Source organism: Carassius auratus, chromosome 28 (genome assembly GCF_003368295.1).
Source record: "Carassius auratus strain Wakin chromosome 28, ASM336829v1, whole genome shotgun sequence".
NCBI lineage: Eukaryota > Metazoa > Chordata > Actinopteri > Cypriniformes > Cyprinidae > Carassius > Carassius auratus.
Genome location: NC_039270.1, coordinates 24565390 through 24637478, shown reverse-complemented (window position 1 = coordinate 24637478; position 72089 = coordinate 24565390). Strand labels below are relative to the sequence as shown.

At 38.1% G+C, this 72089-nt stretch overlaps 2 protein-coding genes and 1 pseudogene across 2 annotated transcripts in view; all 3 read right to left on the bottom strand.

Annotated features, from left to right (window-relative positions):
* LOC113047297 (E3 ubiquitin-protein ligase RBBP6-like) overlaps positions 1-2315 on the bottom strand; it is a 17003-nt pseudogene extending 14688 nt beyond the window's left edge.
* A 21875-nt stretch (positions 2316-24190) lies between these two features.
* On the bottom strand, positions 24191-52051 carry LOC113047296 (voltage-dependent calcium channel gamma-3 subunit). Its single transcript, XM_026208654.1, has 4 exons — positions 50943-52051; positions 33935-34018; positions 25725-25865; positions 24191-24935 (listed from the first exon to the last, which is right to left on the bottom strand). The coding sequence occupies exons 1-4, from the start codon at positions 51151-51153 to the stop codon at positions 24442-24444; spliced, it is 930 nt and encodes a 309-aa protein (XP_026064439.1). The 5' UTR covers positions 51154-52051; the 3' UTR covers positions 24191-24441.
* A 17172-nt stretch (positions 52052-69223) lies between these two features.
* Positions 69224-72089, bottom strand: part of LOC113047295 (protein kinase C beta type) — a 115662-nt gene continuing 112796 nt past the window's right edge. The window contains exon 17 of the mRNA XM_026208653.1: positions 69224-70464. Within this exon, the coding sequence (XP_026064438.1) occupies positions 70306-70464 (159 nt within the window). The 3' untranslated portion in view covers positions 69224-70305. The remainder of the gene's footprint in view (positions 70465-72089) is intronic.

Genomic DNA, 72089 nt, shown 5'->3' with positions numbered 1-72089 from the left:
GATCAATATGATCTTACACTAGACCGCACAACAGATTTCATATTTATGGAGAACTTATTCAATGTGAAACACAGTGTATCAGCAGACCTCTGTACACACTGGTAATTGTATAAAAACAATCAATCAATGCAACAGCTTTTGCGAATAACAATATAAACACTCAGCTCGACAAACTTTGTTATCTTCAAACAGGTTTCAAAGACAACATTGAGGAGCATGAAGAAAGTTCCCTAAATGATTTCAAGACAAAGCAACTGCCGGGGCATTTGAAAATGTGTGTAATGAGACAAGGAAATTAGGTGTTTTACATACTGCTTTTGAAGATCCACTTTGTTCAGATCGATCGCTGCAAAACATAAAAAAAAAAGAAAAAAAGAAAGAGGTTAACTTCCAATTTAAAAGTATACCCCCCACCCACAAACACAGACTTAGAACTTAAATTCACTGCAATTTAACACTCAAACTGCTTAATTGAAATTACATACATACCAATCTTAAGTCGGCTAATACTCAACGTACAAGTGATTTATTTTTAAGATCACAGCAATTAAGCTACAGTAAATTAATCCTTTTTAAATTAAAACATTTAACAGTTCAAATAGATCATTTATCAGTTGTAAAGTCTCCAGCTAAACTTCTAGTGAACTCAAAATTCATTGAGTAAAATGACTAATATTGAAAACGCCTTCATTTTCTAGACTTCAAACAGAACTAAATAATAAATGCAAACCCAGAGCAGATGTCAACAGTAAGTATTAATGTACTTACATGACAAATGTTTTGCTTGTCGACTTCAACCCTCCAATAGGGATCCGTCTAATGATGACAGACGAGTTTTTAGGGATGAGGGCTCCATCATCAGTGTATTCTGCAAACACAGGCAACAATGACAAGAACATTAATCAACGTGGCACATTGTCTATACAAGTTACAAGGCTAGGAAAACAAAGCAAACGTCGTAAAGAAGTAAGGTTAAGTTACATGAGAAACAAAGCTTTCACTACACAAGTGAAGATTAGTCAACGTTTACATTGAATTAATAACCACTGATATATTTTTTTTTTGCAAAACAAAACTCAACGTTTGAGTACAGTGACAATGCTGGTGGCGGTTAGGATCTGGCCTTGTTAGGTCGGTTAGCACACATTAGCTTCAAGCTAGAACTGATAAACCCCTTTCCCAAACATATATACGTACTCTTTCAAACCTCGTTAATTCATAGCAAACTAAAAACGGTGTATAAACTACGTGTCAAGCCATCTTACCTTCTTTAGTCTGCGCGTTAGTGATCTGCAGGTCGCAATCCGCGGCCTTCAGCTTTTCTCGGCCCATGATCTGTCGTTTCAGATCACTGAGCGTGATGTGAAGGCCATCGAAGGTCACCGTGTCGTAGTTCAGTTTAGAAGAAAACTTGTAATGGACACAAGACATGTTTAAACAATCCTCGTGGTCAGACACCACCACCACACACAACCAAACTCAACTAACGTTACAACTCGCACGACCGCCTGGGCTCTCCCAGCGATCACCCTTTACTCAGTGTCAGTTTATCAGCTTAACAGTTTAAGAATAATAATAGTCATGTTTGTTCATCATCTCTCAACACTCTTAAATTAAGAGGGTCACCACTAAAGGAGGGTCGTGTGGAATTTGCCTCACGTGAATAACTGAAAAATACCAAGTGTTCAAAGAGACCGTGATCAAGTGTAACACGCAATCTTATAGACGCGAGTGACTTTGAGTCCACGGAAGCCAGAAATAACGTTACTCCTGCGGTTTCTCAGTGTCCCGGGACCATATGGCGGTTAGCCGCGAGCTGTCCGTGTGAGGTCCGACTCTGAGAAGAAATACACAGTTCATATAGTGTCCGATTGGGTGAACGTGTAGAGTCCGGTCAAATAACGTTATGTCTCCGCAATGTCCGCATCAGAGTCCCTCCGAAATGTATGCTGGGTGTAGTCCAAATCTCAAGAAAACACAAACCCGACGTAGTATGAAGCAAGGCCTGAAACACAATGTGGCTAGCAGCTAGTAAGTGTGATCAACCTAAAATGGCGTCCATCACACAATAACGTTACAAAAACAAAAGACTACAGCAAAACCATTAGAAAACGCGAACACAAAACGAGCCAGCAAAACGGTTCTCCTTTTGTCAAAATACTGCCCCGGTAATCCAGTCGCTCCGTCCTCAACTCTGACGGCCACAGATACGTTTAAAGCACACTTTGATCGTAGTGACTACGCTGAGTTGCGAAAACAACCTAACGGCTGCACGCACACTCGAGGGGTTTCCGGAGAGAGCGCAGGGGCTGAGAATAAAGACGTCACTAGGAGGGGCCACGAGTGCGCATGCGCAGACGCTACCAGTTGCGGGAGGTCACCGTGGATTGTAAAGTAATAAAATGCTAAACATGCCTTAGAACATTAAAATAAAACAATAAATGTAAACCTTATACATAGATTGTATGTTTTTAATGCACTGGTCGTTTTCAGGTTGGTTGATTTCATAAAGAAGCCAGATTTTTTTGTTGAGTAGCCTAGCCTAGGCCTAACATTAAAAATAAATGTGTATATAAATATGATAAAAACATTGATTTAACGCATTTGTGCTACAGTCATAAAAAAAAAAATTAACAAAATAGGCAAAAGTGCATTAATCAAAAATGGTCAGCCCAAACTTTTAGAATTTTTTTTTTGACAATTTCAAAGTAAATGTACAGTTCAAACAAAATCTTACAAAAGTCATACTTTGATTAAATCTTTGGGTGATTCATTGCTTGAAATGTAATATTAGGCTAATTATTACATTTAATTTGTAACCATTTAGTGAATTAATTAGAATGAAATTCCTTTAATTGTAGCCTTTTTACTGTAAGATGATGTTTCTACGAAAATAGCCAAAACCTCTCCTGTTTATGATTTATGACCACCAGAGGGCGGTCTATATTTACAAATTCTCATTACTTGTACTTTTTGTTGGTTGTAGCATTACACTAACAGATGCATAGAGATTGATGACATGTCTGTCATCTTAATATGCACATTATGAAACCAACAAATGAAAACTGTTTCTGTTATAACACTTATGTTTATATTATAGTTATATGTCAATCATAGGCAATACTATTAGCTAAATACTTAGAAACAGGCTTCTTAATTTTTATAGGCCAATTTACAGAGGAAGATAATTCATCTTCATTTTTTACTTAATCAAAATGCTAATCCGTTGCAAAACTGTTGCACTAAGAGAAACAATGAGTCCCTAACTCTAATATTGTTTTGAGAACATTACAGTAATTTTAGCTCACCAATCCCTGTCCATATGTGGGACTGAATCACTGTCGTGATAAGAAAGCTAAGTCAACCAATGCCAGCAAATGTTTTATTTTCAGAAAGCATCTGTGCACTATTTATTCTTCTGCATGGCTCTGCAGTATGGAGATTTACTCAGGCTTAGGCTTATTGTGTTCATGAGGCATAAGTAAAATATAGAACATAAATTATAATAGTTTTATTCCCCCTTTCTGTTATCTGATAAATTACAAATGTGTTCGACTGATACACTAAAGAACCCTTGGGTAAATCAGTCCCAGCTGCTTATGCAACAAGTGTTAATATGTGTGCAAATCCATTTATGCATTTGGAAATCACATTTAAAGGTGTAGTACAATTACTGGTACATTATTTCTGTTGGATGCTCCCAATTAAGTGTACTAATGCAGCCATTACTGGCTACAAGTGCATGAGCACAATCATTTGCTAAACTATTGCAGCCAAACAGCTCTGGCCACATTGAATGTCTTTAATATTTATCCCAAAAATTTCATTAGCACTTCACCTTGGTGTCATTCGTTTCTTCAGGTAAAGGCTGGATAAAACCAGTCATATTTTCTCTCTACCTCCCTCTTTCTCCAAAGGTCGATAATCTGCTTGGGGCAGTCTTGACCTATGGTATAACTGAATATATGATCTGCCTGAAGCAAAAAAATAACTAAAAAAATACTTCATCCTGGGTTCAGTCAGGCTGCTCACTCTTACCAACACATATAAACTTGTGTTGTGAGATGTCTGCAGTGATGCGCTCTCTTCTGTTGCCCCTGAGCACAGGAACATTTGGCTCTCTGCTCAAACTCTAATTTTCTCAGAAGGAAGGAATAACTGATGGCCACCTACTTGACTGCCATTTATTATCTGCTCCCCAGCAGCCCAGAGCAGTCTTTCAATCCCCCGGTTTCACCTCAGACTCTTTTGCCCAGCCAATCACTGTAAATCCAGTTCATTTTGCTCAAACACTGGCCTTCAGGGGACACAGTGCGTGGATGTGCTGTGAGCTTTAACACATACATGAATTTGATTGTTAGGTTTTTGACTGGGAGGGCAAATTTAAATCATTCCACTTCAAAGAATGACATTGGTTTTTTATTTATTTTTTATTATTATATTTCATTTACTTTCACCCACACATCTTTTAATGCGGTGAGTGGGACTCCCTGTAGAGAAGGAAAAAAAGGTAATTGTTGTTTTACTGTAATGTATCAGTTGTTTCTCTTTAGGCAGCAATGAAATGAAACGGAAAGCCATTTTTCACTTCTCCTGAGAAAAAGACCTCAATAAAACTAAAGGAAGCAATCAAAAGTAACATTTTTCATAAGATTCTTCCAAAAACAAGTTATCTGTGCTGTTATCCACAATAATTTAATGGTTCTGTACTCTATTACAATAATTGGTATTTGTTTCAAGTCTTATTTTAGTATGTAATTTTAGGATAAATATCTGAGACGATGTTGCTACACTACATTTCATAAGTTTGGGGTCAGTAAGGTGAAATATATATATATATATATATATATATATATATATATATATATATATATATATATATATATATATATATATATATATATATATAATTTTTATTCAGCAAGGATTCATTAAATATATAAAAAGTGTCAGCATTTATTTCATGAATAACAGGCATTTATTATGTGTAAAAAATATTTTTAAATATTTATTTTAAAAAAATGTTGCTCTGTTTACCTTAACTTTATGTTCATCCAGTAATATTGAAGGAAAATTAATGGTTCACTGATAATAAAAATTAATGTTTCTTGAGCAGCTAATCAGCATATCAGAGTGATTTCTGATATGGATCATGTGACACTATGATGATGCTGAAAATTCAGCTTTGCCATCACAAATTACATTTTTTATTATATAGTAAAAATAGAAATATATATTAGTATTAATATCTGACAGGATTACGGTTTTCACTGTATTTTTGTTCAAATACAACCTTGATGAGACATTTCTAAAACATGAAAAATTCCTACACCATAATAATTTAAAGGGGTCATACGATGCGATTTAAATTTTTCCTTTCTCTTTGGAGTGTTAAAGCTCTTGGTGCATAAAGAAGATCTGGAAAGTCGCAAAGACTAAAGTCTCAAATCCAAAAAGGATATTCTTTATAAAAGTTAAGACTCGTCCATGCCCTCCTAAAACGCCTCTTTTAACACGGCCCCACATCTCTATGTCACTATGTGGGAAGATTTGCATAACGTTGCCCAGATGTTCAAGCAAAGAAAGAAGGTGTAACAGCATCATATGACTCCTTTAATAAAATAAACTGAGTGTTTTTGCCATTGTGTCATGTTGGTTTACTGCTTGTTATGTAACACTTAAGCTAATCCACGTCAGCACACATTTGCAAGATTTCCTTAAAGTTGAGTGTTTTCATTTGTGCGTCTCTCAGCAGCAGGGCTTGATAGGGTGAAGGGCCTCGAACGCATCCCCTAGAGGCTCATGTGAAGGGCATCCATGTGGCATAACGCTCCAAGAAGAACCTCATCATGCCGGCTAATTTGTTTGAGCAGGTGTTTATACAAAAAGGGAAGACAAAAAAGGGAGTAGACTTGTTATGTCTTATATAACACACTGGCAGATGACTGTAATTATCGTTATATGTATATAAATACCTTTGCAGTGTTAGTTTTAGTAGAACTCTTTTTGTATTATCGTTTCATTTCCTATTCAGACTTCAGAGACATTAAGTATTGCTTAGAGGAGATGACCGAACACATAGGAGGGAGAGAGAGCAAAAGCATGCAGGTGTTTCCAGAGATAAATCCAAAAGATCCTCCCCGCTGCGCGTCAGGCAGCCACAACCTCGGCAGTCATGAGAGGTAATTAAAATCAGCGCGATCATTGCATGTTTGGAGAGGTGCACTTTGGGGAGGAAGGATGCTCTGGCACTTCAGCGGAGGAGGGAACAGAGCAAAATCATCAGCCATTGTGTACAGAGGCTGCCTCCCACTCAGCTGCCTCACAAAGCTCTGATTTACTCCCATGTCGATTAGAGTACCAATGCATGGAAATGATCGTACACGATGTGGACATCTCCGACGTGATGCTGGACAAGCGCCATGTCCCTGTTGCACATGTTACAATTGACATGTTCTGATACGGACACACAAAAAGGGAGAGAAGGGAGTTTTTGGGGTCACTGGCTCTCTCTTGGTTCCCCACTTGTTAGTGACAGCTGGCAGCTGGGAGCCAGCTTTGCCCCTTGGTGAACACCTGGGTAAAATCCCCCTCGGCCCGTCATAGAATCCCAGAAGCTCCTTCTCACCTCACAATTTTCTCTCCTCTGCTCTTGCCTGTGGGTTTTTATCTTAAGTGGAGATTTCATCTCACTCGTATTTTAAAACAAAATTATTCCCAACATGAAGATTTGGGAGTAGAAGCAAAGCTTAGCATTATACAGAAAGTAAAGAATAAAAAAAAGTGGCTTGACATGCACCGATAAATTCCTGCAATAAACCGATAATTATTTTCATGTAAATTATATATATATATATATATATATATATATATATATATATATATATATATATATATATATATATATTAAAAAATTAAGATTTTCTTTTTAAATTTCTCTTATATATATAATCACCAAAATACCTTTTTTCAGCAAATCAGCAAATTAAACATCTGAAGGATTACGTAACACTGAAGATTGGAGGCAGCTGAAAAAACAGCTTTGCCATCACAGGAATAAATTATATTATATATATTAAAAAAGGAAACAGTAACTTCAAACTGTAATAATATCTCACAATATTACTGTTTTTACTATACTTTAAATCTTTTTTATCAAATAGATGCAACCTTGGAAAAACTTCTTTCAGAAATATCCGAAATGTCTTACCAACCCCATACTTTCGAATGATAGTGTCCATGAAACACAATAATTTCATAAAATAAATGAATTCAGTAACTCATTCTTATATGGTTTACAGCTTGCTACGTAACACTTCAGTAGGCTATATAGAAACATATTATTTATATTGTTACTACTCTCCTTTACCGAGCAGATGTATTTAATGTATTTAATAGAAACACAGACACTGGTGTGATCTTGTTAGCATCAGACGGGCAGAAATAAACAGCAGAATCAATAGCTGATTCCGGAAAACTTGAGCATTTTATCACACAGACTCATATAGTCTGAAGGGTGGGGGTGCGGGATAACTCCCGGACATAATATGCATTCCTTCACTTTATCACACTTTGATAAATATATCTGTGACAAACTTGACAAGATGAGGGGTCTCATATATATTCATACGCAGCCCAATGAGAGCGGAGATACCTTCAAGCCCTTCATAGCTGAGTGGGATGAAATATAGCTCTGATTCATTGCGGTGTGCTATGTGTGTTGGCAGCTGACATTAACCCATACGGTGAATCATGTGTGTCAGTGTCACAGTCCTTGGGGGCTTCAGAAGCCCGTGAGAGGAGCGGGACAATATGGATGGGAGTGATGGAGGGGTCTGTCCTGTTTTGGCCTGCTCAGGGTCAGAAAATGTGCTGAGAAAACAGAAAACGGCAGCATTTTCAACAAGTAATGGGGCAATACTTTGCCATGATCTGATTTACTGTAATCATTTGGCCACATAGAGTACCTTTTCTCCTTTAAAGGCAAGCCAGTCCCTGGTAAACACTACTGAGTAAGGGTAATCCAATGCTTATAGGAGAAAATCTGCTGTTGGCATTGTGAAAGTTAATAATTGTTTTGGCCCATGTTCATTGGCATATTTGGAGCCCAGATCTTGTCATCTTGCTCTTGAGATTTCATTAACAGCCTTGGATAAGACGGTCGTCTCATAAGACAGATGCATTTTATCTAGAAAAATAAATTATTGTGTCTAACTCACCATGATAAAGACTGTTAAAGACTTGATTTAGTTTGTGTGGCAAACATATGATGCCTCAGTCTTGGTCTGTTTATCTCCATTAGTTCTTAAGTCCAGAATCCTATCCCTGTTCTGTGACCTGTTCCATGTGGCGGTTTTGACTGAAAATGAATGGATAATTAACAACCAGTTCACACAGAACGCATCCCACTGAGCTGTTTTAATTGTTCACTATGTAAACACATGCTAGACTGATGGCACTCTCTTTTATCACATCTTTTGCAGCATCTCACCACTCAAGGTAAAATAAGTTCAACTTAATAAAGAAAAAAATTCACCTTAAACCTTGGGTGTGTTTCTCGTTTTGGATTGTTCTTTTGATTGCCTGATGGGACACACTTAAGGGGTTGGCAGGATTGCTTTGATTAGAATTGACTATTTGTGTGATTTATTTGAGTGTGAATACACCAAAGGAATGCCAAACGCACCAAACAAGCGTACTGTGACCCTTTGTTTTTCAGGGGGTCTCTGTCCATTTTCAAACACACTCTATTGAGGTTCAACTGATATATGAACACAACATGGACCATCGATATCGAAACAAACCAAAAACAGGTTGTGATATCACAAGATATGGTTCTTATCATCATAATGATAATTGGATGTTTGGTAAGTTCCCAAAATACACATTGTAAAAGATGTCAAGTCTAGATGTGAACATATCCTCATGCCTTTTGTTTTATATATTTATTGTTTGGTGGTCATATCTTTATTTAGCCATTTGTTGTACATTTTCTTTCTTTCTTATTATTTTTTTGGGGGGGGGGGGGGGGGGGGGTTGGTTTTGGTCTGGACCAAGGAAGCTAGAAAACAGAACTACAAGTGTAAGCACAGCCTTATAGGGAGATATAAATACTTGGAGATTTAAAATAAAGTAAAATGTATATTAAGTAGTCCCTATGTAACAGCGATTTGGTAATTGATGCTTCTAATAAAGTGATAAAAAGGTCTCAAGTTTACAAGACTACAAGTGTGGGCACAGGCCTTTGGTGTCTTTCTCAAGTGTGATGCGTTTTGAAGATACAATTTCAAATGAAAAGTTTCGAGACCCTATGTTCTTTCCATCCTGCTGCGCAGCATCTTTCATTTTTATTTACACATTCTGTGTGAAATAATTGCCATCAAATTGCGTTCTCAGTTTGTTTTTAGTCTTTGGGGATCCAAGTCTTCTGGGTAACCTCCCTGTGGTTCTGGGGAGTTTTGTATTGTTTGCGATGGCTCTGATTTTCTCTGACGCTGGTTGAATATTCAGTTTGGAAGTGAGCAGTTTGACAGCATTTCACTTGGTTCAAGGAACTTAAAAAGGGCCTGAAAAGATGCTAATTTGGATATCAAAGTGAATGGGTTGTCCTCTGGCATTTGGGAAAGAGCCAGCCAGATGTTAGGCTAATATTTTTTTTCAGTGATAGAGACCTTCACTTGTATTATGCAGCCCAATAAACCTTGTTAAATGGGATCACTGATTGCAGTGGGGAGTAGAATGAGTAAGTGTGTGTGTCTTTTCGAGGCTGAAAGAGTCAGACAACCATAATGTATGCGTCCGTGTCCTCCTCACATGTCTTTGCAGTTGTTCTCAACTTAGCAATCCACTCACACACTCTGTATAACCTCGGAGGTATATAAGCCTTGTGCACGCAGCGGGGTAACAAGCCCAGGTGTCTCTATCATCTGTCATGGTATGGTGACAGCTTGCTTGAGACTGCTGGGTGGAGACAGATGCAAACCCCACCTTGTTTTCCCTCATCCAGATGCTATGTCAACCTCTCCAATTCTCACTGACTTGGAAATATTATGAAGTTTTGGGGTCATGCAGTTTATGTACCTGAGTGATCTGCTCATCTAATTAGAATTTTAGATGACATCTGTAGAATTAATTATTCTGTGTAGCAGTTTCAAAGGTTTCAGTCAACTTACATTAACTGACATGATAGGAGTAACATTTAAAGGCAATTAAGTGAGCTGTAGATATTTTGTAAAAATGAAAATATGTTTTCAGAAACTTAAAGTAAAGCTTCATAAGTTCAGTGTATATACAAACACATTTTTGTTTTACTTCTAATTTTTAGTTTTACAACAGTTTAACTTTATCTTTACATACATGATTGCATACTGCAGAATGTTGCATTTTATGTGAAGACTATATGTGGTCTAAATATATCTATAATATCTATAAAATCTATATGGTAAATATACACACAGGCCAGGCTTGAAGCTAGGGTGACCACACTTTCTCTTTTTTTTATTTCTAAATTGCCTAAAATCTCTGGGTTTGGACTTTGAGTAGCTATTGTTTTCATGCTTGCTGAAGGTAATGCCTAGAAAGTAGTTTACTTAGTAGCTTGCAGGTATTGTACATAATTGACCACTTGTGCTGGGATCTACAGAGAATGGTCAACGGAGTAATACATATACATTTAATGTACAAGGACTGTAGCGAGCACGCTAGTTGAAAAACAAGGCCAAAACTCAGACATTTTAAGCAATTTGGATATTCCGCATAGGACTGTACAGAAGGCTGTACAGTCACCCTATTAAAATACAACACTCAGTTTATAAAATATCTAATTTTATATGCACCAAGGGACCTTTGGTTCAAAAAGGCTGAAGACCCTGATGGACACTAATGGACTTTGGTGAAACATAAGTAGATTCAAGGTCTTTGACCTTTCGTATGGGAGTTATTTTAGTACTTTATACCTGCCACACAAAATACAATAGGTGAACTACACTAACAAAATTAGTTCAGTTTGTCCTTACTGGTAACTCACTCCCAATCTTTTTTATTCTGCCTTAAACCATGAACACATGCTTAAGGAGGTCTTTACGCTCAATCACTTTTATCTCTAGCAGGGACCATTACGAGGAAGAACAATTTCACCCTGATTAAACACTTACACTCAGAATTAACTGCTGCTAAACATCGAGCACTTGTGCTAGGAACAGTAGAGAGCGAAAGCTTTCATAGAACTCTGTACTGAGAGAAACGTCTCTCAAGATGTTTCTGAATACATTCAGTGGGCCCCAAACTTGAAATCAAAAGACTGCTGTCCAACACAATCCTTTAAAACGTTTTACATTTCTAATGAGACAATTAAGAAATGGAGATCTGATTGTATGATTGTTGCATGCCCACAAAACGGTGTCAATAATTAGATCTAAACGTTACAGTGTGCACTAGTGAGAAAGAATGGAATTAGGCCTAAACTAATTGGGCAAATTAGTCATTCACAAGGAGAATCATGCATTTCAAATTGACCACCCAGCGAGAGCTTCTGTAACATTTATAAATATGTATACGCTTTTCTCAATGCTTCACCCAGCTCTCAGCAATTAGCTTTGTTTTCCTTAAATGCCTTGTGATTGTGTGTCCTACATGTCTTTGTTCTTTGCTGAGTGTTTGCGAAAGCACACACTTCGCCATTAGGCTTCAAACACGAGTGAGTTCTTGTCTCTTTGCACAATAAATTTGACGACGCAATTGTTGAGAACATGTGGGTGATTAATCTGAGTGCCGCATCTTGTCTGTTATTTTTTTATTACCCCTGTAAGTGTGCTGTCAGAGCACGCGCTACATCGCTCCTATGTCTATACGGTAAGCGGCTCTCGAGCCAGTGGCTCAGTCATTATCTGTTTACACCAATTGACTCTGCCATTTCCTCAGCCCCCTTATCTCTCTCCGTAGCAATTCAAGCCGAGTGTGAATAAAATTATCCTGGTAGTTATGAATAGCTGCTCTGAATGTTGCTTTCGTACTAGAGGAAGCCTATTTAAATTAAGTCGTGTTCAGCTGTTCCCCGCATTGCTGTCGCTGAAGAAAATGAATAAATAAATAAAAGTCTAGAAATGAGAAAATAAGACGTGGAACTGCAGTGTTACTCAACAAAAAGGAGACGAGAGAGAAGGATGTTCAGCACACCCAGTGAACGCGAAAATCAGGCGAAATGAAGAAACACGGTAAAGTCACCAAAGAGTCAAAGCTTTAGTCAACAGCCATGATGAGTTCAATCTGAAATAATGGGTTTGCAGTGCAAAAAAAAACATTCCTAAGCCATTTCCCCATTTCCTGTAAAGACAGCATCACATAGATTGATTGCTGTCACAACGAGGGAGTTCACTGGCCTCCGTCTGTGGGCCCTGGCCTGTCTTACAGGAGGAAGCTGAAGATGTGATTGAGAAGGTCACACTAAATCTGATCCTCCCGCTCCTGTCTGGGCCTGTGTGAAATAGTCTGGGAGGATTTGAGCGCTGAACGTTAATATATTAGGGCAGATTGGAGAGATAAGGCGTGTTTTATCACTAGAAGAGGTTATTTTAAAAATGTTGACACAGCAGCTCAGATTGGAATCTTGCTGGATGGGGCTTGCGTTGTCTCTGGTCTGTGATAGAAGAGCCTCTAATTTGTTGTATAATAAAGACTCCAAAAATAGCTGAATTATGGGCAGACACCCTAAATGTTCTGATTGCTTAAGTGGGACTTATTGGAATTTCTGTGAGAGATGTTTTTGGTGTGCGTGGGTATGAAAAAAATTAAATGGTATATGCAAAGAGGCCCTAAACAGTATTTGGACATGCATTAAATACAAGAAGACATCATAGGTCATCATATACACGTTTTTTTATATCTACTGCTTAATATTTTGACACAGCAAACTGAATTGTGTGTTTGTGTTAAATGAGCACTGATTCACTGATAATAAATGTATGAGTGAGATTATTAACATTATTAACATTTTGGACAGAATGAAACAGAATTACAATTTCAATTATAATTTAGAATACGAAGCCATAAAATAAATAAAACCATATTGGGTGGCTACTCAGGTTTATAAAATTGTATTTATATAGATTATATATTTAGATAAGTGCTTGATGAGATTATCACTGCATTACTCTTCTATAGCAGCTATGTACTGTTATCTGTAGCCTGTAGCCTGTAATGGTTCACTTATGAAAACGTCAGACTTGAGCAGAAACATCGCCTGTAGAGTTAGGGAGAGTTAAGATGGAGGAAATGGAATTGACAGGCAGAGATTAAAACATTGTTATGGTGAGGATGGCTGACTATCTCCAGACTCAGGCTGAGAGGAGCCAATCTGCAGCCTGCACTTGCTCCTGTAGATAACTCACCCAGTGAATCATCAAAGCCTGTTTAGAAAGCACACATGCAAAATTCCCTTCATCCTTTTCAGTGCAGAAATGAGGTTTTCATAAATCCTCTTGTTTTAATTTTCATCCATCAGTCTTGCCGCTGCTTAACAAGCATGCTCAGCGAGCAAAACAGTCGCTTTTTCAGACAACATGAAATTATGGTGTTTCTCAAAGTTTCCACGCCTTTTCTTTCTTCAGTCATCAACCTAGGCTCATCTCAGTTACCAGCTGATATGAACATCAGTGGCAGACGTGTTTCCTTGCATATTCCCACATGAAAAATACCTAGTAATTTATAGTAAAGACTATAGTGCATTGAACTTTACTATAGTAAAGTACTTAATTTGTTGTGGTGAAGTCACGTGATGAAACAAAGACCATCACAAGCAGCTTTTTAATAATACGATTCATAAAAAGTGTACAGTGTCATTTACACAAGCACTAAACGCCATCATGGTGAGACTCATTAAACTGAAATATGAAATAAACATTAATTTAACAACATTTTGTATAACATTAAACCCTAATAAACATAACAGATAATAAAATAAATAAATAAGAAGAAACATAGTTATCTCAAAGACATCAAAACATCAAATTCAAACAAAATTTGAAATGCAACGCAGAGAATTCTGGGAACGTCAGTTTACTTTTTTCCCTGTAAATTTCACAGGAAATTACCGTTAACCATTTAACAGGTTTGTACTGTAGCATTTTCACAGTTTTTTTTTACAGTTAAAATCACAGTCATTTTTTATAGTAAAGGGTATATTATGCAGTAAAAACTAAAGTAGGCTATACTTCAGTATTTATTACAGTTTATCAGTTCACTATAGTTAATACTACAGTATGCTGTAGCATTCATTAACAAAATGTTGTAAATACTATAATATATACAGTATAATACACTTTTCCATAGTATGGTTCAAAAACATAGTATTTACTATAAATTAGTAGGCATAATAGTTTGCTATACATTACTAGGCCTATAGTATTTTTTCATGTGGGATAGTATGCATGACCTCAAAACAAGTTACAACAGATCATGATTTGTAAACTAATGGATTGTTCCTTTTCATGACATAATTAGCTGCACATGTATGGCTTTTCTACAACTCTAATATCATTTTGCCGAAATGTCGCCACAGACACGTTTTCCATTGTGGTTGAGGGTTGCATAAGCATGTAGATGGTGTCAGGTTAAAGGGCTCAAAAGGGGCAAACAGGTGAAGAGCGAGGCACTGCCTGAAAAACATGACCTTTGTGTGATAGTTATCTGGCTACTAGGTGGGAGTGAGCTGGTGGGCACCCATGAGGAATAGCAATGCTTTTGTCGGTAATCTTCGCACGATCAACCTGTCCTGTTTTGTGTCTATGACTCAGATCTCCCTGATTTCCAAAAGACACTCACTCAGTACCGCCTGCATGGATGCCCTCGCTCACCCCTGCGAGGGACCAACCTCAGGGTTATTCCTGACCCTTATTCCTCCCTATCCACCAAAACAGCCACTTGAGAGACTTGCCTCAGGTAATGTCAGTGACAAAAAAGCCCACCTGCACATTCGTATTCAGCCAGCCACACACCTGAGTTCTTCTGTGCTTTTATTTGGTGCCGTGGGATGATTTTCTTTGTGGATGTGCAGCTACTCACCTGTCTGGAGGTCCAATGTGCTCTTCTGACTCTAAACCTTCAGTCTGACGGCTCGGCTCTCACTCAAACTGGTCTAAATCAAGCAGCGCTGCCCTATTGAAGATGAAGAGGTGCAGCCTGGAGCTCATGCGCCACAGACAGGGCTCCTATTGATTTTATAGCACAAGCTGCTGGTAAGCTGTGCTCTCTCTGGCATACCAAATTCCCTGCCCTTCTAGGAGGGCTTGATGAACTGCCCAGCTAGCTTTCACTCATTCCTCCTGTCAGAAGCACTTGAGCTAGATGAATGTCTTACCTGTGCCTCGTGTGCATGCGACTCACTTAAATGTTACCCGGCGACTCTTGAAGATTTTTTACCGCAGTCTCTGATGATGATTGGCTTTTTTTGTAAAAAAAAAAGTAGTTTTAAGTGCTTTTCCAGTTTTCGTGTTGGAGGATTTATCTTCTGATGTATGAAGACAGGACATTTTCAGCTGGCACACATGACCTCTCAGTCAAAATAGATAGATAACAGTTGAACAACATGACGCAGGTTGCCATTGTTTTGCAAACACACAGAATGGATGTGCCTTCATAAAGTCAACATGAAATGATTCCTCAAGACTCCAAACATTGGACTAAAATAGTTTTAAATGCAACCCAAAAAAAAAAAAAAAAAAAAAAATCTACAAAATAGCTCCCTCTGAGAGGCAGTTTGGGCAGAACTTTGAAAATGTAATTATTTCACACTCAAGTTTTGATTAAAATATAACATCTGTTGTGCAGCTGCTTATAGTATAGCTGCAAAAGTTCAAATATTTCAGTACACTGAAAGTTGCAATCAGATCCAAAATTTTGCAAAGATTTTGCATATGTGTGTGATTGGAACATTATTTCTTTTTGTCAGTTTTTAGAGATAGTGAAAAGGCGACAACATCAGAGTTTCATTCACAGCACAAGCCATGTATGATTCATGAGCAAATGACTCTTATAAAGTGGCTCTTTTGAAAGAGTCGGTCAAAAAGATCCATAAATCAGTCTTTAACTCGCTGCCTCACTGAATCATAAGTCATTTTTCCTTTATGTCCAATTCAAAGCGAACTAGGAACGTCTTCTAATTAAGATATACATTCACAACAGATTTTTTTATGCAACATAAGGTATTCAAAAAATGTACATTTTTAATAAAAATATTCTTTAACATAGTTTAGCATAGCAATTGTAGTGTCATAGTAATATTATATTTAGTCTGGGGACCAGCTTATATCAGGTGAAAAGGAAAATCAAACAGTTTGCTTTTATTAATTTAAGATTTGGATGTAAATTGGGTCAATTTTGATTTCATGTTGACTTTAATATTCTTCCATCCCTGATTCTGAACCAAAAAATACTGTTGTTATGATACATCAATGCTCCTGTTTCCTTATTATATAAAATTTGAAGGTCAGTTTGCACACATTTTGTGAAGAAGACAAAGAGTGAATTGTTGGCATTCTTAAAACTGACTTTATTTTTCTAAATCTTTAAATATCTCTTCGACTATTATCTTTATTGATGTAAACTACAGTATTTAAAAGGTGTGCTTTTTTTCTACAGCATGTTTCAAGCTGAGACTGCTGTTTTCGTTGAGAGGTCACATACACAATGATGCAGGCCAAAGGGCCTAAGACTCTATGGATGTGATTGGCTGAGCAATAACAGTCCTGGTAAGAGGAGCTGATGCGAGGCTGTGATGGAGATGAAGGAGCAAGCAAGCGAAAGTGAGAGACCCGGCGACGGGCGCTTCGGAGTAGGCAGAAGAGACAGGCACTAGGTGCTCTGAGAGAGACTTGAAGGGTTAAACTGTTCAACTGTGCCCAATGCACTCCAGTGGACTCCTTCAAATATGAAACACTTAGTTCTAGACCCAGAACATCACAATTTCACAACATAAAGTGGATCCGAACGAAAGGCAACATTTACAGTAATATTCCCAGTGAGGCGGCAGATTGCTAGCATGACTTCGCTAAGCTGAATGAAATAAAACTGGAGATGAATGACTGGCTTGCATGAATCTGGAGGCTAAAGTACATGTTCTGTACTCTCGGATGTTCTGAAATGAGATGAATTTCTGGAAAAACTACACTATTATAGATGTTTCAGGATCTACTTCCGTTTCTACCTAACTGACAAAGGGATTAATAATTGCGACAGATGCGAAGGAAAACTTACTGTATACATTATATCATTACATCTGGATGTGTTTTGCATACATGGTAAAGAATTTTCTTTTCTTTTTTCAATGTAACTATTTTTAAGGGCAGATCTGTTGGCTGAACTTCTTTAAAGCCCTTGTATGCTTTTTATATGAAAACCAAAAGCCCTTGGAGTTTATATTCATCAGTATGATATTGATAACATTAACTACACTGTAATGAATTGCTGTAAAAATTACAGCATTATTTTACAGCCGCGGACTGTTTTTTAATAATACAGCATATTGCTGTAAACTGCAATGCATTCTGGGGTCACGTGTAGGTCTGACTCAAATTTACAGAATTTTGCTGTAAATTTCAAATCTTCGGAGCCGCATCGTCAACGGTCGAGGAGATTAACGTTAAAGACAAGAGGAGTGATTCACAACTGTGGTAAGTGACTTCAGTTTTTTATATTTCTTGTTTGGTAGTTTATAGTATATGAATGCATCTACATTCGCGGATTATATTGGTAACCCCAGATTCAAGCATCATCCGTCCGCGGGGCGCGAGGCAGAATTGCGCGGGGTTTCAGTAGCGCGGTCGCGGTAGGATTTCACACATCCCCCGGCGCTATAGCGACCATGGGCAGAAAATCTCTGGAATCCTTCGTTATGAATGACATGTTTCAGTGCTAATAGTTTATATTCACTGTAACTTAGTGTTTATCAGCACACTTCGTCGTGATTATTTTATGATGTAAAACAACTTTGCACATGCAGTCATCTGTTAACACGGGCGCCGAAATAAAACGCGTTTCTAAAGCCTCGCGGTCAGTCAGGGTCGCTCACGGAGGATGTGTGTGTCATATAAATTCTCAGTGGTGCTTTTCTAAGAGGTTAACGTAACCAGTGAGATGTAGATTTTTTTTGAGCATTTGCTAACTTCAGGTAACGTTAATGTGAAAACTTTAACAAATCTGTTTGATATAAAGTCTGCTTTGTATAGTTAGCCTAATTTATTACCTTAGGGCGACCAAATACGTTTTCCTTGAAATTATTAAATATGCTATTTATATATATGTGTCTATATTTATGTCGGCCGGCAAATCTTGTGTGTATTTTGGCACAGGGTGCACAAAGGCACCTTATCAGAGCGGTGACACTTGAACAAATGAACTGATCATGCGCGACACTGACCAATAAACAAACGAGTTGTTTTATCGCGTCTATGACTTGAATCTTATCATCAGTTGTAGTGATGGGAAGTTCGGATCATTTTACCGAATCGGACTTTTGAGTCTCGTTCAGCAAAATGAACGAATCTTTTTTCGAGTCATTTCAAATGAACGAACAACCAGAAGGTTCAGGAAGAAAAAAACAAAGTGCTTGCAGTCTGTTTCACATTAGGAGGCATTTTGCTGCATAATCGATCCACCACAAACCATATGCAACTATGGAAGCTCAACTTCCATTAAATGGACTGAAGACGCTCAAGTAACGTTATAGGTCTCAAAACGCTTGCTCTGCGCCAGTGGATACACACCATAGACAGTAAAAGAAATATGTGCATGTCACAGACTGTCTGGGCATGCACTTCCGCGTTTCAGAGATCCGCCTTTTACTTTCCGTCAACATTACATTAATTAACGTTTAGAAAATTTATTTTTGACATTTGTGAATCAGTTCAGAATCGTCTGCTTATGCATTGCGATACATTTAAGAATCACATTTTTATCCCACCCCTACTAAATATAGTATGTAATGTAAATGTAAAAATCTGAAATACAAAAAAAAAAAGAAAGAAAATGGTATAGGTATTAATTACTATTGTGATATTGATTGTTTTAGGAGACACTTTGACAAGTGGGCACTGGATGCTGAGTATTGAAGGCGAGGTGGTGTGTGAGGGCACTCAGCCCAGTTTCCTGTCTGGCCTTGCCACTCTGTTTGCTGCTTATTACTAGTTTAATCTTGAGTACCAGGAGGAAGCAGTGTGTACCTTGGAGTTCATTCAAAGGTAATGGTTGAATTCTAACAACTTCAGAACCAGCATTTTATAGATAAGTTATATCAGAACATTCCTTTTAATAATGTTATGTTATCAGTGTTATTTCTGTTGATGCCTTTAAAACAATGTGTCTTAACTCGAGAAGAGAATATATTTGTCTCCCTATTTAACACCAGCAAGCTATTGAGTTAAATATGTTTTTTTTTTTATTATTAGTGGACATCTCCAACTTTCTTGGAGGTCCTAAAACCGCTCTTAATTACATATTGTCTGTTTCATGACCCTTTAGGTGCTTTGTGGGCATAAATCCAGAGAGAGGACCCAAAGCCAAGGGAAAAGTGCCATCGAAATAAAAACAGGACAAGTGATACAGAAGAAAATGTGTGGCAGTCAACCCACATGTTGCCACTCTTCTGTGCAAATTCCAATGGAATTTCTGAAATGTAAGGATACACACACACCAAGATTGCGTCTTCCTTTTATTGTTCTCTATCTGCCTTTGACTGTACCTCTCATCCCTCTGTCTCTCTCTGACTGTACCTCTCATCCCTGTATCTGTCTCTGACTGTATCTGTCCTCCCCCTATTTGTTTCTGAAAGTATTATTATGTTTTGTAATATATCTAATGTATTGTCCTCTTTACTCTTTTCAATATTTCTAGTCACACTTTGAATCCTGGGATGGAACTTCATCTGGAGCATAATTGTTATTTGGTTGATTTTTATCTGTTTGATGGAAAGTTTGTATGACTTCTGCAAGTGCGCGGCTCCTTCCGGTCAGTCATGCATCACTTTTTTTTGTATGACTTGTTTGGCAATATTGGTCTATTCCTTAATGATGATAGCTATCTGAAAATGTCTTTGTGGTTTTTAAAGGATTAGTTCACCCAAAAATGAAAATTAAGTCAATAATTACTTATGTCGTTTCACACCCGTAAGATCTTCGTTCATCCTCACAACACATAATAAGATGTGGCTCAGTGAAGCGTGCATTTCTAGCAAGATCATTTCTTTTTTTCAATGCCCAGAAAGCCTCTAAAACATTTAAAACAATTCATGTGACTACAGTTGTTCAACCTAAATATTATAAAGCGACGAGAATACTTTTTTTGCCAACCCCCCCCCCCCCCCCCACCCACCCACATCTCCCAAAACAACGATTTTATTCAACTATATCTAGTGATGGGCGATCTCAAAACACTGCTTCATGAAGCTTAGAAGCTTTACGAATCTTTTGTTTCAAATCATTTGCTCAGAACGTGTATCAAACTGCAAAAGTCACACGAACCATTGAAATTTCAAAACGCTTATGACGTAACGAAGCCTCATTTACTGAAATCATGTGACTTTGGCAGTTTGATATGCTCTGATTTGAACTGAAAGATTAATAAAGCTTTGAAGCTTCATGAAGCAGTGTCATCCATCACGAGATACTGTTGAATAGTCATTATTTAGTTTTTTGGCACACAAAAAGTATTTTCATTGCTTCATTACACTTAGGTTGAACCACTGTAGTCACATAAACTGTTTTAAATATGTTTTTAGTACCTTTCTGGGAATTGGAAAGGGAAATGATCTTGCTAGCAATGTAGGCATCACTGGGCCATCAGGTTTTATAAAAAATATCTTAATGTGTGTTGTGAAGATGAACAAAGGTTTTAAGGGTGTGGAATGACATGAGGGTGAGAAATGACAGAATTTTCACTTTTGGGTGAACTGTTTTAATATGACCATGTTGGTCATGTTTCGGTTATAACGCAGTTTGAATATTTCTTTGTGTCAAGGTCCATGATGGCCATTATGTTCCAAGTAATAAAAAAGAAATCATGCCAAAATTTCATATCCATTTAAAAAAAAATGAAATAATTTTAAAATAAATAAAAATGAGTTCAAAATAATATACTTTTTATGTCATTTTTTATGTAAATTTGAAAGTGATATATAACATTTTGACCTGTTTTTTTTTTAGATTTTAAAAATGTTATTTTTTTATATTTTTTTGGTGAATTAAGTTATGCATTATATAACACTTTATGCAGTTAAAGTTAAGTCAGCAATAGGGAAAATATATTGTATGCTATCATTTTACATACTTTAAATATAGCAAATACACATATGCTTTTTTTCAAAGAATTGCTTTGCACAGTAAACTACTTGAAAGTGTGCATTTGCTATTTAAATAATTGTTAAATGCCATATACAATGTATTAAAAATGCAGTATATAATATATTTTTTTGTAAAAATGCAGTATACAAAATATAAAAAAAATACTGTAAATTTTACAGTAAAATACTGGCAGCAGGGTTGCCAGCCAGTTACTGTAAATTTTACAGTAGTCTTACTGTAATTTAATTTACAGAATTTTACTGTAATTGAGAATACAGGAAAAATCTGTAAATTAAATTACAGTACGACTACTGTAAAATTTACAGTACCTGGCTGGCAACCCTGCTGCCAGTATTTTACTGTAAAATTTACAGTAATTTTTTAACAGTGTAAGCAACTAAATAACAGTATACATTTATATTTTGTAGTTAAGTATAGTTCAGTATAGCAGTGATGTAGCATTAATGGAGATAGAATGAGCAATATATATTTTCAAAGAGGTGTTGTATGCATGGTTATAAGCATAGGGTTGTTTGTTGTTTTGTTATTGTGTATAGACTTGAACCTGAAAATCCCATCAGCCCATTTTGAGGCTTGTCTATTCATGATGTGTGAATGGTCCAAGTGCTCAGGGCAGTTCCTTTTGATTTCATAACATTCGGATTTTTATAAACTCTTGATGCACAGCTTTCGGTAAATGTACGAACAATATTTTCTCCAAAAACATTTTAACTATAGACGATTAAGAAATCTACATTTGGCAGCCGACTGCTTTTCTTTCACTAACAGATAAAAAAACAAAACTTCTACTTTATAATAATGACCACAATATCCATATTAATAAGCAAAAGGGCCTCCAGTAAACCTCTTATCAAGGATATCTCATTGTAAATCACATAAAATTGTAAATCATTAGAATCTCAATGAAAACAATGTAATACCAAAAAACTTTGGTTGGCTAAAAGATCATATTTAATAAACAAGCATTTTAACCCTGTTATAAAAGTTTATGCAGGGGGTTTTGCAATGGAAATAATGGGAGTAAACATTAAAAATAAATAACAGAACTGTGTGGATGGCATGCAGAGCCTGGCCAAGTAGCTTGAGGGCAGCGTGGAGGTGGGATGAGTGGGGTGATCAGCATGAGACAGTGGCGCTAGATGTGGGCTCAATTTCCGACCCGGAAGAAAAACCAACAATGTATACAATCTTGTGAGTGTGAGGCAGCACTCACCAGCTATGGGCTACTGAGTTGTGCATAAGGCGAGTATCGGGACAGCCTTTCGGTTCATCAGTCAGAAGCGTTACAATCCTCCCCCTCAGAGGGCTTCACAGTTTCGCTGGGCTACCACTTCAGGAACTGCAGTCGCAGAACAAATAACATTGAGGAGAGGACTAGCATTCTACTCAAGTAGCCCTTAGGGGGAGGGGTGTGTGTGTCAGGTGAAACGACAGAAACAGTGACTGAAAATTAAAGGATTAAAAGGAAGCACCAATGATCTAATAATTACCATCTACAGTCATGGCCAAAAGTTTTGGCAGTGACATACATTTTGTGTTTTGCAAAGTTTGCTGCTTCAGTATTTGTAGATTATCTTTCCACATGTTTCTATGCTATACTGAAAAACAATAAGCATAAAGTTTTTTAATGCTTTTATTGGCAAAAACAATATGAGTCAATATTTACAGTCAGTGTTGACCCTTGCTTTTCATAACCTCTGCAGTTCGCTCTGGCATGCCTCATATTAGCTTCTGGGCCAAATCCTCACTGATAGAGATCCATTCTTGCCGTATTAGTCCTCGGAGTTGATCACAATTTGTGGGCTTCTGCTTGTCCACTCGCCTTTTGAGGATTGACCGAAGGTTCTCTATGGGATTGAGATCAGGGGAGTTGCCTGGCCATGGATCCAAAATTTCTATGTAATCATATTCTAGCCACTTCTTTATCACTCTTGCTTTGTGACATGGTGCTCCGTCATGCTGGAAAATTCACGGATCACCAAACTACTCATGGATCGTTGGAAAAAGGTTTTGATACCATTCTTGGCAGTGTTTTTGGACATGTTAATGAGAGAGCCCACTCCCTTGGTTGAAAGCAGCCCCACATTTTGATGGTCTCAGGATGGTTCACTGTTGGCACGTCAGAGGTCTCATGGTAGCGTTCACCTTTTCATCTCCAAACAATTGATTTTCCAGATTTTTCATAAAAGTTGGAAGGAAGCTTCATCAGAGAAAATAACTTTGCACCAGTCTTCTGCTGTCTAATCCTTGTACTTCCTGCAGAATTTGAGTCTGTCCTTCAAGTTTTTCTTGGAGAGAAGTGGCGTCCTTGCTGCCCTTTGTCCAAAAGTCTTGGCCTCACTGTGCATGTAGATGCTCTCACACCGACCTGCTGCCGTTCCTGAGCAAGCTCTTCACTGCTGGTGACACAATTCTCATGAGGAGACAGTCCTGGTGCTTGCTGGACACTCTGGGACGTCTTCACTTCAGTCGAACCTCTCTTCTTGAAGTTCTAGATGATCCAGGAAATGGTTCTTTTAGGTGTAATATTCTTTGTAGCAATTTCCTTGAATGTGAGGCCATTGTGATCCACAGTGATGAAGGCTGCACACATTTCTTTGGAGGTAACCATTGTTAAGAAGAACACAATGATTGGAAGCGCTTCTTCCCTCCTTTTATAGCAATCAGTCTGCTCTTACAATATTATTAGTATGATAGTGATTTCACTTGACTAGTACTCACTCACACTTTCACATGTGCTGCTGATATGATTAGTCAATTAATGTTAGCTGATCATTTGGTGTCAGGATCAAAAAACAGTTAAATACATTTCTTATTCTTATGAAAAGTAAATTTTTTGGCCATTGAAGCTTTAAGTAATAATTTAAAATTGCTCTACACAATAATCTAGAAACAATGTGAATGAACACCTTTGCAAAACACAAAATTGATGTTGCTACCAAAACTTGCCATGACTGTATATTTATATATAATGTTATAGAAAGAGGGTTATAGCCCTGCAGGCCTCGAGTGAATTCTTCTTCCTGCTGGGGTCCAGCTCAAGTCTGTGGTTGTAACCGCTTGGCCGTGGCACTTCCTCTGTGCTTAAACTCTCTCAGACTGGAGTGGTCCTCCTGTTGGCCGCATCTTTGAAGTCCTTAGCGTTGGAGTTGTGAGCCTGCAAAAACTCCCTCTCGGAGTTGAGCAAGGCACCCATTGCCGCCTTGGAGGGATCCCTGGACAGGGTGTACATGGAGATGTCTGCTGCAGCGGGGCCCGTGTACCCGCTCTTGCCCATGGGCGAAGCGTCACGTGAGGCAGGCTCGCTGGAGCGGCAGCTGGAGCGCCGGCGGAATCGGTAGCGGTAGCTGGGGATGCGACTGAAGGCCGACTTCTTGATCAGCTCGGTGCGGGACTTGGCGCGCTGCTTCCGGTGTTTCTCAATGAACATGTGCACGGCGAGCACGCCCACCATCTCGGCCATTATGAAGGACAGTGCGCCGAAGTAGAAGGACCAGCCGTATGAGTAACTCTTCTTAGAATCGCTCTGGCCAGGGTCGCCCGAATTGGCAGATATGTACACGATAATGCCGATGATGTTACTTAGGCCTGCGTGAGGAGTAACAGCAGAGGAGAGGGCAAGAGAGAAAAAAGAGAGAGAGAAAGTTATGGCTCAGCACGCAGCTGTGGCTCATCATTCCGTATCATTACACAAGAATGCATCACTTATCAGCCATGTGGAACACAGATAAAAAGAACAATTGAAACATTTTAATTCGCTTTTTATCATCGCAATTATATTTAAGGGTAAATAATTAGCAGGTTGCTGTCGAATATTTAGATCATAACCAATAGGACGAGGCGATTCCAAGGACTTTGTTGTGTACAAAGCAATGCTCTGTCATTGGCAGCGTGTTCGCTGCAATCATGAGGACTGATTCATCATAATTCAATTGTAACGGAGGGAGTTGGGCTCATTTGTGTGCTCATGAGGCCCTAATGGGGTCTTCTCTAAATATTTGACCAACATGCAGTTCTGTTTGAGGATCCCCCGTCTGTCACCCTTTCCCAGGCCAGAACTGCAGCAGTGGGTCAATATGCTGGCCTGCTGTTTGTTTACACTGCTCGAGCCGGCCCATCCATTTCCTTTGTCAATAACCAGAGTTAATCTGGCAAGTCAACACAGATCTGCGCAGTTTACGGGGAGGACGACATCCTAACCTTTCTGTGAACTAATCCATTCTAGACATGCTGTATTCTGAACCCAAAGATACTCTCTGTCTTGTGGGGAAACCCTGGTTCGGACAACTGACTGAGGTTCGGAAAGATGGAAATATGCTAAAGCTAAAAAAACAGGCTGAGCATGCTTGCGCTGATGCAGAAGGTTTAATCTCTTACCAGCAGAGACAAAGAAGATTCCAGCACTGAGGATGACATTGTGTCTGCTCCTGTAAAACTCACTGGCAGCCACACACAAACCTCCCATGAACAGAAGCCCAACGCTCATGATGGGGAAGATGCTGGACGCTCTCACAGCTCCTGAGGGAGATACAAGAAACCCAACCACATTAGTGTTACTATAAATAGTACAGAGGGAAACTCGCCATATAAAGAGAAAATATTTGAATGTGAATGACAGATCGTATTCAAAGGTCCATTTATGCTTATATTGATTATTTAAAAAACAGGGCATTGGGTGCTAGTTGGATGCAAACTGTACTAAAATAAACCATATACTGCATCTACGATGCAAACACCTGTCCACCAACTATTGTTTATCAGTGCACAACACACACACATGCCAAATATTATCCTTACAACAAAAAAAATAAAAAAAGAAAAAGAAAAAATACTTTATGTAGTTGTGAATCTCTGTAAGTGGTAACATCTTAATTCACTTATTTTATTCAAGCAAAAACTCACTATATGATCCTAGAGACTAACAAAAACTGGGTAGAAATACCTCCTTCCAGTAATAATGTTTCTTTCTTGCTCAACAACACTACATTTATTTGATCAAAAATTCAGCAAAACAGAAACATCGTAAAATATTGTTACAATTTAAAATAACTGTTTGAGTATATTGTAAATTGTCATTTTATTCCTGCAACGGTTAAGCTGTACTTTCAGCATCATCTTCAGTGTCACATGGTCCTTCAGAAATCATTCTGATATGCTGATTTGCTGCTGAAGAAACTTTCTTATCATCAGTTGAAAAAGTTGTGCTGCTTAATATATTTGTTGACACTTTTTTCAGGATCTTTTAAAGAATAGAAAGTTCATTAAGGATATAATTGTAAAAAATGTTATTGGTATTTTTTTTTTAACATCCTCATTGTCACTTTTGGTCAATTTAATTCTTACTGACCCCAAACTTTTGAATAAAAGTGTAGAGTCTGCTCCACAGTGTCATGCCTAAAATGGTCTTTATGTACGAATATTTTTAATATGACACTCTGTGATAGTCTATTTACTTTAATTATATGCATAAATATATATGCCATACTTTGCTGTGTCGAAAACAAAATCAACCAAGACATTATACTCCTTTTATGTTCCACAGGAAAAAAGATGCCATGTTGGTGATTAGATGATGATGCCTTTTAGATTTACTGATACAATGGTGTTTTTTGGATTTATGGTGTAAATCAGACTCTCTCGTGAGAGGTATTTGGTCTAATACTCCAGAACTGGACACTTCATCCCGAGCGAGCCATCTGATGGTGCTCTGCAGAAAGAATGTCTCCTTGAAGCGCTGGGTTTAGTTACGTCTTCACAGATTTGAGCACTGCAACAGACAGCATCTGTCCGAAATGCTTCGTACTTCCTTCCAATTATTTGCGGACAGTTCTGGATCAGAAAACGCAGCACACACGGGGCTTCTCCGACTGGCTGAACTCCTCGCTCCTTCACTCTGCCTCAGATCAAGCCTGATCAGCCTCTTCAGAAATAGGATAAAAGCTAAAGGAGGGGCATCTGAGAGTGTCAGGATCAATGTCAATAGCCTAGTTGACTGCCCTTATCAGTACGCTATTGCTATGCATACCGCAGCACTGCAGCATTTGCCCTTCTGAGCGCCTTTCCTCTAAGAAATAAATATTTTGGGACAAGAGGGGCAAGACGAAAAACCAGTGAATGTGATATGAAAATATGTCAGTTTAGCTTTTTCTGAAATGTAGCGTTTACATTATCCCTTACCCCAGTGCATCTACAAACTGACAGATATGTTTATATATATATACAACAAAACACTGATAGCTATGTTAACTATGTTGAATAGGAAAAGTATATACTGTAAAACAAATAAATATGCAGATGATCTGCTGTGGTGAGCCCTAAATGTCAGAATAAGTCAAAATGAATGACAAAATTGTTTGTTTTCTCGCAGAACTACTGAAATCTCACCGTGTGACTGTGCTGAATGTCTTTGAATTGCAATTCATTAATTCCCTTTTTGTCATTCCAACAGGAATTTCAGTTAAATGGCCAATTCTCAAATGATGAATTCTGAAAAGTAACGGGCAAAAACCTTCGCTTTAACCATTTATGAAAATCTCTGATGACTTTAAATATAATTTGATCATTAAGCAGATGTGCAGGTCAACACATTCGTCAACGATCAGTTGGTAAGTTGTTTGGGAAGAAAACTGCACTATGGCTTTATTGTCTTTCTCTAACAAATGTCACTCTCCTTCCCTCCCCTTCATTTCTCTCTCCTCAGTGGATCAGCAGTCTCCCATGGCACACCTCATTAATATATTCATGCCCAGGGGAAGACAAAATACTCCTCCATCATCCAATTTTCCTGCCATCCTTGAAAAATGGATCAGTGGCCGAGCCGTGCTTAATTACAGTTAGAAATGGGAGATATTTATTGAGGAGGATTGTACAGAGCATTAGCATGCAACAAAAAGGATGACTTCTGCGTCCTTGATGGGTCCAACGTCCTGCTGACAGGTAAGATCTACATAGGGTAAGACCTCTGTGGGACGACTGAAACATTTATTCGTGCTTGGCTTAGACTTTTCAGTTTGAAAACTGGACGGATGGGCCTCTCTGGTTAAGTCGAGGTTATCAACCTCATGAATCCCCTGGAGTCTGTGCGGTGGGCATTTTTATACACAAAGATGTGCAGGGCAGAATGTGATATGCCCATCTGAACTTGCACGCAGAGCATGTTAGGCCAGAGGACACAACCCTCTGCTTCAAACGAATAACAGAGAAATTAGAACAATGCTCATAGGGAAAAAACAGCCATCTCAAGGGCAACTAAAGTACGCCACGAGAGAGGCAGATAAAGATCGAGTGAATCAAAGGCAGAGAACAAAACAGAGAAGGGAAAAACTTTTCAAATGCATTTAGCTTCAAAATCAGCTTTTTTATTTTTGCTCAGAAATGTATATTTTGTAGTGCTCCTAAATGTATTTCATTGCATTGTTCTGAACGACATGCCAATAGCACTATGAACAGGGCAGCAAATGAAGCTGTAAAACAGAGGACTTTCTTTCCCTTGAATTCTGGGTGGAGGTCTGTGTCTGTGGCTTCTAGAATGCACAAACAGTCGACATGCCGACACCGATCATGTTAGACTTGCCCCCTGTGAAACTTTAGTCTGAGTTGTCTAGTGTAAATAGTTATTGGCAGAAACAGGTTTGTTGTTCACATGCAGTAAGATCTCACATCAGTCTCTCCATAAAGCTAAAGTGTGTGGAAGTCTGCTCTTGGAATCTTTGTAAAGGGATATTTCATCCAAAAATAAAAAGTGTCATTCTGTCATTCCAAACCCATATGCTTTGTATTTTTTTTTTTTTTACAATTTTCACTGTATACACCTTTGCATTCAACAACAGCGCATAGCCACCAACTGAGAAAACAATGTGTATAAAAATATAAATTCCTATCTATTTTCTAAATGCAAGATACATCTGTGTATATTTTTCTTTTTGACGATTTTTGATTTTTAACTAAAATCACATAACTCAAACACCCCAAATGATCTCAGACCCCAAAACAAACCTCAGGAGGTGGTGTGAGTACCGCTCATTTTGGGTCCTTTCATGGTTCCATTGCATCCTCTTTGAACACCAAAAACACTAAGGTTAGATTAGTCACTTTTTGGTTCACTTCAACTAATTCGGGTTTGGTTCATTTAAAGGATTAGTTCACCCAAAAATGAGAATTCTGTTATTAATTACTCACCCTCGTGTCGTTCCAAACCTTTAAAGACCATTTTCAGAAGACAGTTTTAGATATTTTTGATGAAATCCAAGAGCCTTCTCACCCTCCATAGACAGCAAGACAACTGGTACATTCAAGGCACAGAAAGGTAGTGAGAACACTGTTAAAATAGTCCGTGTGACATCAGTGGTTCAACCTTAATTTTATGAAGCTACGAGAATTTTTTTTTTGAAAAAAAAAAATAAAATAAAAATAATTCTCTTGCAGTCAGTCTCTGCTGCCATACATGAGAGTACCACAAAATAATCCCTACTACGTTTCTGGGCTTTGAACATGGTAGTTTCCTTGCTGTCAACGGAGGGACAGAAAGTGTTCTCACTACCTTTCTGTGCCTTGAATGTACCAGTTGTTTTGCTGTCTATGGAGGGTGAGAAAGCTCTTGGATTTCATCAAAAATATCTTAATTTGTGTTCTGAAGATGAACAATGGTCTTACAGGTTTGGCTCGACATGAGGGTCAGTGATTAATGACAACATTTTCATTTTGGGATGAACTGTTCCTTTATTGAGTGAAAGCCCACATCTCAATATCCCATGGAAAAATAGAACTAAGTCTCTGCCTTACATTTATTTATTTTACATATCAGAAACTCCTAGTATTTTCCGGTATGGTTAGCTTTTGCCCACACTTGACTTGAATATTCACCAAAAGTGTATATATTAGTGCTGTCAATCGATTAAAAAAAATTAACTAATTAATCGCACAATTTTTTAAAATTAATCGCGATTAATCACAATTAAAAGACTGAAACTTTTTGGATATGTAAATGTAAAATGTAAATAATTAATGTAAACTCAAGACAAAGAAACTATTTAAATTCAAAATATGATTGTTTATTGGAATTTTTGTTTAACTTGTAACACAGATTTTCTCATGTAAACAACATACCTGCAATAAACCATCAATATCCTCCAAATTAACTGTTGGCTTGAAAGCCATATTTATTACAGAAATAAAAACACAGGCATGTAAGTACCATTTGAATTTCAAAACAATCAATGCCAATAAAAAACTAAAATGATTTCCATGTTGAATTCTAAGTGGACTGCAAAAAAATTCCAAAGTATAGTCATTGCCAGTGCTTTAAGTGGGCCGGTACGCACCGGTACCGCCACTTCCAAATATATCTCTTGAGCGTACCGCCACCTCTCCATGCGCCCAGAACGTGCTTGTAGCGTACCGTTACCGTTATAGCTTAAGTTATACAAGTGAATAGCGCATGTGTCGCTTTTCCCACTGTTAAGTGTCAACAACTCAACGTGGCCGGAGAAGGTGTGTGAAACTCGTTGTGAGTTATACTAAAGCAAAATCTTGAGTATTTATTGTCTGATAAACATTAAAAACTGTCTGCGGAGGTTGAGTCGTCCTGCAGCCCCCGCTGGCTGTTCATTGGCTGCAGCATCTTTTTTCTAAGTTCTAAAAAAATACCGTAGACGGCAAGGCACAAATTTAGATATTCATTTATCTAATTAATCTATAGCCTATGCACAAAGACAATATGATCTTTTTGTCCCCTTTTTGTTTTAAAGCTTGATGAAGAGAGAGAGCGCAAGTTGCTGCAGCTGAGGAGGACAGTGATGCACGCGCACAGGGGTGATTGACAGGTCGCGGCACTGTGTACAAAAAATACTCCGCTACACAATTATTTCTTTATTTTCGTTTAAGCTTATTAACGTTAGCGTTACAGAAAGGTCTGATTTACGCACTGTTACAGTCATTGTTTTTTTGTTTTTTTTAAACAATGACGTTTGAGTTCATGATTTTAATGTTGCTGTTTCTTGTTGCAGACTAAATGAAGAGTAATGTTTCTTGTGGCAGACTGAAGAGTAATCCGGCAGAGTTTTATACTGAAACTTTCCGTCTAAAAGTCCTTCCTTTGTCTTATCCATATTTATTTCCACGTTGAACACACATAGGCCACAACTGGAAATAAAAAAAACTGCAACCGCGTTAATTGCGTTATTTTTTTTTTAACGCGTTAAATATTTCAAATTAATCGAATGCGTTAACGCGCTAATTTTGACAGCACTAGTATATATATAATAATAAAAAAAAACATTATTAATAATTGTTATGCAAATAACATTATAATTAATAATTGTACCTCTGAATGCCTATTACTGGAAAATGTCTAATTACTGATGGCCAGGGTGTATTTATGGGTCATTAGCAGTATTGTGAGCATTCCTTCTCCACACATATTTATTTAAATTAGGCTACACATGATTGATTTGGTTGCTTTTTGATAAATGCACATCACTGAGAAATCATTGCTACTTCCTTCATTTTTGCCTTTTTTCCTCACAGTTTTAATTGAACAGAGGGAAAATAAATTAATGAGGGTGGGCGAATGGCAGGGGATGAATAGAAATCATGAAATTAAAACAAATACAAAGTTTAAAAAAACAGCCACACCATCACAGAAGTTTTTTCAGTGATGTTCATTCACGCAAAATGATTCCTAAAGATGTTCTACTTCTGTGCACCACAGGACAAATAACAATGTACAGGTTTGAAACAACATGAGGTTGAGTAAATAATAACAAAATGTTCTTTTTTTTTTTGGTGAAGTACCCCTTTTACATGTCACTGAGTCATAATCACAAGAATCCGGTAAATAATGTATTTGACACACAAGCAAAAACCCAAATGTAAGAACAAACATTTTCCAAGAATATGTACGAATTTACACAGGGGAACCAGTTAAAAAAGATGTCACTTAAATAGTACAACCAAACAGCTATGACAGTGTAAAGACTTGTGGGTAAGCATGATTTATCACTAAGCATAAACCATGACATGCTTGAGTGCGTGCATCTACTTTGTTCAGCTTCAGTCACCAAGCAATTTCAAGACACGCTGCACCTAATCTATAAGATGGTAAAAAGTGTGGAGGTCATTGCAGAAACTGAAGAAACCAAGCAGGGCTAAACGAGAAAAATCCATCTGACCAATATGACCCTTCTCTATGCATATCATCAGTCTGGGTGATTGTGAGAGATTTGAGATGTGTGTGTGTGTGTGTATCTGTGACTGTGAGTGTGGGGGACTTGTACAGAGTCCTCTTTCTGGTTTTGATGGAAACAGTTGTTGTCCGAGTGTTTGTTGAGTCTATTGTTTGTAATTAGACAGTTTCCACAATTTGGACCAATTTGTGGGACACACTAGGTGGGTATTTTTGCATTGACAAAATAACCAGCCAATTTTACCATCCCCCTGGCCTTACTTTGTAGGAACTTAGGGTGCTTTCACACCTGCCTCATTTAGTTCGGTTGAATCGTACCAGAGTTCGTTTCCCCCTTTGGTGTGGTTCGTTTGGGCAGGTGTGAAAGCAGCAATCACACTAGGGTGCGCACCAAAGGTGGACCATACAAGCGTACCGAGACCTGCTTGAAGAGGTGGTCTCGGTACGCTTTCAAACGAACTCTGGAGCGATTCGTTTTTGGTGAGAATGTGATCCGACCTCGAACAGACCCAACTGCAAAAAGTACTGATCATTTTTGGACTAAACCAGCTGCCGTAGTCAGCTGCGCTGTGCATTATGGGATGAGGAAGTGTTTGTTGACAGTTTGCACTTTAGCATAGTAGCTCGTGGACAAACTTGGAGTAGTGAGGAGGTGCGGAGATTCATAGAAATTTGGTCTGATGACCATGAGCATGTCAGAGAGAGTTAAGAAGAATTAATGCACGCCTCCGTTTGAAGTTATGAGCGATGCCCGCTCGCCGTTTGCAGTGCATTAGAACGTTGTTTTCAAGCCGCATCCGCGCTTTGTTATAGAAATATATATTGCATATTGTGGTGTATACAAACAATGTTATAGATTATGGCCAGGGACAAAACCAGCCCGCACAGTTGTCTCTCCATAGTTGTGTTGTGTCTGGCTTTTCCTCTTATGTTGGAATTTCCCCGCATGTAAATTCAGACCAATCGAAAAGCAGTTTAAGAAATACATCATGGCCAATCAGTGATGTGGATGTTGTCATGTGACTGCATTTTGGTTCGTTTCAACTGTTTCGGACCAAAGCAATCAGTGTGGTGTGAAAAGGAACCAAAAGCTGAAAAATGCTACAATGTATAATTATTTGCCCTTGGTTCGGACCAAATGAACTGAACTAGAGATGTGAAAGCACCCTTAATGAGAACCAAAAGAAGCAAAAAGAGACACTTCCTCCCCCTTTATCTGCTGGTATCACTCTTAGATGGAGCTATTGCATAAAATTGAGTGATTAACACTATATTTCAGCTCACATTTTGAAATATTTGTTTTGCCTTATCTATATTTGATTATTTTCTCAGCAAATTTATTTAAAATAGGTACCTTGCCTCCTCAGAGAAAACGCCCCTGATGTGTGTTGTTTGACAGACTTACGTAGTAAATACTCTGCTGCATCCTGCTCATAATCTGCATCCTCTGGAAAGTGGTCAATCTTCTTACAGACACCTCGAAATGTTCCTGCAGCCATGAAGAACAGAGAGAGAGGAGAGAGAGAGTCAAATACCATTAGTCGATTTTTTTTGCATGCATGTGATGGAGCGCATACAAATACAAACACACACACACACACTACAGAAGTCCATTTTATGTGTAATACAAAGGTAAACATGTCTTGGTGTGTTTATTTTGCAGTATTTTCTTATGCATTTATCAGGTCAGTGAGCACAGTACTAGTAAGCTGCTTGCTATGTGTATATGTGTGTGCGTGTGTGCACGTATGCATGCCGTCTTGTGCATTCACTGACAACCCCTGTTCACTCGGCTGTGCGCTCAAGATGACAAATGAACAAAAATAACGCTTCTGCCCTCGGGCGTAACATGTGACCGGCTAATGAAGAGGCTTATCGTACCAAATACATGCGCCCTATGTAGGGGGAAACCATTCTGACACATCCTGTCATATTCTCCGCTGCATTAAAGGAGGAGTACACAGCTCAAATGCTCGGTTTGTGTTTAAAATGTTTCCATTTTAAGTAATACTCATGTATCAGCTTCTCTGTAGCGAGTATCAATGCACAGTACTGTTAAAACTGTTCAAATGGATGTAATACAAGATGAATCCCCTCATTTTCTGCTCAGATATTTTTGTGCTTCCTGAAATCCCCTCAGTTTACATAATTTAACCTTTTATATTCTTTTGATATGCTCCTTGGACCAAATCATACCCATCTGACGGATATTATTGAAACATTAAACCTCTGTTTTATCATTTATTTATCATTTATATTCTCAAATGTGTGACTGGGATCCATTCAGGCTCAGTTTGATCATAGCGAAACACACTGTGGAAAAATAGAATGAAATACATTGAAATATTATAAATTAATACAATCAAACTTAATAACTTGGAAATACATTAAATGGCGTCACAAAACAAATATAGATAGATAGATAGATAGATAGATAGATAGTTATCTTTTATCTCATTTTACAATTACATTCATTTCGCAATCCGTCCCTTTGCGCCACCTGGCGGTAGTTTCGCGAATTATTTTAACATGCAACTGAATTACAGTTACCACCGCGGTACTGCCGCGGCGGTACACGCGGCGGTAAGCCCCAGAAAGGCTGGCCACCTACTGTAGATAGATAGATAGATAGATAGATAGATAGAATCTTACAATACAATTACAAAAGAAGACAGAGGACAGAATGACATTTCCAACATTTATCAACCAACATTTTGGATAAGAACTCTGAATGAATACTGAACAAACAGCACCTAATGAGGCCACATAGACAAACTTATGGTTTTCATGGCTCTGTGTTTGTTTCTGTGAAATGTTTTAGCCATTTTGTTTAAGAAAGAGAGAGAACAGGTCTCTGTGGTGGATGGTGAGGGCTTTCAATGATTCAGAGTGAATCAGGGCACTCGGGCTTCTTCAGAAATGCCCTCTGGCTCAACCCGCAGCCCTCTCCCACCATCACTGTCTACAGGTGACCTGACAGACTGGCCACTCAAAGCCATTCAGCTCTATTCACTCCCTCAAACACACACACACACACACGCCTGCTCATAACACAGAGATGGAGGGAGATCAGAAAACGAGTAGGCGATGAAGACTCGGAGAGAGGGACGGTTATTGTCATGGTGACTGTGACTGCTGTGACGTATTTATGCTTTGAGTGGGAAGGGCTTTAATGTGATGAGTCCTCGGATATAAAATAATGTGAATTTTGATAAGATCGAAAAAGCGCTATAAAACACCCCATGCATGAATGACTTCACCTAAAGGTTGCAACGTAGAATAATAAAGAATTACGAAGTGTACCATTGTGGGTTTTTGGCACTTATGAACACCTCCTGTAACAAAGCACCACATTCACAGGTGGTTTTATATCACAGAATGAGTCATTTTAACAGTAATGCTATTAGTATGTATTACTATTATTATTATATATATATTTTTCTACAAATTCATTAATACAGTTTTATGTTACATAACTGTAATAATAAATTTGTATAATTAAATATATGAAATAACAATCTACGGTATAAAACATACTTAAGAGAGAGAAAAAAAACAGTAGTAAATTTGAAAAAAAGTACATTAAAAAAATCATCAGGAAATGGCAAGGTCATATTTCAAGCCAAATTGAAAAATTAAAATGAACTACATTTTGAATGTGCGCTTTTAACTAGGTATCTAAATGAGAACATTCCACAGACTTATGCTGTTTTTATGTATAGCTAATTATAAATACCATGTACAAATACCTAATTGTAACACACTCCGTAACCCTAACAGAACAGATAGCCTGCCAGGTAAATTTTCACAGTAATGATAATAATAATAATAAAATATTTATAAATGAAAGCTCTTTTGGGTACAAATCTGTCCCCGAAATATGATTAAGTAGATGCACATTTACAAACATAAGTGCCAGTTTCTAGCACTCCTCCCTATTGGAATGTCAACTGAAAGACAGTCATCTCATCTCGTATTTCAATAAATCACCTGTCCACTGGCCATGTGCACACTTATCTGTCTAGCGTAGTGTGAAGTACAACCAGGCCTCTCCATCCTCCAATGAGCTGCGTTGGATAACAGCGGCGCTAAAAGCATCATAAGACCCAGCAGCTGCTTTTACCAACAATCACTCAGATTTAGAGCTTGGCTCTTTGTCTCCATTTACATAACACAAACCTGCAGAATGACTGTGTGTTTGTCACAACTTCAGACGTGGACCTGTCAGAGAGCTTCACCAGAGGACGGGTGAATGCATTAGCGAGGAAGTATTTCATTATCTTTTTTCTCTGTGTTTTCTATCATTACAAACAGCCTGTGAATAAATAAAAAGAACACTGATGCTATTAGCCGAAAGCGTTCCCTGGAAAAACGCCTGCAAGGAATACTTTGCATTGGAAAGTAAAAGTCCTAATTTGGTTTCTATGCTGACAATGCAATGATTCAGAATAATCTGATTAGAAAACTAAAACGCTGTTTACGTGAATTCACACACACACACACACACACACCCAAAAAGTTGAAACCTTTTAGTTCTTTTCAGTGTTGTCTGCAGCTGGACAGATTTGTCTTCATCACACTTTGAGGTCTCATTGACCCCTTTGTCTCAGGATCCTCTTAAAACAATTAGTCACATTTGAGTCTATGTTTCCCACTTTAAACGACTGGAGTACTCGTGATATCAATAGAGACGTTGAGAGAGAAATGGGAAAGCAAGTAGTTTACAGTCAATATGGAGGTAAATTCACCAGAGACGTGTTTTCAATTAAAGGCTACCTTTGTGTGGATTAGAAAACAATTCATCCGGTTGTGCTGATTTGAGCCTCTGGGTCTCCGCATCCGCTGAGTCCCGCGAGCCACACCGACACACCTCCGGTCTGAATAATTCAACAGAGATCTCCTCAAAGGTGACAGCTTTGTTGGAGGAGACCAGAAAGATTAGGAACTGATGGAGATATTTTCCACTCGGCCCTCCCTTCATCCCCTCCTCTTGGATTGTGTAGCCAGTGCAGCTCTCTCGACCCATTCAGCGCATTGCTAACAGATAAAGCCACACTTTTATAAAAGGAAAAGGAGAAAGGAGGATGAATAGGGGCTTTAGTGTTGTCCTGAGCTTCGGCATTGTGGCTGTCCTCTCCTGGTCCTGTGTGGCCGGCGGTGGGTGAAGAGCTCTGCCGCTGGAGCTCCTCTGATAGCACACAGGCTGCTCTGATTGACACATGGTTAGTCACACTTCAGAGAAATACATGCTCAGCTTAATTTGCCTATGCATTCACCCTCAGCTTAAAGGGAACTTACAGTCAAAGTGTAAAGACTTCATTTGTGCTCAACCGAGCAGAAGTCAGCATTTCCATAAAATGACGATCTAGGCAGTCTCAAAGCCTTTCTTTTTGGCGTGCTGCACACGTGAAGAATATTGTCATTTCATTATACATCGTTATAGCTGTGTTCCAAAATCTAGTGAGCTGCCTACCGTATCTAGTGTTTCAAGGCATTATACGTGGAGCACTACGGAGCAATTCACACAGAACATGCTTTTGTATTCCACTAAGCTATTGTTTTTCTATGTAAACGTGATAGAGAGACGTGTTTGACCACTACACTCGTGTCTCACGTTCAGAACTTCAACTTCAAGAAATGTGAATATTCATGACTATGAACAAGACTATTACTGATTCGTTTTTCTGTCGGGAGCACTTTCATTTGGGCTCACAAATAACGCCCATGCCTGAGCACGGACACACTCATTCTCAATATTTATTCGTTTTTAGTCTTTGTTTAACAGCTCTGCCAAATAAATGTGACAGAACTGTTAAACAATGAAAGTAATTGGTTTATGAAAAAGTATTATAGAGTTTGCCTTTCTATTAACTGCAGAAAGACATGCAAATGCGATCATACGCTCTCTTATACCGTATGCGTACAGTAAATAACTATTTATTTGAACAAGTCTTTGAATATCTAATATCTAACACTTAAATCCACAAATCTTGTAAACCTTGGTAAATCCAGCTGCTGGATTCGTATACGTGTGCTCTGGTAGCCTGCATAAAATAGTCCTCATACTGATACATTGTCAAATTATTCATCTTTAATTTTGTAAATATTAGGGGAAATAAATCAAAATGTAAATGCATCTTTAAAGTGGATATAACACACACAGTTACTGCTAATCTCATGTGAATCCTATAGAGTAGTATTGCATCTTTCATATCTCCGAAGAGTCTTTAGTTTTATTAGATTTCTAAAAGCCAGTTACAGCTTTACGCTTCTCTCAGAAAGCAGTGGAGCTCCTGGAGGCGTGCTGTGGGCCGAGCTAAAGAGTCACAAGCATGCAGAGCTTTTGTGTAGCAATTGTCTGCAAGCTGTGACATCGCTTTAAATAAAACGGGAACAAAAACTTTATTGACTTAAATTAACTAGGGCTAAAATTCAGATCCAGCCATATATATTTGATCCAGAATCAGATCCCAAAGACTTCCATAACCTGAATAAAGCACGTTGATGGACGAGCTCTTGCTCTGGCTATGGTTGATGTGTATGCACACTCTTCCAACAGAAGTGCCCATTACAAGGAATCCCACCCTTTATGACATCAAAAAAAAAAAAAAAAACACTTTCTGAAACTTATACAAACCTTGAAGGCGTGTCTGTGCCAAAAAAAAAAAAAAAAAAAAAGTTTTTCATGCGTCCAACTCATTTTTTACGACTTTCATGATTTGCATGAGAATCGAACTCTTTATTAGTGTAAATAAGTTAGAATGCATGAAATGGCACATCTCCTTTAAATTAAATGGTCTAATACCTGATATATATCGGTAATCGGCCATTCTGTTCTCTAATATAAATATATATGACATCAGCCAAAAAAATGCATATCTGTATTGTTTCTGTACACTTGCTGTGTACTGTATATAAACTTCCATACTATACAGTAAGCGATAATATGAATAGAGTAGTATGGCCAAATTCATAGTATTCAAAAAACAAAAGTACCCGGATAGAGTGCTCACTCGATGGACACTTTACTATCCCGATTGAATGAAAATAGGCTTTGAGTCAAAGCTTGACCTTGGGATTTCACCTGGAGATCATTTAAATGAATATCCTGATTATTTTCCCCAGCCCTATGAATAGTGCTATTTGTGCATCATGCAGAGTTGTTCCACATAAGTCGCTTCACATTTGTGCTATCTTCAAAGGTAGCTATCTATGCAGGCTTTAAAAAGCAAGGCAGCTCACTAGGTTTTGGAAAGAAGCTTAAAGCACATTTCCGTAGCCACACTGAAATTGAGCTAGCAATGGCTCGTGCCAGTCAGACTGTGACCACGTTTATTAGGCATGGTTTTAATGATCCTCCACAGGGCACGATATCTCTGCACAATAATATTCCTACCAACACGAGAGACTCACTTACCAGCCTGCTAATTCAACTAAACATAACAAGGCAAGGAATGCTTTATTCGAGCTCTGCGATGAGCGGAGAGCGTCCATGTTAAATCATGTTTCTGGAGAATGGGGTAATAAATGTGCAATGTGACCTGTCCAAGACAACTGGGACGGGGCTGAAAGACTTCAAATTGTACAAGAGGCAATCTTCTTCCACTTGTGGCGTCGCATGCCCCCTCCTCTTTCCCGCTCGCAGTTAGCTACTTATTGCTGTTGTCTCAGCAGGGTCCAATAACTATTCTTGTTTGTTTAACTCGGCTACTTCTGCTCTGGTCTTTTCCATTAAATGGAGTCTTTTCAAACGACAGCACACTTCAGACGAGGGGTTGTGCAGCAGCTGATAGGCCGCCACTTCCTCAAGAACCACAGGGGCTCTGGAATATCTCTCAGGGGCTGAATAGTCTGAGCAATCCTGAGGGGTTCAGGTTTACATCACTCCAGGACAATATCTCTTGTTTTCCTTGCAGAAGTGTCATGCCCATTCAAACTGAGTGCCCCTTCGGAAGTAGAATATTGCAATGCAGTTTCCAATAAAAAAAATCATATTGTATTGTATTGTTTGTATCTTCGATAATTAAAATCATTTTTTTAAATAAATAAAAAATACAGTAAAAACAGTTTTATTGTGAAATATAAAATACCTGTTTTCAATTTGGAATATATTTTACAATTATTAAAAATATTAAAATGTATTTTTGTGATGTCAAAGCTGAATTTTCAGCATCATTACTCTAGTCTTCAGTGTCACATGATCCTTCAGAAATCATTATAATATGCTGATTTGAAGCTCACAAAACATTTATTTTAATTGCTGAAATGTTGGAAACTTTGAACTGCTAACATACTTTTTTATTACTTTTTTTCCAGGATTCTAGGATTACCAGAAAGTTCTAAAGACCAGCATTCATTATTATGTTGTAACATTATAAATGCCTTTACTGACACCTAGCAATCACATTATTATTTACTGAATAAAAGTAATAAATAATAAAAAACTAAATAAGATATCTTACCGGCCCCAAACTTTTTAACTGCTGTATATGTAAATGTATTTACTTTCATGCATCAGAAAAAAAATAGTCATACATATTTGGAAAGACATTGCATTTACATGCCAGAATGATCAATTTTAAGTGATAGTTCACCCCAAAAGTATAAAATTGTTTAGATAAGTAATTCATAATTTATTCACCTTCATGTCATTCCACACCTGTATGACTTTCTTTTCTGCTCTGTACAAAAAACAAAAACAAAACAAAAAATACATTTGGAAGTTTAATTTTGATTTTTCAGATGTATTTGAAATAATAAAGGTCATCTGTGTAAGGACATGAGGGTGAGTGATGACATCATTTACTTTCTAATTTTAATTTGGGTTAGTTACCCTTTTAAATATTCTTAAAACAATTATAAAAACACCAGTCATGCATGAGAAACTGACCCAAATTTGACCTGAAATTCACTAGTTTGATGGGATGCAAACTGCTAACTCACCCCAGCACAGCCAAAGTGCTTTGACAGACGAATGACAATATTCATGTAAAGTGGGCTGCGCTCCCTATTTGTAATTCATTTAGAGCATCTTGTCAAAGACAGAGCTCATAAATATCTGGGCTTACTGCACATGACAGCAGAACCATGAAAGTGAACACATTTTGTGTGGGGGGTAAATCCTAAAAGGGCATATGTTTGGGCGATAAACATTTGCCCGACACCATAAGATCCTGATCTGAAGGATGAGGAGCGTTCTGCTACTTATGCGAGGGATTCAAAGCCAGCTGGTACGTACACGTGAGTCCAACAGCAGCCAATGCTGACGCTGTGATTGCTGTGAAAGCACTTTTTTTCTGACACACATCGGATGGCCTTCATCTCATGGCTATTCTTCAGAGTCAACATGCTTGATTTAGTTTTCCATGAAAAGGAGGAAGCTGTCTGTGCAAGCCAGCTAAAGGTTCCTGCCAGCCCCTTCTCCACAGAGAGGTCTCCTCAGGCGTGGGCCAACATTGAGTTTAATGGACTTATTTGGCTTGTTAACACTCAGCGATGCCCGTATTCACGCAGAGGTGAAGTCCACACACACACACACACGCACATCAATATTCAGTTCTAGCCCTCCCTGATCCCTTTGCTTTGCCACTATCCCTAATAAAATACATATCATACAAGAGCTCAGGAACAGCGCTGGACATCTACATGAAATGTGCCAAAAACTGTTCCACATGAGTGGATGCAAGCGAGTAAACAACCGGGGCTTAAGGGAGATAACGGCACTTAATAACAGGGGAGGAACACGGCTTTTTCAGCAGGCTTCCTAATCACAATACACCAGGAGATCGCAGAAACACAAGACGGATAGCTCATAAAAGCAGGGACACAGCCATAACTATTGTTCGGCGGTGAGCTTATGAAACCCCGCAGGTGGACATGCTGCAGATATTGAAGACACTTACTCATTGCCAAAGCCATAATAATTCTTGCGGTGACTTGTGTGGACGGGCCGGTGTAGGTGCTGCTTTGAAGGGCTATGGCGATACTATTAAGCTTTAAGTGCGTTAAGACAAACCCCCTAGAGGCCAGCACAATCAGTGCTTGCCCAAGGAGTGTGAAAGTCTGTCTGACACCGCAAAGGACCTTGGGACTGCTGGACTTATATTGTTGTTAGTGTCAGCCAAAGCTCAGTATTTAGATGTGTGGGCTTCAGCTACGGGCACTTGAACAGTACAGTACATCCCAGGGGTTGAAACTAGAAACATAACTTCAATTTTTATATGAAGGTCACATAAAAACTATCACGGAAAGTTTTTACAAGTGCCTTCTTGTAGATTTGATTGTTCTGCTCATGTCCCTAACCTAGTTGTAAAGTTTTGTAAAGTTTTGATAAAACAGAGGTCTTTGTTTTGTCGTACATCTAAGTGAAACAAATAAATAAAAAGAAAAAAATCTAGGGAGTGACTGTTTTATCCATCAGCTGTCGATTGGATGAAGGCAGATCTGAATGTGAGCTTGCAATCTTCTGTAAGAAAGTGGCTTGGAAAAAATGACCTGCAGATACGGCACTAGAGAGAAGTCTGTTGTTTCACTGGAAGGTTAAGTGTGTGTGTATGTGTGTGTGTGAAAAACAGGAAGGGATAATCAGTTTCTCAGCCTTAATAATTTGATAAGCTAATAATTATTTGAATGGCTCATAATCAATAAACGGACAAAATTAAAATGATATACTATATATATAAACACACACACACACACACACAAAATAAAGCACTAAAAATGATTAAATTTAGGCATCCCAACAAAAACAAATATTCCTTTTTTTTTTTTTTTGCTACAAATTACATTTAACAGTATTAAATTATTTAAAGATGAACTTTAAGAGAGCGTTTGATGACAAAGGTAATCAACATGTAAAAATGGTGTAAACTAGCCGTCAATGTAAAATAATACAATAATACATTGTATTACCTGTTTAACACCGTAAAGCTGCTTTGACACAATCTGGCACAATCTGGGAAGTCATGGCCTCATGGTTAGAGAGTTGGACTCACAGTCGAAATCGTACAGCGCTCTCTCCACCTTTAATAACACAACTTAGGTGCCCTTGAGCAAGGCATCGAACCCCCAACTGCTCCCCGGGCGCCGCAGCATAAATGGCTGCCCACTGCTTCGGGTGTGTGTTCACGGTTTGTGTGTGTTCACTGCTGTGTGTGTGCACTTTGGATGGCTTAAAAGCAGAGCATGAATTCTGAGTATGGGTCACCATACTTGGCTGTATGTCACGTCACACATTCACACATCTGTATTGCTAAAAAAGTACTATATAAATAAAGATGACTTGACTAAATACCCTTGGCTGATACTAATAACTTAAAAAGTCTTTATACTGTTTATCAGCTGATAATTTATATGAAATCAATATCACACATCCCACTATTTTCCAAAAGTTTTTATATACTAAGAACACAGGAACAAGCATACTTGCAGTGATGAAGTCTAATAGAAACAATGTCTTATGAGCACCACTTCATAATGTCTATCAAACTATGCAAAAAGTGTGAAAAATACTGATTAATGCATTCAAACACTTAGCCTTTATGAGTGAAAAAAAAGTGACAATACTAGTGGCAGAGCAAATGGGCCGCACACACAAAGACGGATTGCCAGCAACACATTCTCAGAAGCCCTGTTATCACCTAAATCAACACTCATTGAAAAGTGTTTGCACAAACAGATTTTTCAGGCCCGCTTTCTCTTGGCACCCTGTCCCTCTTGTCGATATAGTACAGTCTCTTACTTTATTCCACCCTTTCCCTTTCATTGTAACCGATATGAAATCCATCCTAGCCCTGGCACTTCATCTCAAGCTAATGTGAGCCACTCAGTATCTCTGGCAGGTCTGTATGAATATGTGTGTGTATTTATGTACTGTATACAGCAGGCACGTGTCCAAAAGAGAGTGTTTCGGGTCAGCAGAGGGCCTGACGACATCCATAAAACTATATCACGCTCCTTAGTGAATGTCTTTCGAATAACAGCACATATAAAATATAGAATCCCTCCTCCTTGTTGAAAACCCAGTTATGGGTGACCAATCTTTGATATGGGATGTCTAACTTTTGAGACTTATTAACCCAAAGCTAAGACTAGTTAACCCTAAAATGAATTCTCGTAAAATCTGGCGCAGCCCCGTATGTATCCACAGGACTCGGGCCGGCCGTGTTATCTCTGGTCGCTGAGCCTCTGAGATGGGGAGGAGACACGGGGAGCTATTTTTGCAAGCTTAACCAATGCTGTTAGAGGATCTATCAAGAGTAATTTGCCTCACAAAGGTCATCGCAGCCAGGGGGCAGAGGCAGCATCACAGGCAGGAGCCTGGAACAGCAGTGACTCACTATGGTCCACATTCTCCTGCCGGCTTCACAGGACGCCATGTACCCACCACATCAAATCAACACACTGTCACGGAGGGATAAACTACCATCAATACTCTATTGATTTTGCATGGCATTAGATATTAATACACCAGTTTGCTAAACATCGCATGGTTTCAGAAGCCCAGTCTGTACAAAATTGTGCTCTTTTGCAGTTTGTCACAGTGCATGGTGGGCACACTGTACTTTTAGTAATTCCTTGTACTCAAAAAACAGTGAGGTCCTCGAGTTTCCCATCACATATACATACAAGATAATACACTGGAATAGACAATGTGTCACTAAATGAGCATGCGAACGTTTTCACAAACAAATCAGGATTCATCAATAACTTTCATACTGAAATGTATTCTTAATTTACCAAGAAAATGTAGGAGCAACTGAAACCACATGCATCTAATAAAGTTTAGACTTTGGAATAATTCATATTTTATGTTTTTGAAAGAAGTCTCTTATATGCTGGCAAATACTGAATTTATTTGATCCAAAATATAAAAAATAAGATAAAAAAATAATAACAATTTTGTGAAATATTAATATTTTATGAAATGTGATTTATTTCTAAAGCTCATTTCAGTAGTCATTACCCCAGTCCTCAGTGTTACATGATCAATCAGAAAATATTATAATATGCTAAAATGGTGTACAATTATTAATACATTTTCTTATTTTTAATGTTGAATTTTAATTATTTGTATTTTTTTCCACATAGAATAATCTACACAAATACTAATGAATGAGACCCAATGATCTATGGAATAAACGATTCTGATTGGTCATTCGGCAGTCAGATATTTCTTAGTATTTGCCATTGTCCATCTCTTATTCAAAGGCTGATTGCTTCGTTAATTGAAATGAACTAAAGCACAAGTTCAATTTTCAAATCATTTCAACTCTAATCAATATTTAATCTTGATTTATTTGGTGGGTATAGCTGTGTTATAAGTTGGATAATGTAAAGTTGGTTGGCCATTATCACAAAAAATAGACCCCAGCTCGAGGCAGAGTACATTATCACATGTATACTTCACCAGAAAGAATAGGCTGCTAACTTGTCGTCATTTAAAATCAGGAAGTCTCTTCACATTCCCCCATAAGTCTTTCCACAAAGACGTATAGGAGCCCATGTCAGTGGCACTAAATGAAAATGGTGAAAGCATATCTGACTGTTATACTGACTGGGCTTCAACACAAAGAAACATTCATTATTAATTTCTTCTGCTCATTCAATTTGCCACCAAGAAAAAAAAAAATAACATTCTGCTAGCGTATAGATAAAAAGTGTATTTCAACAATGTACTGCAAAGTGCTGACAAGTTTCTTCCATTACCACTGCCATAATAAATGAAGTCCACTGTAGCCGTGTGTATTAGCCCAACCTTTTGTTCCCAGTCTAACAGCCCTCACTCGCACCTTCAGTGCACATTAAAAAGGCAAAAACACGGGCCGCATTCCTGCGAAGTGTCCTGAGTGGCAGTGTAAGTGCTTATGAAGTAGTATGTTCACATCCCAATGAGCCAGTTTCACTGTCCGTTTAACAATATGTGCACTCATGCATGTGCATCTCTCCATGCACGTTTGACACATGTTTGAGGAGCTGTGTGACGGCCGTTTCTGTTTCTCCAAAGCTTACATGAACAAGGGGAGGAGGAGGAGGATGGAAAGCAGGGTTGAGGATGGGGGAAGGTATGGAGATAGAGCAGTGGGCCTATCTCGCAGGCGGGAGCGGCTGGTTTCCAAGGAGATGTGTGTGCGTGATGAGAGTGTATGAGACAGGCTTTGCTTGGGTGCACACTTGGAAGGAAGAGCCCCTCTTCATCACTCCCTGCTTTGCCTCTCTCTCCCCCCTCCTTACCTCAGTTCCCAGGTCATCATTTACCCTGAGCACGGCCAAACCGTTCCCATGAGGTCCACCTGCACTTGAGGACGTACTGCATTAATCTTACACCTCCATTCAGAATATGAACCCGTGTTAAATTCCACCGGAGCGGTCAATTATTACTACGTACATAACCGCTAATGCGTCTCCCTATGATGACATGCAACGCAACACGCCATATATTTAACCCTCATCTTCTGTTTGGGAGGCCTTGAGGCCAATTTAATAGCGTGAAAATTATACTTCATATTAAAGGATCGGGCCGATACTTCATGCCTTTTCCTAATCTTCTGAGAATTGATTATGAACACAATTTTAACTTAGGCTTCAAAAATTCTCCTCTGAAAAAATGTTACATCATTTCTGTTTGGGTCTCACAGACCCAAGATATAAAACAAGATTAAATGTAATGGATTTCCACATGCTCAGTTCTCTGACACTATACAGATAAACTCCTGCCAGCTGTTTATTTGATTTGTTTTGATATATATTTCTTTATTAGAATTACTGGAATTAATAAAAGTCACATATCTAAAAGTGCATGTCTACTTTATGATAAAACAGATGGTTAAAGCTCCAAAATGATCTGCTGGCTGGGTTTTTCATTAGATTAGAGGAGCATATTAAAATAATTCTGAAAGGTTCATTTTGAAATTACTGTTATTATACAATACCAGTAAGATTTCTTAAGTTGCACGTCTCTTATGCTTACTGCATTCATTTAATGAAAAATAAAGTAAAAACTGTAATACTTAGAAATATTATTACAGTTTAAAACTCTTTTATACTTTAATGTATTTTAAAATGTAGTTTGTGATGGTAAAGATGAATTTTCACGTGTCACATGATCTTTCAGAAATTATTCTAATATGCTAATATGCTCAAGAAACATTTCTTATAACCTCTTATTAGCATTTTTACAAATGTTTATTTTTTTTGAAAACCATGATGTTTGATATTTTTAGGCATCTTAGATCAATAAAAAGTTCAAAAGAACAAAAAAAAAATTTGTTTGTAACATACATTTCAAATTTACCATCGCGATCAATGTCTTTCTGAAAAAGCAAAAGTAAAAACAAATCTTACTGAGCCTTTAACTTTTGAACAGTAAATCATGGTGTCTTTGTAACCCCATACATAAAAAACCATAAAGGATAATCTGGAAAAGAACAGGGCTAATAAAGACATGCCTTTTGGTAACTGTGTGTTTCGATGAAAAATGTGAGCAGTGAATCACATTCTCATGCTGATTCATATCATTCATATGAATTGTAATGGTCTGATATGATGTTTGCTTTAAACACATGACTGTACCATTTAAACTGTAATTATGTGGTAAGAACCATGATCTTAAGCGGCCCATCAAATCCAAGTCACACTTTATTTCACAGCTTTTCCAGGAAGTCTCGATCAGAGCTGCTGTTTAGACCTCCTGCAGAGACACAGCCATTTACATATCGGCACACAGAGCTGTCCTTGATGAACTCCCCCAGAGGGTTTAACACACCTGGCTGCTGGACATGTAAGATAGTTTGACTTGACAGACTATTGAAAACATGAACACAAACTTACACTCCTTCTCTAACACTAATGTTTGCACACATGTCTATTCAATAATAAGCCCTGGCACACCTGTACAGTTTTCTTCCTCAGTGCAAACAGCTCTCTTCTGATGCTTTAACCTTAAATCTATTATGAATCTTAACTATGAAAAGTAATAGTTCACGGCACGCAAAAAACTCAAAAGTTCTGTCATCATTTACTCATGTCATTCCAAACATGTATGATTTTCTTTATGGAACATAAAAAAATAAGATATTTTGAGAAATGTTGCAGTTTTTTTTTTTTTTTTTTTTGCAAGTCAATGAAAGTTCATAGGGTCTGAAAAGGGCTGCAGAGAAACTTTGAATTCATGGACAAAAACAAAATTGTTCTTGATGATATATTTTGTGTGTGTGTGTGTGTGTGGGTTATCAGCTAAAAAATTACTTGAGAGTGTGTAAATGAAATGATAACAGAATTTACATTTTTTGGTGAACTATCATTTCAAACACAAGACCAATATTCACAGAGAGGCCCAATCTCTTCAAAAACAATACTGGAAGTCAACGTGTATAAGGGAAATATTTTAAAAGTCAATTTGAATTGGTTTCACAACCCTTTTCATCTTCATAATTCAACACATTTCTGATCAAGAAAGACTATTTGATGATGATTAAAACTTGATTTTATCAACTGAGAATTAATTGGATTGTGAAAAGACATTATCAAATAGGTTGCATGGCCCGACGTCATCAAAACAGGAAAGTCGTTTCCATTAAGAGTAAGTAATGATATTTTAATTCAAGATTACAAAGGCCAATATTTTTTTAACGATGAGATAAGACCAGAAATGTGAAAGTAAAAAGGATCAGTGTTGGTAGCATGTTGATTTTAAATAACATCAACAGGCAAAGCAAAGCCATCATGCATGAAGTGATGTAGAGAGAAGAGGGCTGAAGAGCAGCACACTCTTGAAGGTTATATTCAGAGAGCAGTCATGTAGTCTTGTCCAGCAAAAGGCCTCATTATTACCTTCCTCAAAGATTTATGTACAGACGAGCCTAGAACATGTCTCAGGGTGATAGGTTTCTAGGTTTTGATGGATCAATCCCTCATTGATATTAAGCAAATAAATCATAAGAATGTTTTTGAGATTTAAAGTGGTGGATCAAATATGGCTGTGGGTATCTGTGCACTGAGTGACAGTGACATACACTTCAATTAAATTAATACTGAAAAGTCAATCACTGGATTTGTGTAATCTGCCATGGCCACATCTATTGGACTGCGCCCATCCCTTTCAATTAAAGATGAGGATCTTCCCATCACACTGCAGTCATGTCACCTCTCTGCGTTCCCTGGGGCAGGAGATTAATCAAAGTTTGAAAAGACATTATGAAGTACATTATTTCGCTCCCAGTCAAGCAGTGTCAGGGCTGCCAAAACCTAAACTGCCTGGAATTAAAATGAATCCATCCAGAGGACAAAGGCAAGGAAAGAGAGGGAAGATAAGGAGGAAAACGAGGAAAACCGAGGAAGAGGATAAGCAAAAGGAACAAGCCATCATCATACAGTATGTTGGGGGTATAGGTGTACATTTGAAGAGCAGGGTATGTTTTAAACTCCACAGGGTGTTTTGTTGAGCTCGCTGTAGTTGTGTAAGGCTGGAGGCTTCCTGTTTGAATTGACTTTGATTTCCCCTCAAAAAGCCTTTTAAAGCTGCTTTGTGTGTGAGGTGAGACAACAGTCTGTTCAGAGCATCTTGACTGACATAACGGACGGGCTGATTACAGCTTTATGAGCGAATACACTGCACCCCAAAAATACATATTTTCATCATTTTAAGGCTTCTACAATCTTTCCTTTAAGGGACGGGTTTATTTATGTTATCTGTATTGGTAACATTATTGCAATGACACTAACAGCATTAGCCAATTATTCTGTTCCGTGTCAACAGCTTGTAATACTGAGACATTTATACTTCACAGAACAGAGTGCTTTTATTGAACTGCAATATACTGTAATCAATATGATTGCCCATCTTATTTTGAATTGACATTTGAGTAGGCTAATTAGACAATTTAGCCCTGATCTATTGGTTATATGACAGCTGCAAAATCATGCTGCCTGTGCAAAAGACTCGATTTGTGAAAAAATAATTTAAACCGTTAGGACTGAACTAAATACTATAGTATAAAAATACATTCTGGTGATAGACTAAGATTAGTAGTGCTTTCAATGTGACACATTAAATAATCCTCAGTCAGGATAGAATGAACACAAGTGTGTAGGCTTTTGTTACAAATAACGGTTCTTTACTGGCATCAATGGTTCCCCAAAGAACCTTCACCATCCATGGAACCTTTACATTCCACAAAATGTTCCGTACAGTGGAAAAAGGTTCTTTAGATTATTCAAATGTTCTTAACACTAAGAAAAAGAAACATGGTTCTTTTAAGAACTTGTCAACAAGGTATAGATAGATAGATAGATAGATAGATAGATAGATAGATAGATAGATAGATAGATAGATAGATAGATATATAGATAGATAGATAGATAGATAGATAGATAGATCCTTAGACTTTCCGAGGCACACGAACTCTCTTGCTTACCTTCTAGACAGCAGGTTCTCCACAGTCCGGAGTGGGTCATGACTTCCTCGTTCTTCCTGCTCGTCTCGTTCTCGTTATTACTTTTGGCCCGGCACACTCCTCGTGAGTACAGCCAGTAGTCCGTTCCCACAGCGATAGTCATCAGGCTGAACGCGGCGAACGCGCCCACCGTGGTGATCAGCATTTGGACTCCTCTGTCACACATCAACATTTTGCCTCATTTCAGGATGGGGAGTCAAAACAGGGTTCTTAGCGTGTCTCCTAAAACCCCCTAACCTGCCTGGTGCGCGGACTCCATGCTCCGACCGACTTCAGAAGCCCATACCATTATTATGTGCTGATTTGTGTTGGGTCGAGACTGTGGCAGTCGCTGTTGCTGCTTCTCAAGTTCAGTGAGAAACCTCACAGTGTTTCCATCGCTCAAGCGGAGAGCTATTTGTCTGTCATTCTGGGTTGAGAAAAAAACTGTTACCGACGAACAGTCTCTCATCAGCACCACAGCATTTGGCAAGGCAGAAAACTAAACGAATGACAATATGTTTCCCCTGTGACTTCACAAGAACATCTCTGTTTCCTGAAGACAGCAATAAACCAGTGTTTTTGCACAGAGAGTATGTTTCAAAAATACTGTCCTTTGTTAATCCAGCGGAAAATACCTTCGTTCAACGGATGCATCCGGCATTTTTCTCTAAAACACCGGAGAGGAGTAAAATATCCCACTTCATGATCAGCTTGTGTCTTTCCAAAATCCCCTTTCAGATCTGGCGAATCTAAAGCAAATTTCATTTGATTATATGTGGAGCAGCATGTTAAGAAGGCACTGATCCTTTAAATGAACAGAATCCCAGCGCTTGTGATTGCTGTCAACGGTGATGCTGGTCTCCGCGAATGTGTCTCACAGCAATGACAGCTCCCACGTTCCTCGCGAATCCGCTCGTTTGAAACACCGCCCACAGAGGGAGCGGAGCGGCGCGCGCGGGCTGCTCTGCGCGCTGCTGAATGGACGAAGCCTCGCGTCTGTTAATCTCCGAGTTTCTCCCCGCACAGCGCCCCTGGCTCAACCAATGTGCTACTTAAGGCCTTCATATGCAAAGATATGGGAAAGAAGCGATGCATGAAAAATCGGACCCTGGAGAACAGGAACGTCCTTACAGAGCCACAGACAGTTTCGATGATTTCCTCCATGGATATCTTCACATGGGCAATTCCGGAGAGTTTTATACATCACTAAATTCATAGCTATGTTGATGACAGTACAATCAAAAGTTGCACGCTTTTTATTGAACGGGTTTTTGAATTGGGTCAGGAACCACAAAAAATGTAACAAAAATAAATAAATACAATTCAGATTCTGTTGTTCTAAAGATAATCTAGCCCTACAGCGCGAAGTGTAGCCTGCAGCAACTAGCAAATGAACCTTTTCTTGGTTCTTTTTTAGTGAATAAGTAAACATGCTTGACCAACATGCTCCAGTTCTCAGATAAATTACTCTTATGTGCCGATTATTTTAGTGAATCGATGAAAAACGTTGAATTTAATCGGTGAATGACTTGCTTGACAGCATCAAAACCAAAAACTGCATTATGCATTTAGATTTACATTTACACTACAAAGATATACTAAAAATAGAAAATCTTTCCCTTTGCGTTTTTGAAAAGTTTTGCAAACAGATGACAATGCTGTCAAAATTATACCGTTCTCATGAATTGGCGAAAGCGACTACAGACATTGTACATAATACATGCCAGACCAGTAGTTGGCGATGTCACTTTAAACATACACACCTTTACAAAGAGACAATAATGGTATCATTTTTAAAAAAACTTGCACTTTTTTCAAAGCCGTTTTCAAAAGATTGTGTTTTCAGGCCCCCAATGCATTTGTCTTGATGGGTAGCCTATATAGCGCATTAAAAAACGTCTATGTGTCATCAAAATAGCCCCCCTATATAGCTAGACTAGCTACTGTTCATACTTACCTTTAAAACAAACATTTCTCCCTCAAATGTATTAAATGAGTGGTTAAGAAAGATAAATCATTAAGAAGAATTGGAATTGGATCCATTTAGTATTGGTCAATGCAGTGTTTTTTTTTCAAGGCGGGTGATTAACATTAATTAAATTTTAATTACAAATTAAACATTGCTGCAGATTTGTTATATATTTGCTGACAATTATGCTCACAGAGATGTTGTCCCATCTGATATCAACAAGCTTTAATTAACAACACATTATCATCACTCAAAGCACCAACACTACAACAGTCAATTTCCTAAATCTATACCAAACAAATCACAGAATGTACAACCATTATAATAATTTATATGTGAATGGAGAACCTTATCCCATCCAACACCTACTCATCTATGATGAAGAAGTCCGTTTCCCACTCCTTCATTATGACCGATGCAGCCTCAGTCTCCCCCGTCTTGACGTAATTCAGTATAATTTGGATTTCATCAATATTTTGCTTTGGACATTTCTCTTTAGCAAGCAGGCTTCATGCAATGAAATATTAAATCTGATTGGCTCGAACAGTTTATCTTTGACAATGATTAGTCCATTATATATAATGATTGTATATATTTATTTGGAAGCAGGAGAATTTAGGCCTCTGTTATGCCTTTTTGGCAATATGGTATATGAAAAAAAAAGATGTTGCATCATTTGAATTTCCATTTTGATTGGATATGTGCAGTGATTAAAACCATCCTGGGCTACCTACTGCCTAAAAGAAAATCAATATTCTTATATTTAATACAAAATATATTACAGATGAGTCATGTGTCCCATGGACAACAAAGTGCAGCACAGATGCTGTATTTTTGTAGGCCAAAACCTGGAAACGAGTTGAAATTTTAGCAGTTTCCAGTGGTCTAAGGTCAATGTGTTTTTAATGGATTTAAGCCTGAAATAAAGTCTAGAATTAATACAAACTCAAAATATTTTCAGGTTTTATTCTAAGAGATAAAATACATAAGAAACACCCCTTTGTGATTTTCCTATAGCATGATTTGTCTTTAAAAAAAGTGTTTTTTAACAAATGTCTAAATGAGACTATAGTGATTTTGGGGGATATTTAACATGATGATGCCAAACAGGAAAACTCACCCACACTTCACAGCCTCTTTGTGTTTGTAATTGCACTCCTTGAAACCTTTCTAGCTCAAACTATGAGGATTTCTTTTAAATAAAGACTGAAAGAGCTTTCAGAAGTGATGGTGGCATTGAAGTCATGCGACTGTGATATAGTTCATTTATAGACTATCTTTAGCCTCTGACAATTCAATTTGGGCTTCAAAATTCATACATTTTTTCACATGTGAAGAATATCATAGTGAACAAAACGCATAAGAATCCTAAACTTTTGTTGGTCACAGAGCTTCTATTCTGAAATCAAGGAAATCTGAATCTGGTCAAGGAAACCAAAGTGCAAATAATAAGTGCAAAATTACGTGATTACTGCAGTGTGCTATAAAAAGATTGTCCTAATCCTACAAATTGACGTTTTGACTAAACAGCTTTATTACTTACAAATGTAAAATTTTAAGCAAATGTTTCTTAATTAATTAATTTTTACACTGTAGCAAAAATAAGCAAGGCCATGCTTAAGTGAAGTTAAGGTCCGGAGCCATTTTTTTACACATTATTAAGTTGTGAAATAAATGGACAGATGAGAAATGCACGTGTCACACCTAATGTGCCACATCACCTCCTGCACTGTGTGAAGATCAGATCAAAGTCTTCCTCCCACCACAGCTTTGTTACATGCTTTCTCATCTCTCACTTCACTAAATATATCCTGAAAATTAAATTTCTGTTCACTTGGTCCTTACAATGCATGCAAAACATGCTATAGTGTGTTTCCTGCCCTTTTCATCAAGGCGATGAACAAGCGAGAAGCACCTTTATCCTTCAGCCTGCTTTTCCTGCTTTCCTCCGACGGAGCCAGCGTAAGCATTGAGGATGAAGTTATGCTATGAACAATGCTTTATAATTCAAATGCTCAGCTACATATCTCTAGAAGGATAATGACAGATGGTACAAACCGAAAGAGTGTCGTCTAAATCGTTGCCGTGACACACGACTTGAGTTTCTTTCCCACTGACACAGCTTTGTGCTGTTCATTACATATTCAAATCAATAATACAATTCTGAAATCAATGTGGATGACATTCTAGTAAAAAAAAAGATGATCTTTTTTTAAGCTATTAAAGTAGCGTGAACTCCACCCGAAGAACACTGCAATAACAAGACATCAAGCTTTTGAGATGAATCCATTTATTCACCACATGCCATTTCCTGTGAAGTGATTACGATAACCCCTCTGTTCACATGCCTCTTTAACCTCTCATTCACAGTGGTTCCCCACAGAGGCACTGGGCTTGATTGATCTGGCACTGTATGAATGGCCGTGAATGAGCTCCAGATTGTCTTTAAATGGGGATGTGGGGTTTTATGTTAGAGGGACCAGCGCCATGAAGGTCAGTTCACATAGCTGTGTCATTTGCTGATGGAGCTGGAATGCAGTGAGAAGCACAAGGATTCTGTTCCTTCAGCAAGAAAGCAGAGAAATTTCCCCACATGCACACTTTGACTTTTGGCAGATTTCCTTGTTTTTTGCCATCACTAAATAAAAAGCTGTAAATGAGACAAAGATTTCCGGAGTATGTTTTACATGAACACACAATTTTCAGTCTTTCTCCTTCAAAATGTTGTGTTTAATTCAACGCATTACATTGTGTTTCTTTGTAATCATTTGTTTAAATTCACTAGCAATTGTTTCAATATAAATCTTAAACCTTTTCTTCTTATTATTATTTTCAGTGTTTCAATTGATAGCCTGAATGCACTGTAAGTCGCTTTGGATAAAAGCGTCTGCTAAATGCATACATTTAATTTAATTTAAATTTAATTTTCTGGGTACCTTACATTATGTTTTCTTTGTGATGTTGATTACACCAAACTAGGGTTAAAAAAGAACAGCTAAAATGTTTCTTAACATCAATAATAATGACAATAAAATACATGAATGACTAATCATTTTAATGATGAATTAATTTATTAATGTACACCAACAGGCTGTGTGGTTTCTGAATTATTTAGCTGTTGTTTTTCATTTTATATCTGAGACAAACAGTACAAGTGATCGTGTCACTCGCAGCATGATATTAAGCCTTCGTCTATGTAAAATGCCATCTCAACAAAATTAATAACCATTGTGAATGGGTTTCTGACAATAGCGAATCTCTAATATTGTGGTTTTAATAGTCCTTTCTCCCTCATTCTTGAAAATACAATCATAATTCTGCTTTTCATTAGCGGAATAGCAGCATTCTTAGCAGATATTGGTCATATTCCCCATTATATCAGCATTTCATTGCCGTTCTTTCGAATTCTCCTTTCAACACTTTCTTATGGGATGCAAAGTAAATGCATTTTAATTATCAAAGACTTCGGCTTCAGCATGCATACTACGTCACGTCTAACAGTAATCACAGCCAGCTAACACAACAGCGAGTCCTAGTGAAAGATACAGTCGCAGTGGACAAAACACCCAATCTGGACAGCAAGGACAACAAGAATTTCCATGCTGTCCGAACAGGTGGCAACAACACCTGCTTCCAAACTTTTTAGTGATTTGTCACATTTAGCAGCTGCATAGAAATAAATTCTGATGCATTCAAAGGCAAGTTGTACTATAAAAGGAGAAATAATAAAGAACGGACAGGAGACAAGCCCATGAAGCAACCCGTAGTGTCCAAGGCATATGCATGACGAGTAGAGTATGATGACCTCTCCATTAGACCTTGCCTATGATCTTGGGCATTGTTCCACAGCATCTAATGCCATTAGACACGAAAAGAAAACCTTACAAACAGTTAAGCTGACAGAATCTGAATGAAAGTGGATGAATAAAAGATAAATATCCACATGAACGGATAGACACAGAGGGCAAAGCCGGCAGCCCCTCTCTCATCATAAAGTCTGTGTTGGAGAAGCAGCCCTTGCTGACAGTCTTATCTTATTGAGAGTCTCATTAGCATAGAAATTACTTCAGGCAGAGGCAAAGAAGCAGGACCCAGCACAGGTAACTCTCAACTCTCTCTTTCCATTAGTATGGAGAGAAACAGAAGATGTGAGGGGAGGAAAAGTTGAGTAAAAAGACACAAATGAAGACTGGCTGAGGGCAACGAGAAGGAGCAGAGGGAAGGGGAAAAGGAACAGAAAAGCAAAATACAATGTCATTTGGATAACCAAGCTATTCCTGCTCTCTTTTGATGTTTTTTTCAGGCCCGCATAAAGACTGCAGCCAGCGACTAGTTCTGTGATAGAAGTAGTTCTGAGGGAGAAGTTCCACAGAAAGACAGAAGGCATTTTGTCAAAATAATTGTAAAGTCAGCACGGAATTTTAAACCAAAAAAGTTCTTTCCCTGTTGTTCACACAACTTTGGTATTTTTTAATAGATAACAGGAAACTCATTTTTTGGACAAAATGCACCCTAAATGTCATAAATAATTAAATGCACCAGGACATGCTCAATCTTTCAATGACATGCATATATATATATATATATATACAGCAACAGTTAAAGAAAAAAAAAAAGTCATCTTATAATTTACAGTGAAAAACTAAACTGGCATTCCCAGAATTCCCTGTGTGATTTATTTTAGTGGCTAATTTAGTGGTTTTGCATGTCACAACATTTCAGCAATAATCTTTCCCTTTATGTGAGTGAGATCTAGAACAGCCTTTTTAAAAGATGTAAATATTTATTGTCACCATTAATGCATTTTGTGACATGGTGTTGCATTTTGTCTACAAAAGGTAAGGTAAGGTCTTAAATTTGAATTTTATTCAAACATAAATGGATTAATAATTGGCATATCATTTATATTGCTTTCTAAATTCCCTATAGGCATTGAACCCATGACTGTGGCACTGCTGGCATCATGCTGTACAGTATCAAATGAAGAGGCCAAATTAGTTTTTGGAGTGCTGAATTTTCAATTGATTGAATGCCACTAGGTAGTATTATTATTATTATTTTTTTTTGGTCACCTAATTTATTCAGCCAATAAAATTAGTCGTACTACACATGAAGCCCCATACATCTGAGGTTGATTGTGGTGATGAACACCTTCTTAACCTAGAGTTTATGAAGACTCCGTGCTATTACCAGGCAGGCCAGTCCGCATCCGGTTTGCCAGAGGAATGGATAGAGAGAAGCTCAGTTTAAAGCAAACGCTCTACAGAGGCACTTTGAAGATCTCCTCCGAGAACAGCAGTACCCATTCCAATTAGTGCCCCAAAATGGACTCTGTAATGAACATAAACAAACCGGTTTAAAAAGTGCTGTTAGCCTTAATATTTGCTGTAACGTGATAATTAATAAGGAAATACAAAAAAAACTGCTTTGTGTTTATCTTGGTAATTATTTTTAGAACCCTGGGGGAAGGTGCCTGTGTCAGGATCCTTCATTAATTCGGCGCTGTGGCTTGTAAAGTAGTTTTAGTCACTGCAGAGTGAACATGATAAATAAAGCCACAGGTAGCAGTGAGGTAAAGCCCTGCGGATGAGCCTGCGCTCGCTGAAAGCTCTGGAATGCAGCCTCTGCTCACCCACACAATCAAAGACCTTCAGAATCGCTTCAGTCTGCGAGCAGAGAGAACAAGGGGGACCGGAGACAAATTTTGTCGCACAGCGCTGCACCGTGTAAACACTTTATGTAAGATGTTAAATAGAGCTTCGGTTCAGAAAGACTCTAACCTTCATTAAGGTCAAACATTCACAGAACAGAGCTAAATTTGCATTTACATCGAAAAATGCAGCGTTCCCACGCAGCTTTAGGACAACAGGCTGCCTTGGTCTTGGGAGGGCTCAACCGAGGCATGGAGCCCACTGCAGTTATGGATATTAACCATGGAGTCTGTCATCATTTGTGAAGTGCATTGACCCTGGACTAAACACACATGCCCCAGTATTGCTCAAATTCATCCTTGTCAGCTGCAATGGATGATGTTTCTGAAGAGCCTCTGGTGCAGTGGAGCATCGCAGGCCAGGCCACAGGAGGACTGCACCACTGTTCAGAAGAAAAAGCATTGTGTTAAGAGAAACAATACAAAGCACTGATGTACCTATTTAATCTAGTATATATTATATAACATCTAAAGAGGCTTCAGGGCCCAACCACAATAATTATGTATGCAGTAACAGATTATTTAGCTCAAAACTTGTGTCCGGGCCTCATTCCTCAACCCTCAAAGAGCAAAACACTCACACTGATGATGCATTTTTTTTTTTACATTAAAATGCATTTTATATAAAAAATATAGTGTTTATTTTTGCATCTTTAAATGTAAATGTTTATGTGCAGTAGAAGTTTAGGAAGTAACCGCCAATAAAAATAAATGATAAATGTATTCTTATTTTGGCTTTGAAAAAATGAATTGGTAAGCTTAAAATTCAGTATGTTCCCATCTTTCCACAGGACACTGAAGATCATTCAGAATATTTCATCTATGATTTACTAAATGGCAACTGTTGTGTGAAAAGCATTCAGGGCCCATGAAATCACAATATCCTGTCTTTTATTCATTATTGTATTCATATTAATCAAAGAACTTTAAAGAAAGGAAAGAAACAGAAACATAAATAAACAAACAAATGAAGATAGTTTGCTACCCGCTATTGAGCTGTAAGATGTTATAAAGCCAAATTTTAGATATATTGAAAATTTGGGATCACCATCTACTCAACTATACCCCCAACATTACAAGCCTGCAGCTTTCAGCCAAGAGGTCAGTCTGTAATGTTCAGATCTTAGTCTTTAGTCAGGTTAGACACCACATTAAATTGAACGCAGATAAAAAAGTGAGGCAGTGATTGATAGACTTACAGTCACGAACTAAAGGTTTTAAATAATATAATATTCACCAGCTTACAATTTTAAATAACGTTTTCCAGGGGTTTTTTGTCCACTGATTTCTTTTTTCTCAAAGATGTTTTGTCAGCTGAACAGTCTGTATATTGTTAAACTACAGTACATTACATTTGCATTTACATTTAGTCATTTAGCAGACACTTTTATCCGAACAAAGGACAATGGAAGCAATAACAATCACAAAAGAGCAATAATATACAAGTGCTATAACAAGTCTCAGTTAGCATAACGCAGTACATGTAGCAAGGGCTTTTAAATAATATAATAAAAAAATAGAAAACATAGAATAGAAAAAGAATAAAGCAGGCTAATGTTAGAGGTCTTTTTTGCTTTTGTTAATTGTATAATAAATGAAAAGAAAACAGATTTTTTAAAGAAGAATAAAGAATAGAATAAGAATAGTGAGTGCTAAAGTTAGAGGGTCAAATAAAGATGGAAGAGATGTGTTTTTAGCCGATTCAGTACAATCCATTCAACGCACTGCACTTCTGTTACTCACCCAGACTGAAGTCTATTGGACAAATGTCTTGCACTATGCAAATTTGCAAACCTCCAAACCTAAAAATTGGTAACTTTGATTCACATTTTTTTTTTCATTGGGACTTTTTAAAAGTCCACTGTTCCATGGCTGCAATATTCTTACTTTCTTTTTGTAATGTGTCCATGTTTCTAGAATAACCCACAAGAAAAACTTCAGAAAACAAAACAGTCAGCAATGGTGGATGACCAACGGCAGAGAACAAGTCGTCTGATTTAGCTTTTCTTGGGAGATTCAGATAGTAATTCCTCACGAAACTGAGACTGATAGAGGAAATCCCCCCCGACGATCTGACGTGAGAGCTGTCAGATTACACAAACTCTCAGAAGCAGAGGAATTTCTGTACGTTTACGACTTTCCAGCATGCTTAATTACGAACTCCCCAGTTAGACTACGACTTTTCACTATGCAGCCGCCTCTGGATGATTAATGGCTATAATGGTTTGATGATAATGAAGTGATTTCTCACTCCGCACAGGGTTATGATGAAAGGGATCACGAAGATAAAAGAGCAAGAGCTGAAAGGATATGTACAGGTAAAAATGTTTCCGAGCATCCCCTGGGAACACACAGCGAAGACACCAAAGTCCCAGTGTCTCAGGATGAGCAGAGAGAAAGCCCTCGCGCCGGTGTGACAAAACAGTATGAGACGTAAGAGGAGGGCAGATGGGGGCCGTGGACAGAGAGGGTGGTCTGCAGACGGGAACAGTGATGGTGAGTGACAGGCTCAGACAGAGGCAGGAGATGAAAGGACACTTACATAATCAGAGGCTGGATCATGATCAGGAAGCACTCGCTATACCTCTCAGCCTCTTCAGCACGAGCTGCTGTCGGAGAACAACTACATAAACATGAAGAACGCCAATTAAATGTGCCGGAAAGTTTATGACTCCTCAGAGAGGGGGAAAAAGAGAGACAAAGCCAGGCTTCTGCTGGTGTATTCCTTCTGAATAACTTATCTCTTCATTCTGTACTCGGGGAAATATTTATAGAATAAAAAGTTTCCCATGAAGTTTTCTATATTTGATGAGTGTTTTTTTTTCTTTCATCATTCAAAGGCTCAGAGCTATACCACGCTCTCTGAAGATTACCACTGATTGACAAACACGGGCGTGCGAAGGCAAGTAATTACTATTCTCTCGCCGTTATCATTTTGGGAGTTATGAACTAGACCCCTATAAAAACACCAGTAATTATCAGTTCCAGGGCTCCCTGTAATTAGCATCCCAGATGTTTCATTACTGATCACAATAGCGGAAAGGATCGTTTCTCTCCTTCTGTACCTCGCACGGATCCCTTGTGCTTTAAGGGGAGGCGCAGATTCAGATTGTCGAAGCGGCTGAAGTCAGTCTGGGTTAAATCTTCTCAATGGGTCCGTGATGATGCCATATTATTGAGTTTGCTGGAGTAGAGGGCAGTGGAGGGGCAAGAGCCACTGAAAAGGAACAGAACGTCCACGAACAGCATCTTTCCATAAAGTACCTCTAATATAAAGAGCACATCAGCAGGAGAGGAGAACACTTTCATCCATCTTGCACCTATAATGATGCTCAGAGAAGCAAAGAGATAAAAACCTCCATTCTTACTCAAAAGAATGTCTCTAGCTAAGCTTTAAATAACTTTACTGAAAACAATTAGTTACGATAATCTGAATGTTAGAGAAAATACGTAGTAGTAGTAGCGCTTTATTGTCACTAGTCACAAGTACCTGGAAAACATGGAAAAGTAATAATACTAATGTGCAATATGTTGAATATAGTGAGATGTGATGTGTTCAGATATGCTAACTTATTTTAAATTTCATATCGGTATGTTGTCATACATGTCAAGAGACTTTTACAGGAATATTCATAAGAGTATACAGAACATGTGTTTGTTTGTACTCACCCAAGTTCTGGGAACAGGGTTGAGTGATGGAGTGAGTCATTTATGCTGGAACCGCTCCTCCCGATTCAAAACTCAGCTTGTGTCTTCAATCAATCCTTGTTCTGATTCTAGACAGCAGAGAGAATGCCACTGTGGACGTTCCAAGTGAAAGTGAAAAACTAAATTCCTTTCAGGAATGAGCTTCCTATGAGACCGTTAAGGAAGGTTTCATGTGATGAGTCCTAACAATTAGTTTTGAGCACTGAAGTAGGCTAATTTATTCAACAAGTTACCTGATGATTGAGCCAAATGAAACCCAATGTGAAATATACCTTAAATATTTAAACTTTTTTTTCTTTTTTTTTTTTACAATGTCAAACCAAGAGACATAAACATTTGAAATAAATTGGATTATTTCAAATTGGTCTATTTGAAATAATCCAATTTATTTCAAATGTATATATATATATATTAACAACAACAAAAACAACATATTTTTATCATTTCAATATCTTAACAGTTTGAAATTTCTTAAAAGTAGGCTATACATTTTCACTGTTTTGTTACCAAAATAGCAGAACTGGGCTTGTTTTACACTCTTGCCATGTTTTGAAGGCACCCCGTCCCTGGATTTTGAAAGCCAATTTCCCCTGGAATGCGATTGGGCTAGTTTTGAATAGGAATTGGGCTGGTTTTGAATAGGAATTGGGCTGGTTTTGTAAGCAGACCAGGCAACTAGCGACGTATAACTCAGGGTAGGATCTGCTGAAATAAGAGCATATAAAGTTGACAAAAATATATAGAAAATTAAAAAATAATGCATAACACTGGGAAGGAAGGAGAGGCCTGATTTTTTTAATAGATGTCAGTGGTGAAGCTTCAGTATAATAAACTGCTTTTATGAGGAAACAGCTTAATCACCTAAAGGGATAGTTCATCCAAAAATGAAAAATATAAATAACACATGAGCAGGATACTGCTGATGTAGAACATGTGCGTAGCGTCATGGTACTCTCCATAGAATATGTGATTTGGAAGAGATTTTTTGTTGTTGTTGAAAAAAGTCATTATTTTTGTTTTCTTAGGGCTCAAAAATTATTCTTGCAGATTTGTAAAATTAATGTTGAACCGCTGATGTCATATGGACTTTTTTTACTTATGTCCTTACTACCTTTCTGAGCCATGGAGCATTTAGGTTGTGTTGCTGTCCATGGAAGGAAGGTCATTGAGCTCTCGGATTTCATCAAAAATACTTTAATTTGTGATCCGAAGATGAAACAAGGTCTTATGGGTTTGGAACGACATGAGGGTGAGTAATTAATAACAGAAATCCCATTTTTGGGTGAACTAACCCTTTAATGAATACACAACCTATAAGCTAATCATCATCATGTTTCCGAGAAATTTCAACATTATTGATTTATTTTTGGACATCTATTTTTGCTTGCTTTTATATTCTGCACAGAGAAAAAAAATTCATTTGGAGAATACTGAACTCACATTTTTATTGCAGTAAGAATTTCATTTAACGCTACCCAGCTACTAATTACTATAGTTTCACTAAGAAGCTACAATACATCACCACATCATTACTGAGAAATACATTTCAAGTAATAGCATTGAGCAATGTTGCTGCCTCCTGTGCAGTGTGTTGCAAATAGAAATAGGTGAATGAACACGCTGTTCCTGATTTCCATTTTTCATCTACGTGTACTAAGCCCTCCCCTTCCACACCACGTCTATGACTACACAGGATGTGTGGAAGATCCCTGGAGCCTCTGTAATAACTCTCCCGGCTTCATTAGCTCCATGCGAGGCCTGCATGCTTGTTTTCATTAAAACAGGAGATTGCTTTTTAAATTGTTTTACCTCTGTACGACAGGACAGCCGGACCACTTATCACAATTAAAGAAGAAAAGAAAAGAAAAAATGCATGACTCTCCCTCTCTCTCCACGTCTCTGTAGGAAAGTGCTACCAAATCCAATAAATCCTTCCGTCATGCATTTCTCCTAAATGTTCTCTAAGATCCAATGAATGAAATAAATGCCGGGCCTTTGTCTTTTTTTTCTCCTCTTCTTCAGAACGAGAGTGTTCTCTGTGGAGGAGAATATCTCTGCGCTTTGGTGTTTGCCATGTGCGAGAGAGCAAATTGTTTTGCAGTTAATTAGGGATCTTTTTTTTTTAAAGCGAGAACAAACAGCACAAGGAGAGAACACTAATTGAGGAAGAACAAAACGAATTCAAATCAATAGCGGCTTTTCTCCATTTGTTTGCTCGCTGCACGGGGAGTTGCTGGGAGAATTGAGGGGCATTTAGGGGGGTGGGGGAAGTGGGAGGAAAGCCACCGCTGGGATATAATGCACGCTAAAACACACACCATGCACCCGACACCGCTTTAATTACATCCCATACAAAAAGCAGGAGAAGGGGCGCGTCTGTTGGTCTGTAAATCTCGCTGCAGGGGCCTGCTAGGGTGTCATTAGAGGATGGATGGGGGCCGTTGCACAAGACACTATGCACTGTGATGCTTAAAAGAAACGTTGCCTATAGTGGTTGTGCGGTTACTATGTGTAAAACAAGAGAGGCTAGTCTGTGCAGGTAATTATATTAGCAATTAGCAGATTAGCATTAGCAGATGTGACGAAGTGAGAATGTGACTGACCTGGTGCGGATATATTGACACTGATGGATATTATATCATATTTAAGAATGAAGTAATGAGCAAAGTCATAAATAAAAGAGGGAATCTTAGAACTTTCTTTAAAAGGTTTCTAAGATTTTTTCAAAAAAATAATTATCTTCTGCCCTTACTATAAACTTGCCATTAATTTTTCCCAAAAGTGTAAACATAGAGCATCCCAGACAAAATTTGTAGAGTGTTCCAATCAGATCTGTCAATCTCTGTCTAGCTCATTCAGAAACGAGGGCATAGCTACTGTAGAAGGCTGAGCCAGAGGGTGTTCATCTGTTTAAAATGGTTGACGTGCTTCATGCTACATTTCTGGTGTGGTTACAGAAGTGCAAGCCAAAATTCAAAGTGTTTGTATTTTTGGGTTTCATTTGAGAACCTGATCTTGTGAAGATTCTTATCGTGAGTTTAAGCTAAACTTACTTGTTCCCCACATTTGTTTCCCACAGAGTTTCATAGTTGGGGGTGTGTCGAGGTGAGAAAATATGGCAGTCAATATCCAACTTATTTTGCAAAATAGAAGCCATATTTTAAGTGAATGTGCAAGGCTTGTGACAGAGATGGTCTTATTATTGGAAGATACCAAGGTTTGTGGCTCTACCTTTATGGAAGGCATAATGGTCAACTTGTGCCTTGATAACCAATCACAATACTGCCTTGATACCACTGAATATCTGCCAGAGCTGTGCAACAGTCAGTCAGTCACTGTTGGTGGATACCATAGGAATCAATGAGAACAAACCTGAAAAATTGCCTGTGACAAAACAGCCTTTTTCTGTGTAAACTCTAAAAATAGTTCAATCAAAAGCCAATGGTAAACATGTAAAAGATTAGCCTATAGACTGTTGATACATTAAATGACGAACTGTTTTCTTATAAAATCTATTTATTCAGCACAGTGAATCCTCTCCTCCACAAATACCTAAGGCTTCCTTTCCTGCATATCACCTTGTTTTTACTAACCTCGGAGGCATGCTTTAAAGCAGCTTCTGGTGCTTCTGGTTCATTAGCAACTAAAGGTAAAAATCTTGAAAAAATAGCAGAGTGTGGTAAATGGTAAAACAATTTCGCTACGTTGTGTTTGTAAAAACAATACAATGAAATAATTAGACAAGAAATACTTGTTTCCAATATCAAGAAGTATAATGAGCTGGTTTGTGATGCCACTGGAAGCCTTAAAAAACCTATATATATATTGTGTGTATATATATATATATATATATATATATATATATATATATATAGTAATTATAATAAAACTAGCTAAATTGCATATACAAAATACAATAGTATTATAGTTATGATAAAGCATCTAACAATCAAATTTACAACACCTTCATAAATTAATTTAGAACATAAAAAAGCAAAAACACACATAATGCACATTCTTTATTTATAATTTAGTAGAATAGTTCAGCCAAGGTTTTTGTGGAAGAGGTACATCTTGAGCCGACCAAAGTGACTTGTACATTGTGACATTGTAATTACAACTTCCCAACCTGTAAATACAAACTTCCCAGGAGGACTTGAATGCACATTAGTATCTGTTGTGGATGTGTCGAGCTGATTGCTCGAGTAAGTGGGGAGGAATCTCTCTCAAATGATATGCTGATAAATGACTTGTGGGATGTAGTCATTATGAATCTTATTATTCCATAGCAAGCTTTACTTTGCCGTCTTGTCTTCGTCCATATGTTCCATTTTTTTAATGCCAAGTTCGGTCTTTCAGATGGTAGATTCTTTGTCACGGGGGATGATTTTAATTGGATATAACATACATATAAACTCTAAAGGGGGTGAAAAAACAGTAAGAGAAAAAAAAAAGAAAAGATGAGAACACAGCAGTCCCAGACAATGCCTTTGAGGCACATAATGAGCTGTTGTCAAAGGCAAATCATTTCATTAGCTGTCACAATGAAAGCTCCTCCAAAAATGCTCATTCAGCACCGAGCCTCAGAAAAAACACAAAGATGACATTTTGAGAATCAAACCTCCATATTCTCATGCACATACTGTACACACATTATAGTATCATAATGATTTTGACAGGAAGAGGAGGATTTGAGGTAATGGTTCTCATTCTTGTTTATACCGTTTTGTTTTGTCCCAGTCTGGAGTGCTGGACGCGGGTGAGAGAGATCTTCTTGAAGGATCACATCATGTGGGAGTCAGCTCTGAGTGACGGCGGGGCAGGGGAATCATTAGCGTCCACAGATTGCCCATGACTCCGGTCGCATCATCTCATTTCCCAAACATGAATTTCAGCGGCTGATAAGATGAGACATTTCCTTGGCAGATAGCATCTTGTGCTTAGCAAAACACTCACAGGGGCCACAGCGTCTCACATGCCTGCAAATACTGTATGTTTGTGTGAGTCATCCAAATATTAATACCTCAAGTGCTGTGAACACACACACAAACACACTATGTGCTGTTTTGAATTTGCAGAGCCAATTTAGATGTGTCTCCATTGAACCCAATGTTAACAAGAAAATTGTCTATTTTATTTAATTAACTAGCTGTGTAATGAGAAATGCTCAAGTTCAGCTTAAGTGCAAATTATTTATGAATCATTTAGACATATTGTCAAACTTTTACAAGAGAGAAAAACTATTCATTGCTTTCTGAAAAGAAAAATATTTAAAACCACAAAACCAAAGCTATACAGAAAGAAAACTGTGAAACATCTCTAGTCTTTCTCTAAATGGTCAAAATCCAAACAAACTTTATGATAATAAATGTCAGGATATTTATTTATTTTTAAAGAACCCCAAGAATGAGCTGCTTGATGTCCATTAATGATATCTATTCAATTTAATATAAAAAATTGCAAATATGCAAATATGTAAACCCTAATCCTAACACCCAAATACGCAAGGGACCCACTTTATATAATATAATATAATATAAAAGAGAAAAAAAAACAATGATTATTAAATAACATTTAATATATTTTAGATGTAATTTTCATATATAACATAATATAATATTGAATAATATAATGAGAATAAACACTGAATATTATGTAACATTATAAATACTACGAAATTATGGCTAATTTTTTTTTTAATTCTCACTATTAACAGATTGTTAATGACTTCAGCCTCAAACTCCCAATTTGCTGCTTATTAATAGTTAGTAAAGTAGTTGTTAAGTTTAGGTATCGTGTAGGATTAGGGATGTAGAATGTGGTCATGCAGAATATGTGCTTTATAATTACTAATAAACAGCCAGTATGTGAATAATAGGCATGCTAATAAGCAACTAGTTAATAGTGAAAAGTGGTCGCTATACCGAAGTGTTACTTAAATTATTAACACAACACTAAATAACTGGATCTTACACTGTCACTGTTTCGAAGCCAGAGTCACAGACTCCCTAGACTTCCCTTGAGGTCCTCACACCACATTTTTAAGACTTTGTTCTGGTCAACACACACACACACAAACACAGGAACCAGACAAAACCACAGTTTTACATTGAATATCTGTATTATAAATAGAACATAGTACATATTCTCTCATAAATACACCAATAAGTTATAACTTTAATGGTTTACCTAGTGTCTCATTCAGTATCTATGTGTTTGTGGCTTCTGAGACCTCGTATCTTTTATCCCTGGAGCTGACCTCGAAGTCATAAACTGTTCGGCTGGCAATTAAGCAGACGCTCTGCACCTTTAAGCTCACGAAATTCTCCTTCTAAATCACCTCGCACTCACCCCACGCTCCACAGTGTCAACTGATATATGCCTTTTATTTCTCTTTTTGATAATTGTCCGATCGATACGCAGCAGCTTGACTTTCTATGGAGCAAACGGGTCTCGGACAGCATTATGGGATCGCAGCCACACGGTGAGTATAAAATGAAGGCTAGTGACACTAAGCCCAATCAAAACACTGCAACTATTCACCTCACAGAGACAGCACCGCTACACACAGCACTAGAGATGTTGGGATCTGTACAAGAGTAGGCAGAACAGATCAATCCGGCTCCGCTTATTCAGGAGAGGGAAGGCTATCGATTTATGTGTGTCTAATCTCAAAGTCATTTTCATTAGAGGTTTGCCCAGGGATCTTGGAGACACATGAATATGTTTACATACAAAAAACAAAAAACAAGATGATGCAGGGGAAAAATTACAAGCCATTAATGTGTAGTGATAATAAATCTAAACATGCAAAACCTTAATAACAGTATGCTTTTATATTTTAAACGAATGAGAAGGTAGCTAAGAAATATGTTTTTTTTTCTCTTCAGAAAGTGCTTAGTTACATTATTTACACAAATCACATTGCTATGTAAGACTGATCTAGACCAAGCGTTCGGAAATGCGAGTATGATTTTTCCGTGATTGAAAACCAGAGTCTTTTTCGCCTGACTGATAGATACATCCAAAAGTATTATGCCTAGAGGATAAACAAACTATTGCAATCATGCAAATTAAGCATTTGAAATCGCAGGGATGCTGAAGTCCCTTGGAAAATGGCACATTGTGTTTTCTACAAGGTGCATAGATACAGTTATGTACTATTTGAATTCTGTATTGCAAGACGGCGTCAACTGCGTTTGATCTACCCGGCTGTTTCTAATCCTCATCCTCGAGGATCCTGAAATATGAACTAGTAGCTTTAACAAATCTCCACTCTCCCCGAACCCAGTGATATGAATCCTTCCTGAAATACAGCGTTATGAATGATAATGACATTTTCACTTTGCAACCATCTTGACATTTTTTTTTTCTTCCTTGTTCCCTCTCCCTGAATGTCACAACAGTGTGGACACTTCTGCCAGGGATTCAGCACTTCGCACAGGAGCGCCGGCTCAAGTCATGTGTGGGAGGTAATAATACTTTGGTATAATGGGTTTAAGCCAGTGAATTAAACATTAGCTCAGCTCAAATAGAGACCAAACGGGGGGAAAAATAATGAACCGCTAATAAATAATTGAAGGCAGCACTGTTGTTTTTCAAATTGCTCACTCGGGGTTAGTCGTGGTTGTTCCTCGTTTGTTGCATAGGCCACGTTTACCACCGTATAAACACCCACCACTGAACGCAATCTCGTGAAGCTGGGGGGTTACAGGCTCTCCTGAAAGTGTGAAAGCCAGGAAGAGGGAAACCTTTGACTTGGGGTGAAACCTCTGGCCCCTTGGAAACATGTCCGAATACCTCACAGCTATATACTGAGGTGGTCCACCTGAGCCCTTTGGTAAATCCTGTTACAGTAATACGAGTGAGCTTCCACGAACCCTGAGCATACATGTCACACACATACAGGCAGACAGAGAGATACACGACCAGCAGTCTCTAGGACGCTCGCTCGATTAACCCTGAGCGGGATTGACATACTCCGGGTTGGTGTAGGAGAACCCCAGGAACTCGTCCTGGTCCAGATTCATGATAAACAGCTTGTCGGTGGGCGTGAGCTCGATGGCCATTTTTGTGAACTCCCGGTCAAAGTTGCAAGTATCTCGGCTGTTTCGCTGGAAAAGAGAAAGAAGAGGGGTGTTAGCTGTATTTACAACAATACTTACAGCTCAAAGGGATCTTAAAGGGGTAGTCGACCCAAAAATGCCAATTCTGTCAATATTTACTCGTCCGCATGTTGTTACAAACCTGTGTGATGTTATTTTCTCTACTGAAACACAATGTCAGGACATTTTTTAAGAATCTTAATGCAGCTTTTGCCATGTGGACACATCTATCAAGCTCCAAAGACACCAAAAATGCAACATTAAAAAGTATCGCTCATATCGGAAGTCAGCAACACCGAACAGCATTGGTTTTCAGGTGTCTTCTAACGAAACGATGTTATGATGTCAGACGTCCAAGCTATTGTGTGACTTCCGAATATTTGGATTATGAGAAAGGATATTTTTGGAGCGTGACAGCACAAGATTAAAATTTTACACACTACCGTTCAGTAAGATTTTTCTATGTTTTTGAAAGAAGTCTCTTATGCTTACCGAGGCTGTGTGTATTTGTACAAAAATACAGTATAAACTGTAACAATATTTCACATTATGGCATGTGCATATGGCTTTGGATTAACATGAGGCTAGTAAATAAAGACAGTATGTTCATTTTCGGCTTAACTGTCCCTTTAAAATCCACAATTATCCACATTAAATAAGAAGCTGATGAAAAGTAGACTCTAGGAAAAAAAGCCCATCCGTGTTAAAGGCTAAGAGGAATTATCTGCCAAAGAAGAAGGCATTCCACTTCAGGAGAAGAAGCTATAACACGCAAGCACTTAAAAAGACGCCCAGCCCACTGATGAGACTCATATCTCACTGACGGTCTCCATCCAGAGCTTCTGTGGGAGACGGCTCGCTGCACTGACACACTGCGCTACCGTTTCTTTTATGAGATGCTAAAGCGCATGTATGTCTGTCTCGGTCTCTCTCTGTGAGAGGAGTCTAAATGAAAGGGGCAGACGGTTTGTTAGGCCCACAGGCCTGTTCTTACTGGGAGAATTCCTCTCTGCTGCGCTACTCCTGCTGTGGCCTTGTGTGCCAGCGCGCCTGAGGGAAGAGCCAGCCTGGCTCAGAGAACACACACACACACACACACACACACACTGAGTGGGAGGACGGCGAGGGAAAGATACAGACTAAAAGAAGGAAAGAAAGGAGGTAAGGTGGGTCAGAGTTAGCTAGAAAGGGATGGAGGGAATGTGACAGAAGGTGTGGAAGAGATGGAGGGAAAACAACAGGGAAAAGGAGAGAGGACTGGGCCTTCTCTGGGGCTAGACATTGTTAATGCACTGCTTGGCAATGTAAATCCACCAAGGCAAAGGAAACATTAGAGTGGGGTGAGGGGTTGTGCTCAGTATGCTAAGCATCAGTGGAGCAAGAAAGCTTCGGCGACGCAAATATAGCGTACCAATACACAAATACGCTAAGCTATGTTGTCTTGTAGAAATGTGTTTGATATAGGGTTGTGGTATTTCTGAATGAACACCACTACATTGCAGTGTTCAATGAAGTCAATATGGAAGCCTGTTTCTGCCTCAGAGTAAAATAAATATATACAAATATCTATTTTGACTATTTCACACATAACTCTGCCTTCGTATCTTGCGGTTGTGACTGCTTCTCAAAACTGC

Excerpts from the sequence above, each read along its gene's own strand:
- LOC113047296 (XM_026208654.1), bottom strand. The coding sequence starts at position 51,153 with ATGTTGATGTGTGACAGAGGAGTCCAAATGCTGATCACCACGGTGGGC. Across the intron at positions 34,019-50,942 it reads GAGAACCTGCTGTCTAGAAG|GAACATTTCGAGGTGTCTGT; the intron begins GTAAGCAAGAGA and ends TCATGGCTGCAG. Across the intron at positions 25,866-33,934 it reads TGCAGCAGAGTATTTACTAC|GAGCTGTGAGAGCGTCCAGC; the intron begins GTAAGTCTGTCA and ends TATCTCCCTCAG.